We start from the raw sequence: 72,089 nt of genomic DNA, 5'->3' as shown, positions 1-72,089 counted from the left end.
AAAACAAAATGGAAAGCTCATCTTAGCAATGCTTTTCTCCTTAGGCACTGCTTTGCCATAAGGGATCTGGCTTAGCCCTTCTTAAATACTTCAAAGCACAAGAAGTTTCTGAGACTCATCTGTTGCAATGCTGTACTTTTATGCTGACCTGTCCTGAAAATTACTATCTTTTCTATATGTTCATCAACCAAAGACACAAAACCCAAAGAATATTGTTGCTTTTAAAATATAAAATTATAGTCTATTAAGTATGGTTACACAAACTATTCACGCCTCCAGGATATTCTGATTCACCCTCATAGAAAAGCACTGCCCTCCCCCCATCATGTCTATAAGCATTGTCCTACAGCCTACCAGTGAGGCACTTACTGTGTATGCCTGGTCCATGGCTAATTGGGCCTTACCATTTCAGTGGACAGATCTGATTTCTAGATGCCAAACTCTCATCTCTTTTCCTGGGGACATTCTCTGGTTACTGAAGCCCTATCTGTCCATGGACAAGAAAGGCCAAGAAATTAATACCCTTTCCATCCCCCATCAGTCTTCAACCTGTGTGAGACGGGAACTGGTGTGTAAATACCCCAGCTCCCTTGACCTTCGAGTGGGACAATTCTGAGCCATGTATTCTACACTGGTTCCCAGAGTCATTGTGGAAAGTGGCTTGGTAACGCACTCTTTATTTGTTCTTTTCCTCCCTGACATGCTTCACCACTCACCTGCCAGAACTTCCTGAATTATCTCACAATTTTTTTCCCCACTAAAATGTGTGTCTCAAGCTCTGCTTCTGGGGAAATGAAATTAGTTAGATATGATCAAGAAAGACATCACATCCTGATGACAGAATCAAGTAGCAGACTCTGGACCCTGGGAATATGAAGATATGTAAAATATGATCCGCATCCTTATGTTCTTTAGAATTGAGTGGGGAAAGGCGGGATGAAGTATGGCAGCCCAATGCCCTTTGCTATGTATTCATAGAGGAGCTACATAAGGTTTATGGCCAGTTTCATCACTTTCCAGCTCAGTGACCTAAATTTCATCATCTGAACAACAAGGAAAATAATAGTAATGACCCCATTGTGAGGCTTAAATGAAACCATACATATAAAATCGCTGGGCCCTGGCTGGTGTTTCTCAGTGGATTGAGCACGGGCTTGTGAACCAAACAACCACAGTTTGATTCCCAGTCAGGGCACATGCCTGGGTTGCAGGCCAGTTCCCACCAAGGGATGCACGAGAGGCAACCATACATTGATATTTCTCTCCTTCTCTCCTTCCTTTCCCCTCTAAAGATAAATTAAATAAATAAAATCTTTAAAAAATAAAAATAAAAAATAAAATTGCTGGGACAGTGCCTGTCAAATGGTAAGGGTTTAATACTGAGTTCCCAAGTCATGTATCCTGAGGTACCCTAGGGCACTGCAGTAAACTCACAAGAATGCAGCAGCATGTTTTATTTATTTCTTTGTTTATTTGTTTACCTGTTCATTTCCAACTTTATTACGGAACCATTGGAAAATAAAACTGTATATATTTAAGGCGTCGAATGTCTAACATGATTTGATATATGTATACATTGTGGAATGATGACCAAAATCAAGATAATTAATAAATCCATCACTTTACTTTGTTAACTCTTCCGTGTGTGTTTGTGTGCATGTGCTGACAGTGCTGTTTGTGCTCTGCAAATTTCAAGCACACAATACCGTGTTAGTAACTACAGTCACCATGCCATGCTGTACATTAGATCCTCAGACCTTATTTGCCTTATAACAGAAAGTTTGTACCCTTTGACTAGCACCTCTCCGTTTCCCCTTGCCCTCAGCTCCTAGCACCACTTTCCTCTCTGCTTCTATGAGATCAGCCTTTTTAAAAAAGGTTCTACATATAAGTGATACCATACAGTTTGTCTTTGTTTGGTTCATTTCATTGAGCATAATTCTCCCAGGTTCATCCATGTTGTTGCGAACAGCAGAATTTTCTTCTGTTTTATGGCTGAGTAATTTTTCATTGGGCATATCTACCACGTTTTCTTTCTCCGGTCATCCATCAACGGACATTTAGATTGCTCCTGTAGCTTGACTATTATGAATAATGCTGCAATGAACATGGGAGTGCAGGTATCTCTTCGAGATATTGATTTCCCTTTCTTTTGATATATACCCAGAAGTGGGATCAGCAGGATATTTTTAATTTTTACAAGATTTTATTTAATTATTTTTCGACAGAGAGAAAGGGAGGGAGAAAGAGAGGGAGAGAAACATCGACAGACAGAGAAACATTGTGCCCTGACTGGGGACTGAACCCACAAACCAGGCATGTGACCCAACCAGGCATTGAACCAGGAACCTTTCACATTGTGGGACAATGAACAACCCACTGAGGCACACCAATCGGTGGATTTTTTAAGAACTATTTTATTTATTTCTTTTTAGAGAGAGGGGAAGGGAAGGAGAAAGAGAGGGACAGAGACATCAGTGTGTGGTTGCCTCTTGCGCCCCTCCCCCCACTACTGGGGACCTGGCTCACAACCCAGGCGTGTGCCCTGACTGGGAATCAAACCAGCAAACCCTTTGGTTTACAGGCCCGTGCTCGATCCACTGAGCTACACCAGCCAGAGCAGGGTGGATATTTTTAATTTTTAAGGGAAACTCAGGGATATGGAATATCTTTTGGACACTATGCAAACTAACATGATGTAGTTCACAGTTTCAGCATTAGATGTGGTGACATTACTTTTGATAACATGCTGTCTCTATGAAGCTGAGTCTGCAGCACTTGCAGTGGTAAAAAGCACATACCAAGTGAAAATTAATGTAGAACAAGAAATAAGGGCGGTGATTTAACAAACTGATTCCAAGGTTTGAGAAACTGTACAGTGCCCAGCAGGTGTACAGCAGGAATAATGGACTTATTATACAACTCTCAGGATTTATCTCATATTTCATCTTATTTTCTTATTACATGCAAAGTTCCCACATGGTAGAGATCATTTCTTATATGTTTCATGAATGGATAGGTGAATGGAAGGATGGATACATGGGTAGATGAATGGCTGACTAATAAATTGATGGATGGGTAGAAAGATGGATGCATGGATAGAGGATGGGTGAATAACAGATAGATAGATGAAAAAGTATATGGATGCTAAGTGCGTATGTGAACAAATGGTAGAGCAGTTCAAAAAATTTTTTTTCTGATGTTTAGTCCCTCATAATCATAAATCGCCCAAGGGTCCCATTCAATGAATCATCCTTTTACCCTTCCATGCCATTTTAGAACTCTTAACAGCTCTTTTTATCGTATCATAAATTAGAACAAAATTTCTCTTACTCACTAATAAGATTTACTTCTCCTGGTAAAATTCATACATCAGCTTCCTTATCAAATCATCCTATTTGTCCAAAAATATAAGCATATTGATTATGACATAATTTTGTTACATATAATATTTTTATATTATATAGCCATATTAAAGTAAGTGTGGTTATAAAGAAAAATCAAGCCTTCTCATAAAAGATGGAAATCAGCCAGTTTTATACAAATATGATTCAAGAGACCATAATGCAGCTGACTGGGAATATCAAGCACAAAATTTGACAATGATCTTGGGAGAGAGAACCATTTATTGAGCATCACTATGTGTCACTTAATCCTCACAATTACCCTGTGAGCTAGAAATTATTATTCCTAGTTTCTAAATAATCAGATAGAAACACAGAGAGGTTATGAACCTCGTCCCGGGTTGCATGTCTCCTATGTGGAGGAAATCGTACTGACAGCTGCACTGTTTCCAGCAATTGACCATGGCTCAGACCTGTCCTCTACCTACGATGTTCCCACATACTGATCGTCCTGAAAGGACCTGGAGCTGAGAGTGAGAATTTAAGGGGCAAATGGGTCCGGGTTAGACTCAGCAGCAGTTAATGTCTAAGGAAAACCTTTAGCCCTACTTTTTGTATATCCTTATTTCTGACAAAAGGTGAAAAGCATTTTTCTTCAGAGTACAGTTTGCGTTGCTTCTGGATTGCCTAGTAACAGGAACCTCTCCTCATTCTCTTTCTGGTCTGATTGCTTTCACCTGAGCAATGTTTTAATTGGCGGTTTTTTAAAAAATGGAGTTTTGCTCTCCTAACAATTTGCAGTTACTGAATCTCAAACACAATGCTTCAGAAATCCATAAACATCCTCATCTGCTACAGCCTGCTCAGAGTTGCTAACTTCCCATCCTTTTAGTTTTTGGATATTTGACAACGAAGCTTTCTTGGCTATAGCCATAAAGAGGTGGCACCCTTAAGTCAGCCTCACAGCTGGAGAGGGGTTGGAGGAGTCTGGCTAACCTCTTCTCAAAGGAAGGGTTTCCACATTCACAGTCCTTTGGTTAAGGAGAGAGAATGTGCTTTGGAAATCAATTCCAATGGTACAAAACCCAAAGAGCAAAATTATTGTCAACCATAATCATCAAAAGGAGCACTTACAAATGGAGGAAGAGCAGTGGATGTTTCTGAATAACTGGAGTGAGGTTTTTCTAATTCCAATAGAGAAGTTTAGCTCTTCTTTTTGAAAGGCGACATCCTCTCTGTTGGTGAAAAGATGCAGAAGTGGAATTAGGACAGAGAATTAAGAGCGCAAGAGGGAAATGGAACCTAATGAATGCACCAAGCCTTGCTCTGGTCCTATGAGTCACCTCCTTGCTATGAGATCAGAATCAGGGGCATGATCATTGTTGTTAAGAGTCACCCTGGAGCCTAGCAGTGTTTTCAGCAAAATGCTGCATAATTTGCCTGGTGATTCCATGAGAATGTTTCATCTTGTTTATTGAAAGCGGAAGCACAGTTCAGCTCTTGTCACCACTGGGAACCAGTGAGTTCTCTCTACTCTACATCTTAAATGACTTTGATATTAAAGAAATGTGACTGTAGACATGAGCCAGGAACTTAGCATCCTGTTTATTTCCCTTGAGGCAAAAAACAAAAAGGAAAGAAAGAAAACAAAAAAACACAGGACAGCATTGCCAAGGAAGAGAAACCATGGCTACTGGGTCCCACCCCCCCCCACTAGTATTTCAGCTCCCTAATGACTTACCCCTACTTTCTGCTTAATTGTGTTTCAACGCACTTTTCTTTCCTGTTTCCTACTTGTCCATTTTCCCACCCAGGAGAACTCCAAGGCATGCCTTTCTCTCTAGTTCTACTATTTGTCCCCTGAGAAGTGTGTGGTCTAGTGGTTAAACACCCAGTTACCATAACACACTATCAGCTGTGTAAATTCAGGCCAGTTGCTTCCCTTTGTATACCTAATTTCTTCATCTGTAAAAGGGATTTAACTAGTCCTATATCAGGGTTTCAAACTCATTTTCACCGGGGGCCACATCCGCCTCACAGTTGTCTTCAAAGGGCCGAATGTAATTTTAGGACTATATAAATGTAATTGCTCCTTCACTAGGGGAAGGAGCTTGGCGCTGCCGCCGGGTACAAACAAGGTTCCGGGTGGGACAAAACAAGGTGGATTTGACCCACGGGCCTTGTGTTTGCCATGCGCGTGCTATATCATAGGGTGGTTTGAAGAACCCCATGAGGGAAAACACATAAAACATCTAGAACCAATACTGGCTATTTCTATTACTATATCGTTTGTCTCACCCTTTCCCATGGATCTGGTACTGCTTATCAATTGAAAGGAAAGGAAGAGAAAACTGGCTGAGAGAAACAGATAGGTAAATGCTGGTAGCAGCTTTCTGGCAGGGAAAAAACGGAACATTTACCTGTCATTGGGGTATAGGAAAGACCTGTCTGGAATTTTTGTGTAAGGGTCTAGAAACAATCGATTGAACCTATGTAATTCAAACGGGAAAATAAGGATATAGGCATAGCTGTTTCCAATTTTTATGACACCTGTGATAAAAAGACCCCACTTAGCACACCTAGTCTTAAGGAATTTAGAGTAAAAATTGATCTCACACTTTTGGCTTCTGTAGGACCTAAGCCACTTAAAATATACTAGTACAGCCACGGGAAGGAAGAAGAAAGGATAAGAGCGAGGGTAGTAAACAAAGAAAAAGAAAAGCAAATCAGTTCATTTCCCTGCAGCACCTAAGAGACATTTTCCTAGGCTGACAATCGGACCACGTGAAATCAGTCCCACCCCGGATCACGCAGGCTCCATGGCACTTCAGCCTTGGGCCACGGATCGATGTGGGGCAGAGAGCATACACGTCTGAGTGGCTGTCATAATGGTGCCACCCATCTGGGAAGCTGCACTTTATGTCAGCCCGCCAGGGCCTCAAAGATACAGGTGTCGCTACTCAGTTGGCATTATTAATCCTGTTAACAATTACTTACATTTTGATAAGCTTTTAATAATGGAGGGTTAAAAACATATAAAACAGACAGATGCGTAACAGGAATGAGCCCCTACATGCCCTTCGACTGTCTTCAAAGAGCACCACCTCAGGACCACGCCTGTTTCATCTTGCCCCTACCTACTTACTACTCTACTTTTTACATGATTTTGAAGCAAATTCTGGCTATCGTCTCATTTCATCCGTAAATTTCTCAGTAACGTAAGTTTCTCTGAAACAAAGGTCAGCAAACTCTGGCCCATGGATCAACCTCCTGTTTCATAAATAAAGTTCCTTGTTTGCCAGTTTGTTTGCCAGTTGTTTACCAATTGTCTATTGGCTGTTTTCTACCGACACCCTGTGGTCCAGAAAGCCTAAAATATTTCCTATTTGGCCCTTTCAGGAAATGTTTATTGGATCCTGCAATAAAGGATAGACTTTTAAAAATGTAACTACAAATATAATTACCACACTTCCAAAGTTAACAATAATTTGCTACAGAGTGATGTAAAATTGTTTAGGACTTCCTACCTTTTATTTATTTAGTCTTTTTTTTAAAGATTTTTATTTCTTTATTTTTTTAGAGAGAGGGGAAGGAAAGGAGAAAGAGGGTAGAAAGAAACATCAATGTGTGGTTGCCTCTCATGCTCTCCACACTGGGGACCTGGCCCACAACCCAGGCATGTGCTCTGACTAGGAATCGAACCAGTGACCCTTTGGTTCACAGGCTTGAACTCAACCCACTGAGCTACACCAGACAGGGCTCATACCTTTAAAAATACCTTCTTATTTATCTTACTTGAATAGCAATGTCGTTAAGGAAAACTTCAATGTCATTTGAATTCTTTTTACAGTAGAAAGAAAAATGTAAGTATACCAAATTTAAAAGTGATTTCATCAAATGCAGACAACTAATGAACATTTTGAATAAAATTCTGCCTCTATTATATCATAGCAGGATAAGAGGAAGCTTGAATTCTATAGTCAGTGAATGATACATTTCCTGTGTATTTCTCAGTTGTTCTTTTTGGAGAGTATTTGACTTGAAGAACTTGGTATGGGATATATATTTCAGATATGACTTGGAGTTAATTTAAGGTGAGTCACATTCAGGCAGTAAAAATAAGACTTTTTCTGAATCGAGTGAGTGTTCCCATGGAACCACTCTCAGTGTGAAGTGCTATAGTGGCGTCCGGAGAAAAATCTACTTACTGGTAATCCGGTTTCCTAACATCTTCCTTAGAGACGGAACATGGTGTATTATTTTTCAGGCCAAAGAAAAGGGTGAAATGTGAGAAGTGAAGATGGACTTCAGTTACACGACTACCTGGAGTCTGAGGGTGCACCCCAGCTTTTTTATCCCATAAAGCTGTCTGGAAACAAAGCCAGACTTCCTCAGGAGAAACCTGATGGCGTTTTTATTGGTCTGTGAGATAATACTTGACCTTTGGGAAGAAAATCAAAGAGAGCGTATAAAAGTGGGAGATAGTCACAGAAAATTCAATCGCACTTTAGAAGCTATGAGAAAATTAGTTTCCATTTTCACTGGAATTGATCTGTACAATCAAAGGTTATTACTGAAGTTGTGTCCAGATTGTTTAAGCTTGTTTATGTTTATAAACTGAGTTTTTTTAATTGAAAATGTTTTCCTAGTTAGGCAATTAACTCCTTGAGGGTGGGACCATTGCTGGTTGATTTTTGTATTTCCAGGGCCTGGAACTGGGTCTGGCTGAGAGAGGATTTATTAGGCATGGTAGCGAATGGTTATTAAATAATGTCGACATCATTACTTTAGGTATGAACAGTCACATTTTTAGTGATTGCAAAGATACAAAGGAAGCTTTCTCCCAAAATAATAACTATGGTGGAGAATACTGGCAGACAGCACCTTAACCAAGGGATCTAGGTGGCATCGCTGTGGACAAATCATGCGGATGCCACGCAGCCTGCATTTATTTGGCTAAATAATGGCCCCTGATGACATTCAAGTCCTGATCCTTGGAACCTGTGATTGTATTATATGGGAAATCTCATGTAGTGAAAGGGACTTCGAAAACTCGATCGAGATGCGGAGATTATGCTGGATTATCCAGGTGGGGCCAGTATGATCCCAGACTCCAGAAGTGGAGACTGGAGTGATGCAGTCATCAGCCAAGGAGTGATGGGAGCCCCCAGTACCTGGAAGAAGTAAGGAACAATTTTCCCTGGAGCCTCAAGAGACAAGGCCTGCCAGCAACTTGATTTTAGTCGTGGGAGGCCCATTTCAGACTTCTGGCCTTCAGCACTGTAAGAGAATACATTTCTGTTGTTTCAAGCCACTGAATTCATGGGAATTTATTATAGCAACAAGGAATACATTCTCCCTGCCATGCGATGAGAAGAGCATCTCCTATGGCTTTTCTCCCCCAAATCCATATCCTCGGTCTTGTATTGAAAAGGTAGCAGATAAACCAAAATCGGGGTCATGTTCTACAAAATACATGACCCTTCAGTAGTACTCTTCAGAAGTGTCAAGGTCGTGGAAAACAGGAAAGTCTGAGACACCGTGGCACATCAGGGGAAACTAAGGAATCATGATGACGAAATGCAGTGTGCTATCTTGGACTGCATCCTAAAACATATACTGACAGTAGTAGAGACTGGTGAGATCTGAATAATGTCTGTAGTTTAGATAATAGTGTTGTGCCCACCCTAACCTAGTTTTGTGGATGTCAACAATAGAGGGAACTGGGTGAAGGGTGTGTGGGAGCTCTTCGCATTATTATTGTGAAATAAAAAAATAGTTAAAAAGGAATCCATCCCAGCCACATGTTATCATGTCAGCTCTTTTATCAGAGGTGGAAATAATAAAGGGATGTTTCAGGGGGTCTAGGTCCATACTGACCAGATTCTCCCAGGAAAGAGGAAGAAGGAGCTGGAAAGGGATGAATGAGCTGCAAATCTCTACTGCCTTAGATGTCACTGGGTGGTATGAACACCTCCAGTTGTCCTGGAGCACAGGCAGGGGGAAATGCATCTACATTTTTAGGGATGGAGAATCCAGGGCACGCAACAGTTCAGAGGTAAATGACATTCACTGGATTGATTTGACTTGCGCAAGCCCACTGAGCAAATGTGGAAATGAAATATAAATTGTTTAATCCTTTTCCAGGCGTCTTATAGCAGAGCAAAAAAGTTCAGCTCATTTATAACATTATAAAAATACATATATTTTATTTCAGCCTCCGTAACTTTTCTAGATCTGGCCATTTATTCCTTTCCCTCACATTCTGTCAAACCACTCAAGGTTCAAGTCTGTTTTAGAATGCTTTCTTGGTATTCCTTTATTATTTGTCTATTCGGTGGTTCTCTTATCCATCATCTTACTTATGAGCTATCACTTATTGATGCATAACAAATTACCATAAAACAATAAATTAAAATGAATCAGAAATGACTAGAAACAAATTAACTCAGTCTCTGGTGCCAGGAAATTGGGTAAGTGACTGGCGGTCCTGGCTCATAGTGTCTCTTTTTTAAAAAAAATTATTTATTTATTTATTTTTAGAGAGAAGGGAAGGGAAGGAGAAAAAGTGGGAGAGAAAGATCAATGTGTGGTTGCCTCTCACGTGTCCCCTATTGGGGACCTGACCTGCAACCCAGGCATGTGCCCTGACTGGGAATCGAACCAGCAACCCTTTGTTTCACAGGCCAGTGCTCAATCCACTGAGCTACACCAGCCAGGGCTCACAGTGTCTCTTGAAACTATAGTTCGGATGCCAACCAGGCATCTGAAGGCCTGACTAAGACTGGAGGACCCACTTGCAAAATGACATCCTCACTAGTTGTGGACAGGAGGCCTCAGTTCCTCATCATGCGGACCTGTCCATAGGGTCACTTGAGTGCCCTCAGGACATAGTGGTTGATTTCCCTCAGAGCAAGTGATCTAAAAGAGTGCATGGAGGAAACTGCAATGTCCTTTGTCATCTAATCTTGGAAGTCATACATTATCACTCTGGTAACATTCTATTTGTTAGGAGCCAGTCGATTTGTGCAGCTCACATCCAAGGGAAGTTAATCTCCACCTCTTCAAGGAAAGAATATAAAGAGCTGGTGGATATATTTATCTATTTATTTTCAAGATTTTTATTTATTTACAGACAGGGGAAGGGAGGGAGGGAAACAGCAATGTGTGGTTGTCTCCTACATGCCCCCAACCGGGGACCCCCAACCGGGGACCTCGCCTGCAACCCAGGCTGGCATGCACCCCAACAGGGAACCAAACCAGCAATCCCTGGTTTGCAGACCAGCACTCAGTCCACTGAGCCCAGGGCTGGTGGATATATTTAGAAGCCATCATACCAGTGTTCTCTAAGTCTTGGGTCTGACTGAGAGTTTGGTCTTTCACTCTAGGCTATTTTGGGGTGTCTACACTTAGTCCTGCAACTTGGTGAGGCTGAAAATGAAACTTGACTCTTTTCTGTCAGCAGACTCTCCCCCCTCCCTTCTCTTTCCTAAGTTTCCAAGCCTCATGAAAAGTCACAGAATGTTAAGAGAAGAGAAGGGAACTTGAAATGATCCCAGCATTACAGGATCTGGATACAGTCATCTGTCTCCTCTGTTCCTGCTGCAGCACTAAAATTTGACATGGCTGATTCTTCTCAAGCAAGGGGTGCTGCAATATTTTCAGCACCTTCTCCACAGTCGCGTCACAAATATAATACTGAAATCCTGGTCAGTGCCCACTGCCGTCCACCACATGAACTTCTCCTCAAAGCCTAACATCACTTGATCCTCCATCAGCCCTTCTCTATACATTTAAACTATGTAGCATTCAGAGTTCTCGTTCTCAGGCAGGACTCTTAATTACTAACCTCTCTGCCTTCAGACTTCAGCTCTCATTTCCACTGACTGCTTTACTTGCCCTTGTTCCTATAGTGAACGCAATATGCCTGAAGCCAGATTTGGCATTTTCCTCCAGAGTGGCTTTCCCTCTTGCCCTTGCTCTTTATTCTGAGTCATGAGCCTAAAAAAAGAATTCACCAACTTGAGTTTCTTCATTGCTTATAGCCCTTACATTTGTCATGGGATTCTTGTCCGTGTTGTGGCAAAAACAGCTTACCTGCCATGTAGTTGGGGACAACTGCAGTCATTATGAGATATCAAAAAGCCTCAGTTCAGTAGCTCTTCATTTAGCCTCAGGTTGGTGCAGCTGCTGGTTCCCTTTTGAACTTGAGATTCCAGTCTCCTATCTGTGCCCAGTTGCTGCCCTCATTTCTAAACCTTCTCTGCTGGATCTCCCTAATGAGGAGATCAACCCTTCTCAGACTTTAATGTCCCTGGGAATCTTGTTAAAATGCAAATTATGCCCTGGCTGGTGTGGCTCAGAGGATTGAGTGCTGGCCTGCAAACCAAAGGATCGCTGGTTCAGTTCCCAGTTAGGGCACACGCATGGGTTGCTGGCCAGGTCCCCAGCGGGGAGCATGTCAGAAGCAACCACACATTGATGTTTCTCTCCCTTACCCTCTGTCTAAAAATAAATAAATAAAATATTTAAAAAAGGAAATAAAATAAAATGCAAGTAATAATTTAGGACATCTGGGGTGGGGCCTGACAATCTGTATTTCTTCATTTTTTAAGACTTTATTTCTTGTTATACAAAGGGGAAGGGAGGGAGGAAGAGAGGGAGAGAATTAATGTGTGATTTCCCCTCATCTGGCCCCCACTGGGGACCGGGCTCATAACCCAGGCATGTACTCTGACTAGGAATCAAACTAGCCACCCTTTGGTTCACAGCCTGTGCTCAAGCCACTGAACTACACCAGCCAGGGCTAGAATCTGTATTTCTTTTTTTTTTAATTAATTTTATTTAGTTATTTTTCAAGTACAGTTTTTTGTCTATTTTTCCCATCCCAGCCTCCCCCGCCCCTTGCTCCCTACCTCCCTCCCATTTCCACCCCCCATAGTTCTCGTCCCTGTGTCCTTCCTATTTGTTCCTCCAAATCCCTCCCCCTTTTTCCCGTTAACTTCCTTTCCTTCTCCCCTCTGGTCACTATCCCCTTGTTCTCTATTTCAGTGTCTTTTTTTTTTCTGCTTGCTTGTTTGTTTTGCTGTTTAGCTTCCTGTTAAAGGTGAGATCATATGGTATTTGTCTTTCAGCACCTGGCCTATTTCACTCAGCATAATGCTTTCCAGTTCCATCCATGTTGTTGCAAAAGGTAGTAGCTCCTTCTTTCTCTCTGCAGCATAGAATTCCATTGTGTATATGTACTACAATTTTTGGATCCATTCATTTACTGATGGGCACCTAGGTTGCTCAAGCTCTCAAGTAATGCCCATGCCGCTGACTCAAGGAACACACTTTGGGTCATAGCAACAATCTCCTAAATGTGCTTCCTTGTTCACCCTCTGCTTCTGCAGGAGAAACACTATCATATTCTCATGACCTCTGGATCACATAGTGTCTGCACCACTGGCCCTTACCTTGTGACAGTGCTGGAATCCCCCTGGGGACCTCGTGGAAAAACACTGCTTCTTGGGTTCCAACCATGCAGACTCTGATTCAGGAGGTCTGGGATAGGGCTTTTGGACATTTTCAAGAAGCACTGCAGGTGATCTTGATGATTTCTTAAAAGTGTCTTATAAGCTGAAACCTTAGTGTAAGGTTTTTCCCAGAAGATCTAATTTCATTTATTTCTATTTATTACTCCCCTTCGAACCTTTGTTCCAGGCAGACTGTCTCTCAAACAGACCGAGAATCCTCTTCTCTTTATTCTGCTCCACCTACAAATTCTACCCATTCTGTAATAATTTATCATGGCTGTGTATGCTCATTGGCACCTTACCCAAAACACCAACTACTGGAAGCCTCAATGTCATGCATACAGCTGGTGGGATGAGATGTTATCTCTACTCTCTTTGGTCCTGTTGAATCCACCTACCTTCCAGAATTCTACCAAATCACTGTACCTTCGTATTTGAGTCCCACAGAAAACCCACCTTTCTGGAAGAATGAAAAAATGTAACTTGCTTGACTGAAAATAGAATGAGAAGTGACACTCCTGCCCTGACACATAAGAAAGGATGCCGAGTCACATTCCGATTCTATTCAGAAACTGGAGTCCCTGGGGACAGGGACTTTGTATTATATTTGTCCTACATCATTTCTGTAAGTCAAAGGCAGCTCATAGTCACCATTCAATAAGAAGCTAGCAACTGTCTAAATATTTGGTGATCTACTGGAAGGTGATGCATAATGGTAGGGAAGGAAAGAATCACAGCCACTTACTTGTAGATAATTAGATGTTGAACCTCAGTATATCTTCACTCGTGAAAAATCATTAGAACAAGTCTGTAGGGCTGTGGAACACGTAAGACTACCAGCGCCGAGAAATCAGTATCTGTGAGTATCAGCCTAACTTATATGGGAAGAAAACCTAATGGCCCAGTTGGATTTAAGAAGTGAGGCTGACTTAATATAGAGGAGTAACTAAAGAAATATCAAAAACATCATCCAGGAGTCCCTGTTTGTGAACCGATATTATGCCCTCTGGACCAAACTTAACGGAAAAACAAGATCCATCACCATTTCACCCACATCTGCCTCTAGCTGCATCTCACATTGCTCTTTTCCCACCCTGTCTCTTCCCATCTAGATGGCCTTTCAGGACTTGTAGCTGTCCCCTGCTCAATGCCATGCTCTTTCTTTTATGCCTGTGCCTTAAGAACATTCTGTTCTCTCCATTCAAAAGGTTCTGACAAACAACTTTTAAGATCAAATGTCATCTTCTCTGGATAAAAGATGACTGCTTCATTCTAAAGAGAAGAAGGGGTCTAAATTGCGACTTTTTAAAAAAGCCAGAGTTTATTTCTATTTGAATAATATTCAAGGAACTTTCAGGTTAAGAGGCCCAGAGATGTCAGTTTAATATAATATTATAGCCAGGGGCTGGCTGTTGCTGCCTCTGCTTCAAAAAAAATTCTCAGGACGACCCTGGGCCATTTGATGCCTCCCTAATTTTTTTCAGTCTGAGGGTGGTGAACTCTTCTGAGTTTTAACATCATTCATACAAGGCTATCCCTCCAATAATGGCAATAAAAAGAATGCCACAAGCAATCATTATCATTGATAAGAAGAAAGGTACATGACCAGAGAAGAAAGCCATCAGAGCAATTTTAAAAAGCAAAATTAGGCCCTGGCTGGTGTAGCTCAGTGGATTGAGCACGGGCCTGCGAACCAGACAATCACGGTTCGATTCCCAGTCAGGGCACATGCCTGGGTTGCAGGCCAGTTCCCAGCAGGGGACACACGAGAGGCAGCCATACATTGATGTTTCTCTCCTTCTCTTCCCCTCTAAAGATAAATAAATAAAATATTTTTTAAAAAAAAGCAAAATTATTAACCCAGTATAGAAGAAAGAGAAGCATCTGCAGAACCTACGTGAAAACCTTTCTTCTATTGTTTTTTAAAACCAAGTCCTCTGACTATGAATTGATAGTTGGGATCATGATGGGTCTTATAACATGTATGTTCATGTTATTTTTTCAAGGTCTTCCACTGTGGTGGATATTTGACAAATGTCTTCATAGTAAATGGAGAAGTTGCTGATTTACATGTATAAGTAGGAACTTCTGCCTGTTGATCCAAGGTTAATTGCTCTTCTGATTTTACTGGGCTTTTCTACAGTAAAATTACAATAAAGAAATAAAATAAAAAAAGAGCCCTAATTGGTGCAGCTCAGTTGGTTGAGCATTGACCTACAAAGTGAAGGGTCGCTGGTTTGATTCCCAGTTGGGGTACACACCTGAGTTGAGGGTTCAGTCCCGTTCGCATATGTGAGAGGCAACTGATTCTTGTTTCCCTCTCACATCAATATTTCTCTCCCTCTCTCTAAAAGTAAATAATAACTAAAATCTTTTAAAGAAAGTCTCAATCACAACAATAATAGTAGTTACAGTAACAGCAGCTAATATTAATTGAGCACTTACTATGTAGCAAGTATTGTGAAGTATTAAAGTAGATAATTTTGTTTAAATTCTCAACTTATTTTAACTTTACAGACAAGGAGCTTGAAGCTTAAGACACCCAGTAACTTACCAAGGTAATAAATGAGGGAGCCAGAATTTAAGCACAGAGTTCATATACTGCGTAAATATATACTTAGGGACTCATGCACATAGACAGCAATGTGGTGATTGCTGGGGGACAGGGAGGATAAGGGGACTAAATGGTAATGGAAATAATACAAGAATACAATAAAGGTTACATCAAAAATGAAAAAGAAAAGATATACTTGAGGCAACTAATGACCACCACTAGGCTCATGGTTATTGACTCATTACTGGTTATGCTGATCTCCACTGCAAAGCTCTCACCCTCCCGGCATGCAGCATCAAACTCTGCTGCTGGCTGAGAGGAGCGCAAACCCGCTGGATTTATGGAAGGAGCACGGTGACCATCTCAGGATTGTAACCGAAAATTTCCATGACAACACAGTTGGAGGCTTTCTTGCTGAGTCCTGGCATGGTGATAAGTGCGAGCTTCTTTATTCCTATGGATCCTGAAAAACACAAACGTTCAGTGGCAATACATGGTACTAACTGGTTTTCTCTGATGTTCCTGCGATCGAGCTGTCTCCACGTGTAAGTCTGGTGGGTCCACCTTTGTAATGTACTTATAACTTGTTGGCTTAAGGTGTTAGACTCAATACGATACTACCTCCTCAGTAAAGCCTTTCCTGGCACCCTGTCTACTCTAAGTTCTTTCTTTCTATGTCCTAATTCCTCAGTATTCTATCTGTAACTCCTTTACAGTTCATTTTCCTACTCAGGGCTAAGAGGAAATGTGCTATAAAACATGGCAAGCATTCAGTAAAAATTGCAAATAACCGCATCAAAATGACAATTCATGTCATTTTTAATCCCAATGAAAAAAGACCCATTTTTCTGGAAAAGATCTTTGAGAGTTAAGAATACAGCTGGCTCCTGATGTCATTTCTCCTGGTGGAGGGAATGAGAACGGCCTGGGAAACAGCATGTATGGATTCTGCCTCTGGTTTTCACAGACGTCAGTTGCTGACGGTTTAAGGCATGGGTCTCATGCCCATTTTTCCTCAGTAGTATCCCCATTCAAAGAAAGAGGCTCAGTGGGACAAGCTCACATTTGGACACCTGTGTATCTGTGTACATTTAATTCAGAGGCCGACCTCATTTTATAGCAACCTTGCCTAACATGTCATTTTAATGCATTGGAAAAGATGAGGAGGATGTGAGTTCCATGTGGATTCGTGAGCAGAGCATCAAAAATATTTCCAGAGGCTTTGCATAATAGTGCTAGCAACATTTATGAAATACCTATCAAAGGCACTGCATCTTAAATGAGAAGCCAAATGCATTCGTTAAAAAGCCCTGTGAGCACAGGAACCCCAGTCTGCTGGTGGAGAGACCGGGCAGTGATTGAAGTGTCCAGCAGGGGGCTGGCATTCTCTGTCTATAAGTAGCCCTGGGTCCTCTTCAGAACCTCAGTTCAGCACAGCTGCTGTTTGCCAGTGAAGCCAGTGACGTGCAAAGCATCCTGCCTATAGGATTTGAGGCTTTCTCAGTGCAGTTTTTTTCTACCCACTTTAAACCTTCAGGTTCTAAGTATCAGGAAAGACAGGAAATGCAGCGTGAATATAGCACACTCAAAGTTCTTAGTTAACTGCAGCGGAGACTCAGACTGGAATGGGGATAGGAAGAGTTGATACAGAGTGGGTTTAACTCTAAACCCTTGTTCACTGAAGTTAGAAATGTATTGCATTGGTCATTTTAAGACCAGATTGGCACCAGCATCAAAATAGTGACAGGCAGTTTGGAATGCCATAGTCTATTATGTACTCGGAGTATTTCTATTAAAGAAGACAAGAACCTGGCAGAGATTTTTGTCCTCATCTTCACCAACTGCAAAATCAAAAGTTAAGAAACAGCGTCTCAGGACACTTTTTAGGTGGCATAGGAAGAATCTAGAGGATGGCTCTAAATGATTGCTTCATTCAGACCGTGCCCTGCAACATCTCCAACCACAGTATGGATCTTCCCGTGAACGAGGACTGGTTCCACCGGGGCATCCTCTATGTCATCCCTGCAATTTACGGGGTCATCATTCTGATAGGCCTCACTGGCAACATCACACTGATCAAGATCTTCTGTACCGTGAAGTCCATGAGAAATGTACCAAACCTGTTCATCTCCAGCCTGGCTTTAGGAGACCTGCTCCTCTTGGTGACCTGTGCTCCGGTGGATGCCAGCAGGTACCTGGCTGACCGATGGCTATTTGGGAGGATTGGCTGCAAACTGATCCCCTTTATACAGCTTACCTCAGTGGGGGTGTCAGTCTTCACACTCACCGCTCTCTCAGCAGACAGGTAAGTACTGGAGGATAGTTACATTCTTTCAGGGTGGTGGATGCCTCAGTAAATGAGCTACAACGTTGGGACAGACGGAGCTGTTTGCATAAACGGAAGTTTCACTCAAACTCAGATTCTCTTCCAAGGCATGTTTTTGTTTTGAGGATTGCTTCTTGAGTTGGACATATTGGTTTCACAGAGAAAAGTGAATGGATGGCAGGGTAAAAAAGCGGGGGCAAGTGAGAAAAAAATCTCAGTGTAAGGTGGAGGTGCATTTTCTGGAGACAAATCGATTTAGTGTGGATTTTTCCCAACTTCTTGCTCCCTGTGAACTTAGTTGACCAGGGAGGGGGAAAAATCACAACTAATAGAGTTTCAACCCCAGGCAAATGTTACTAAGAAGAATTCAAAATCTTCGGAGAACAAGAAAGCCTCACTGCATTTCTAATTCAAAATGTTCCTTCAGAAATGAGCAACGGGAGAAGTAAGTGCCGATTCCTTGAAATTCATTTTCCTCAGTTAACTTTAATCACAGCTGATTTTTTAAACTTTATTTTTATTGTTGATGGCAGGTTGTCTGTAACCAAACAGTTCGTGTGCTCGTTTTCCTAAGAATCTCTTATGTGAAATCAAACATTAGTGGATGTTTTTTTCTTGAGAAAGCTCCATTCAGCATAGATTTTGAATTTTAATATCTTTGATAAGATACTTCCATATACAGAGACCCTGGAGTTTTTTTTTCGGGGGTGGCAGTTGAGGGGAGTTGGTACAATGTTTTATTCTAGTAAATATACATATTGTGAACTGCATTTCTTGCGTGAACACATTGCTTAAAAATTTATATTTATTCATTCTTAAAAATTCCTATTCATTTTCTGAATACCTGGTTGAATTAACCAGTGAAGAAATAACTGCGCTATTCCCACAAGTGGCTGAACGTAGTTTATGGACTTCTGAGCTCTAGAAACTGGACGTAGTAATGAATAGACACCAGACACATTACAGAGCAGATGGTCAAATTACGAAAAATTGGCACAGTGTACCAAAGGCTATATATTTTTATTTTAGAATCAACTGTATGTTCTGGTGTTAAAGATACATAAGCATTTGAAAGTGTACCAGGAAAGGCACCGAAGCAGTTCTTGAAAATTTATGCTCCAGAGAAAATGTCCCACATTGTAACACATGTGCTGCTAGATTCTCATTTTGTAGAGGAACGAACAGTCCCCAGGTGATCTGGCTTTGTTGAGTAATGAACAAATAAGACAGTGTTATCAGTATTTGTAGACATGTGTTTATACTTAGCTGCCTGAAGTACACTGCTCAGTACACGGCATTTTTTAAAAGTTGAAAAGGAACAGCCCAGAAATGGGGTTTGCACATCATACCGGCTGGGCGGGGTCTCTCCATTCCTGCTCCTCACCCCCAGCCTTCTGTGACCCTGAACGTTGGCCTAGGAGCAGTTCCGAGTGTCGATTCAGGGCAGGCAAACTTCGAAGGTGGCGGGAGGTCTGGGGCTCATTACCAGTGGCCGAGGGCACTTGAGGATCAGGAGAATTTTCTTCATGAGAAGATGACATTGTTGTTTCCGGGGCTGTGAGAGCAGTAGTACAGATGGTGTTTACTCTCTTGTCGGTGGGGGCGGGGAGTGGGAGCAGAGAGGAAAGTGAGGATGTGGGGTGTAAAGATGCAGCTGCACCGAACCCCTCTGCGGAGTGTTTCAGAGCACACCAAATCCACCGTCAGCAAAAAGGCACTTTCAAAAGCCGAGTTTGTCAGCTCTAGCGTGTTCTCAGTGAGTTGATAGTCCCTGCGTGTCCTTCCCAGTGCAGAAATCACTATGAGCTTCCATAAAACGAACTTTTTGTGTTTTCCTAAGGCTTAAAAAGGCTGATGGAGGCCCTGGCTGGTGTAGCTCAGTGGATTGAGCACGGGCCTGCGAACCAGACAATCGCGGTTCGATTCCCAGTCAGGGCACATACCTGGGTTGCAGGCCAGTTCCCAGCAAGGGACGCACGAAAGACAACCATACATTGATGTTTCTCTCCCTCTCTCCTTTCAAAGATAAATAAATAAAATATTAAAAAAAAAAGGCTGATGGATCGCCTGGACCACAGGTAGTGCATCTAACCAACTTCAACAAGAATAGGGATTGAGCTACTTAAATAATGTAAGACTGTACTTATCCATTTATCTCATTTTTAAGACATTGGAGCGTTATAACAACCTCATGAGGTTGGCAGGGCAGATATGTAAATCCACATATATACAATATCTACTTTTTCTCAATAAGCCAATAGGACGTCATCTATATACAGTAACCTAGTGTACAGTCCAATATATGTTTACACACGTCTGTATGACAATATAACTACCACCCAGATGGAGGTATGGAACAGTTCCAGCGTACTAGAAGTTTCTCTTATGCTCCTTTCCAGGTGATACCCACCCCCACAAAGAGGCAATCACTATTCTGAGTTCAATTATCCGGATTATTTTCTCCAGATTATGCTTGTTGTGCTTATCATTATGTTTGCTATATGCACGTATCTTGGTGCATATAGCAATGGTTTGTTCTTTTGAATCGTCAGGTAGTATTCCATTATATGACTATACCTCTATTCATTTATCCATTCTAATGCTGATGGACATTGGGTTGTTTCCAGTTTGGGATTGATATAACCTTCTCTGGATATTCTTATTTATATCTTTTAAAGTTCGAGTTTATTCCAAAGTGGTAGTCTGCGCTGGATAGAATTGATAGAGTCACCCAGAAAGTCACCCAGACCTTCCAAACTGCATGATCATTGCAGTCATTGAGGAGCTTTAAAAATTTAGATTCCTAGCCCCGTCCTAAATCTACTCAATCAGGGCTTCTGAGGTGTTAACAGGCACAACACTCATCACCCACCCTGCTCCCTGTAGGTTGGCCAGCAATGCCAGCAACTCATCCCAACCTCCTTTCCGCAGCGCTCCCCTTCCCCAGGTAAACGTCAGTCTTTTTTAATATGAAAAGAATGAATTTTTCTAGAAAAGTTCACACTGCTGCCACTGTGTCCAAGGGGAGACTTCAAGACAGTCCCAGAAACCAGAATTCTGGCTTTCACACGGCCAACTGATCACAGATTTGCAATCAAACTCCTCCAAGAGAGGTCCCTGCCCTCCCACTCCTTTGCATACACGCTGATGTCCTCAAACAGTAGCTACATTGAGTTCTTGGCCCTGCATCCTTGCGTATAGTGTATCACACTCACTCTCCAGAAAGCCTTGCCCTTTCCTGAATAGAATGTTCCACTTCCCATCCCATGTGATATATGGCTTGCAAAGGGCCCGGCACTTCAAGCTATTTTCTGTCATTACGACCTGTAAGAGGGAGTCAGACCAAGTTATGTAACTCTGCGACCTTAGTTGAATTATCTGTAAAATAATAGAGTTGAGCTAGATGATTTCAAAGATCCTTCCAAGTTTTAAAAAAATGATTATTTATTTATTCTTTAGAGAGAGGACAGGAGGGAGAAAGAGAGGGAGAAAAACATCAATGTGTGGTTGCCTCTTATACGACGCCACCTACCGGGGACCTGGTTTGCAACCCGGGGATGTATCTGGAATGGGAATTGAATCAGTGACCATTTGGTTTGCAGTCCAGTGCTCAATCCATTGAGCAACACCAGCCAGGGTGATTCTTCTAAATTTTATAATTTATGGCTTTAAAAAAATCTGTCATTTTGCCTATCATTTGGAGTCTGGCTCAAGTCTCTTCCTTAAAGCCCTAAGTTAGCCCATTCTAGCCCAAATTTCCTAACCCTCTTCTAAACATGAGACTTAGGATCTGAGACACAAATTATCTTATGACATCTTTCACCTTGCTGTTTTGAAATATTTGACTCATTGGTCTTTTTTTAGCCTCTTATATATTCATTGCTTTAACTCTTCAAGTATATCTGTCATTAAGAATGTTGAGGACAGAGATTTCTTATATATTCTTGTATCTTCCACAGTGCCTCACATGGTTCTTCGTAACAAATGAGCGGTCAATAAATATTTCTTAATTAATTAAAATTATGGTTAATTTACACATACTTTTTCTTCTCATTATTATTAATTTTCCCTATTTTTTCGAACTCACCTGAAAGCATACTCTTAAAAATGTTTCATTTGGTTTATGTGTTTCTCTATATTAAGCTCTCATTATTTAGGTACATGAGAGAAAAGCTACTTTTAGTCAACGAATAGATTTGGGGGATAAATAAATGGGTGGAGATGGAAAGATGGATGGATGGATGGATGGATGGATGGATTTTTTGCATGATGGTCTTTCCTACTAGATGCCCATCTCTGTACTAGGTGCCTCAGTATTGTATAAATGGAATTTAAGACCTGAACTGAACACTTAACAGGAAAAGGGTGAGTAGAGTTTGTGTTTTCTTTTCTAGGAAGTGTAAAGTATAAAGCTGGATTTAATACCTGCTTTAGTATCATCATCCAGTGTTACTGCTGCTGGAATGGGGCTCAAAGAGTGAATCTGAAAGACAGGAAGATGAAGCAGTTCTCATGTGACGGGGTCCTTGTTCGATCTCATGAAAGACTGTTCAGACTTTCCCCCTCCCTTGTGATGTGAAATGTGTAAAGAAACAGGAAAGTGTTCCATTCATACGGTCTTCTTGAAGTGCAGATTCTTTGAATGTACCACCAGGAATTTAGGAGATAATATAGTTATCAGCTTTCCTGACACCTAGAGCTGCATGGTCCAACATGCCAGCCACTAACCTCACATACTTATTTAACTGTAATAAAAGTAAACATTCAGTTCCCCGGTCACACAAACCACATGTCAAGTGCTTAGTAGCAATATTTGACTCTACTTGACAGTGCAGGTACAGAACATTCCCATCGTTGCTGAAAGTTCTATTGGACAGAAGAGAGTTTGCTCTGTGCCTTTGGATCCAAATCTCTTTCTCGAGATCCCCATTACCTGCTCTCACTCCTTGAGGGTATCAGGAATTCCTCAGATTAACAAATATCAAATGGCTCTCAGCTGTATAAGGTCTTCCAGTCTCCTGGCAGCCCAATACAATGACCAGCCACAGGCTTGGGGAATTTAGGCATCCCATTGATGAGGTTTTGAGCTCTGAAGAATACATGTGGCATTCACTTTACAGGTCTGCACTATGAACTTCTACCTGATCCTTCCATTCTCTTTGGCCAGGTCTCCTTTCACCTGCCAGTTTGCCTTTCTATCTATACTGAGACTTGACATTGCTCCAGTTAAATTCTGTTTCTCATTGTCTTCCACATGTGCCACCTGACCCCCCCCCCCCCCCCGTCTTCATTTCTCCCTCCCCGGTGGCCAGGCTCTCTCCCCTTCATCTATCCAAGTCCTAGCAGTCCTTCAAGGCTCACTTCAAATGCCTTCTCTTCTAGGAAGCATTCACCGATCTTTTCTTTTTTCTTTCCCAAGATGCTTTTGCCTATTCATTAAATCCCAAATCTATCCTACTTTGTATCACTAGGTCCTTTCCATAGTTGTCTTCTCTACTTTCTCCATCATATGGGAAGCTCCTTGAGTTCTCTGTCTTCTTTGAAAGCCAGGCCCACCTTACATCTAGTAAGAGGACAACAAATTACAGCTTGGTTGATGTTTGAGCAATAACAAAATGATGATGTCCAATGGCTACAAATAAAGTTCAAGCCCTTGTAAATGGTGTTCTGAGACTCAATGCCTAATTGGAGGAGGAAGTTCCACACACCTCCAACATGTAATTCTCGGAATTCCAGCTGGTTATCTGAGAATTCAACTCAACTCTGACAAAATCTAGCCAGAGACAGCATCAAATTCCACAGGTTGAAGGCTCAGTCCTACTAGGCTGCAACACCTACTCCCTGCCCTGACTTCAGACACTAGTCTCAAGTCCAGGTTGTTACCTATACTTCTGACCAACTGGCTATAAAGCAAAGGATCTCATAATGTTACGGGAAAATGAAGCGACCAGACACCGAGGGATTCTGGAGTACGAGGTTTATTCCTTTCCGTGCATGGGCCCAGAGGAGTCAGTCTCCAAATTCTGAGCCCCGAACAAAGGATTCTTGCGGAATATATAGATTAGGGGTTTTCCTGTGTACGTGACAAACGTGGGGTACAGAAACAGAATGTGATAATCGTTCTATTAGTGGGGGTGCTAGTTTCAGTCCTACTGACTATCTGGCTATCCGCTCTCCTGGCGGGGGGTGCTAGTTCCAGTCCTACTGACTATCCGCTCTCCAGACAGCCCCATGGCTCTCCTATTGCGCCCGCGGTCCTAGGCGAGCCAAAGTCTCCTGGGGCTTCTCCTTCATTCCCCCCATGTGGGTGCTTAGACAGCGCTTTCGTTTGTCTCTGCACCCAGAAGAGGATTCCTCTGCTCGTATCGTTGTTGAAGCATTAGTATGCGGCTGGTGGTCTTCCTTACTAACGTACTTTCCAGCTGACTGACTACCGTCCTGATGGCCCAGGGTCCTATAGTAATAATAAGTATGAGTATTATTACTGGACCTAGGATGGGGGCCAGAGTGGAGAGTAAAATCCACCAAGACGTGGGTCTATTCCCTGAGCCTGGTCTGAACCTAGTTTTTAGTTCACTAATACGCTGGATGTTTTCTTCAACTAGGCCACTTTCATGAACAAAATAACAGCATTCCTCCCCCAAGAATATGCAGGTGCCTCCTTTGTCTGCAGTGAGGAGGTCCAGAGCCCGGCAATTCTGCTGCGCTACTCTGGCCAGGGAGAGGATCTGGCGTTGGAGTGAAGCCATGGAGGTGGCTACTGAGGATAGAGCCTCGTTGAGTTCCTGGCGTATGGCTTCTTGGGATTGCAGACTAGTGGCTAGGCCGGCTCCCCCTGCACCGATGCCAGCGATAGAAGCTGCAAATCTCAAGCCTACTAAAACTGGGAGGAATACAGCTTGTTTATGCAAGGTGGAACCGACGTACTTAGCTTCTAATTCACCTGGGGGATAACCAAAAAGCTGAGGGGCTAGGGCTACTAAAAAGTATACCTGAGTATCTGAGCAATTAATCTTTGGAAGTAAGGTCTGGTTAGCCCAGAAAAATAGTCCATCGGGTGGGTGGAGGGTAGTGGCTCTCCTTTCCTTACACCAGTCCGAGCTGTTGAGGTAGGACTCTTCCCCCTGGTTCTTATATAGGGGCGCCTTGACTGGTCCGGTGTACTGGCCTTGGCTGGATCTTGTTGTCTCAGAGGGAGTAGCGTTCACTCGGACTGCTATCAGAGGGGGTCTGCTGAGGGAAGCACAGAGGAAGCAGTCTGAGAGTTCTCAGGGCTACTCAAATTGAGGAGAGCTGCTCCCTCCTGAATCAGAGTGATCCAGGAAAAGGTGGGTTGTCAAACTGCTGGTTCAGTATTCTCTATTGTTTCCTGAACAGTTTTTAAATGATGTAGTCCTATATATAATTCCCTTCTTTTGAAGACTAGAACATCTCCTACTGGTCCAGAATGGAGCATATTTACATAAACTTGCCCTTTAACTCCCTTTTCCCATTTCGGGTCTTCTGCTCTGTCTAGGGTTATCCAAACGTACCTCCCGTCATTAGCATGGACTCTGCAGTCTCGGTAGACACAACCCCCATACGTTTCTGGCCACCAATTGCAGCTATCTTCTACCTGATCTTCCTGGAAGCAAACAAACGGGTCTGCGCCCCAAAACCACTCATTTAGACATTCGAGGGCTCCTACCTTAACGGCTATTTTTGCTTTTCCCTTACACAATCCCTTACAGTCGAAGGTAGCCAGAGTGGCTACCGTAGTCCAAGTCCCTTGTTCTCTATATTCTTGTACTACTATTGTCTCCTTATATTGCCCTGTGGCGAGGATGAGTGGGAAAGTTAGGACAATCAGAGCAAAAGCTACGGGGGGCATGATTCTATACAAAACAACTAAGAAGTTGAAAAGTACACACTAGTCCAAGGTAAAGGAGTTCTAGGACGATCTGCTCGCCTGGTGACCAGTCCCCTGGAGCAGTGTACCAGAGTCCAAGTCCCCCGAAGACGGTGAAGGTCCCGATGATGGCGTGATGCTCCCAGGAACAACGGTCCATTCTGTTCTCCCCTCCTGGGGAGTTTTCCGCAGCCTCAGGGCAGGCACTCGGTCTGGTCCTGGCGCTCTCCTCTCAGCGGTGCCCTCGGGAGGTGCTGCAGCCTTGGCGCGTGTGTGGTGGATCCAAGGAGTTATACCTGCAACCTTTAAAGCAGTGCGGGTAGTTAACAGAATCAGGTAGGGCCCAACCCACCTAGGTTGGAGGGATTCTCTTTTCCAGTCTTTTACCCGTACGTATTGTCCTGGCTGGAAAGAGTGGGCTGGCCCCCCTGTCTGGACTATTTCTAGCCCTAGGTGAGCTTGCCTAATTCTATCTAGCTCTTGGCCTAAGGCTGTTAAGTAAGCAGTCTGTCTGGTTTCTCCCAGGGTAGCTAAATCCGTTGTGCGGGGCAGTTGTGTTAGAGGGGTGGCTCTCCCGCAGAGGATCTCGAAAGGTGTGTGACCTGCCAGGTTAGGTGTGCATCTAACTCTGAAGAGGGCGAGGGGTAGCAGGTCTGGCCATGGCAGGCGGGTTTCTTGGCAGAGCTTCCCTAGAGTCTCTTTCAGGGTCCTGTTCATTCTTTCAACTTTTCCTGAACTTTGGGGTCGATAGGCAGCATGGAGGTTCCATTTGAGGTTCAGACTCTTAGTTAATAGCTGATTACTTTTGCAGTGAAAGCTGGGCCGTTGTCGCTCTGGAGGCTGTAGGGTAGTCCGTGGTGAGGTATGATTTCCCACAGTAGCACCCGGGCTACTTCGTGTGCCTTCTCTGTCCGAGTGGGGAAGGCCTCTACCCACCCTGAAAATGTGCAGACGAGGACTAGGAGATACTTGTAACCGCGGCTGGGCTTGAGTTCGGTGAAATCCACCTGAAGGTCCTCTAGGGGCTGGCTTCCCGTGTACTGGATCCCGGGAGGGACTGCCTTTGCTACCTTAGCATTGTGTTGGGCACACGTCTGGCACCGTGAGGTGACTGAGGAGCAAAGGGCATCAAGATTTGGGATGTACAGGTACTTTCCTAATAGCTGGCTCAGCTTTGTCCTCCCGAGGTGGGTCAGCTGGTGGCAGTTTTGGACTAGGTTCCTCCCCTGGCTTTGTGGTATGTAGATGCGCCCGTCTTGGAGTTTCCAAAGCCCTTCGGGGGTCTCCCGGGCCTGTACTCCCATGGCCCATTTGTGTTCTTCTGGACTGTAATCCTCCTTGGCTGGAATGGTCCCTAGCAGCGGTTCTATGGTAGCCGGGGCCTCTGGGGGCAGGCGCGCTGCTTGTTTAGCAGCTTGGTCCGCCAAGTAGTTTCCTCTTATTTCGTTACTGTTTCCCCTTTGATGTCCCCTGCAGTGCACGACCACCGCTACCTGGAGTGGTGCGTTGACAGCTTCTAGTAGTCTCAGTATTTCTTGTTTGTTCTTTATCCCCTTTCCTGCTGAGGTTAGTAGTCCTCTTTCTTTATAGATGGCTCCATGGAAATGCAGAGTGGCGTAGGCGTATTTTGAATCGGTGTAGATGTTGACCCTTTTCCCTTTGCTCAGTTCTAGTGCTCTAATGAGGGCAAACAGTTCTGCTCTCTGCGCTGACCACCCCACTGGCAGAACTTTTGCCTCGACTACTGCGTCTTGGGTGGTCACAGCATACCCAGCGCGACGTTCCCCTGTCTCTGTTAGGTAACCGCTCCCATCAGTATATAATGTCCAGTCCTTCGAAGGGAGCAGCTGGTCTTTTAAATCTGGTCGACTGGCATATACCTGATCTGTGACATCTATGCAGTCATGATCTGGGACCCCCTCCTCAGCAGGCAAGTACGTGGCTGGATTGACTGATCGTACTGTCTTTGGGTGCACACGGGGGTTGCCCTGAAGTAGCCCCTGGTATTGGGCCAGCCGAGGGTTGGAGAGGTGCTTATGTCCAGCCCCTCTAGGAGGCTATGCACGGCATGGGGCAGATAGAGGACAGCCTCTTGCCCAAAAGTCAGTGTGTCGGCCTCTTTCAGCAGGATGGTGGCGGCGGTGACCGCTGTTAAACACAGCAGTCACCCAGCTGCTACGTTATCCAGCTGTCTGGAAAGGTAGGCTACCGGTCGCTTCCAGGGGCCGTAGTCCTGGGTCAGTACCCCTAAAGCAATTTTGTCCTTCTCGTGGACGTAGAGCCAGAAAGGCCTCGCCGGGTCAGGGAGCCCCAAGGCAGGCGCACGGGTCAAGCAGTCTTTGATCTGTTGGAAGCCCTCCGCCTGGTCCTCTGTCCATTGAAAGGGCTCTGTGTCTGGGCCCTTGACCACTTAATAGAGAGGCCTACCCAGTTGGGCGTATCCTGGAATCCACAGGCGACAGAACCCGGCGGCCCCTAGGAACTCTCTGAGTTGTCAGCAATTTGATGGGGCCGCCATTTGCTTTATGACTGCTTTCCTCTCCGTGCCTAGCTTCCGCTGCCCCTGACTTATCTGAAACCCTAGGTATTTTACCATCTCCTGACAGAGCTGTGCCTTTTTCTTAGACACCCGGTACCCTTGCTCTTGCAATAGTTGTAGAAGAGCCCCCGTATGGGCTGGACAGTTATCTTCTCCTTGCTCTGCCAGTAGGAGGTCATCTACATACTGGAGGAAGGTGACCTCCGGGTACTCGTCTCTGAATGGCCGCAAGTCTCGCGCCAGGGCCTCACTGAAAACGGTGGGTGAGTTCTTAAACCCTTGCGGCAGTCGCGTCCACGTTAATTGTGTCTTTTCACCCGATACCGGGTCTTCCCACTCAAAGGCGAAGATGTCCTGCAACTGTGGAGCTAGTGGGGTGCAGAAAAATGCATCCTTTAAATCTAGGCAGGTGAAATGAGTAGCGGCGTTCGGTATCTGACCGAGCAAGGTGTACAGGTTCGGGACAACTGGGTGCAAGGTCACTGTGGCCTGATTGACTGCCCTTACTTAAGTCCTGCACCGGCCGGTACCCAGTTCCATCCGGTTTCTTCACCAGGAGCAGAGGGGTATTCCATGGGGATTGGCAAGGGATTAAAATTCCTGTCTGTAGATGCTTATTGATTATAGGCGCGATCCCTAGCTGCGCGTCTCGGGGAATGGGGTACTGCTTTAATCTCCGCGGGGTGGCTCCAGGCACCAGCTCTACTAGCACCGGCTCTCTGCCTCGAGCTAGTCCCGGAGGATTGTCCTCCGCCCATACGCGGGGATAGGCTTCCCATAGGGCATCCCGGGGTGCCACCCCTTGCTGTTGGTGGAGTCTGTATTCCTCCTCCCTTGGCAGTACTAGTGCAATTGTCCGTGGAAATGGGAGGTCTAATGTGGCCCCTTCTGGACGGAAAGTCACGCGCGCTGCTAGTTTGGTCAGGATGTCCCGGCCTAGCAGCGGGAATGGGCAGCCTGGCAGGTACAAGAACTCGTGGGTGATCTGGTGGCCCCCCAGTTCCACCTTCCGGGCCTGGCAGAACCTCTGGGGGCTAGCTGAGAGTCCCGTCGCTCCCTGCACTAGTACCTTCTTTCCGGTGGGTGGGCCTACCAGTTGGGTGACAACTGAGTGTTCTGCCCCGGTGTTTACCGTAAAGTCAATGTCCTGGCCCCCTACTCGCATTCTGACCATGGGCTCTTAGGGGCCGAGAATGATGGAGCCCGGTCGGTCCTAGTCTTGCCCGAATCCTGCCAAGGCTAAGACATTGGGGGCCGGTGCTGCTGGGACCCCGGTCCCTGCCGGATCGGAGGTTTGTCCCTCCTGCCTCTTTAGGGCTGGGCAGTCACGCTTCCAATGTCCCCTCTCTTTGCAGTAGGCACACTGATCTTTCTCTGCCTTGGAATGGCCTTTTTTCCTAGCGGGTCCTTTTTGGGTTTGAGGCGACCCACTTAAGGCCATGGCTAGTAGGGCAGCCTGCATCTTTTGGTTCTCTATCCGAGCCATGGCTGCTACCTCATCCCAGTTTTCAAAGACCTTGTTGGCCACTGCCATCAGCTGGTTCAGGTTCATGCCAGCAAATCCTTCTAACTTTTGTAATTTTCTCCTGATGTCTGGAGCGGACTGTGAGACAAACGCCATGGCTACCATACACTGATTTTCTGCAGCCTCGGGGTCGGAGGGGGTGTATACTCAGTAGGCCTCCATCAGCCTTTCAAGGAAGTCCCCGGGGCACTCATCTGCCCTCTGGAGCACTGTAGCTACCTTGGCCATATTAGTCGGCTTCTGAGCCGCTGCCCTGACTCCCTGGAGGAGGGAGTGGCGATAGAGGTCAAGAGCCGCCCGACCTTGTTCAGTGTTTGGGTCCCAGGCTGGCTGCTGCTCAGGTGCAGCTGCACGGGCATAGTCCGAAGGGTCTAGGGTCCCGGCCGGGGCATGCGCCTCTAGAAATCGCCGGGCCTCTAGAAGGATCTTTCTCCTCTCCTCAGTGTTGAACAAGGTGAGGAGAAGTTGGCGACAGTCTAACCACGTTGGCCGGTGGGTTTGGAAGATGGAGTCTACTAACTCTATCATTGCTTGTGGTTTCTCTGAAAAGGGTGGCGTGTGGTGTTTCCAATTCAGCAGGTCAGTTGTACTAAAAGGTTGATAATAGTACATGACCGGACCTGGTTGGATCGTCCCGTCTTCATTTACGCGGGGCGCTGCCTGAACTTCCCTGAGGGGCATCTGGAATGGGCCCTGGTGGTGGCTTCTCAGGCGAGCCGCCATTGGTGGCGAGTCTGGTCGGGGCTGAGGCAGCACAGGGTAACGGACCGCCTCTGGTTCCTGGGGCTGCTGTGGGGAGACCGACTGGGGTGGAGTCAGGGGCTCAGCTGCCGGTGCGGTCGGGGGTCCAGGTGATGCTCTATAAGGGGGCGGCTGGAAGACAACTAGTTCATCCTCCTGGGAGGGGTCTTGGTGGATGGGAGGCCTAGATCGAGCCACTAAGACAGCGGATGAGCTCTCTCTAAATTGGGAGCCGCAAGCTCGAGACCTCGTTAGTCCCTTCTCTCTAGCACCTCTCGATCGTGCTTGCGCCCCTGCGCATTGGCTCAGCCACTGAGGCATGTCCTGTGCTAATTCCTGCCATCTGTCTATATAGGGGAACTGGTCTGGCTGTCCTGGCTTCCCGGTGACTTTGGCATGGACTGCCCTATTTGTGGAGAGGTTCAAAGTTCCCTCGGGGGGCCAGCCATTCTAAAATAGTGGACGGTTTTCCTCCCATTCTGAAGCCTCCCACACGACGCGGACACACAAAGGGCAGGGTTTCACTCGCTCATCCGCCTGGCCTGCTCCCTCGCGGGACGAAGTCGGTCTTGGCTAAGGTTGCCCCAGCAGAATTCGGGGGTTAGCTGCCAACCGTTATGCCGTATGACCTGACACAGGAACCGCAGGTTGGGACCCACTCTTGCTCCGTAGGACCAGCCCGTGGAGCCACAAACACAGTCACGCACACTTTCACACTCAAGCACTCCGAGTTTAAACAATCCCTCCCTGAGTAGGGGTCAAATGGTTGAACTCAGCATGAATCCGACCCAAGCTCAGGTCCCTCCCCGAGTGAGGGTCAAGTGGTCGGATCAGCGTGGATCCGACCCAAGGTTCTACTTAGAGGTGACCCAAGCTCCTATAGGCTTGCCAGTGTACCACTCTGGCTACATCTTCGAAGTGTTCACCAACCTAGAAGTCAACCTTTTGAGTTTTTATGGCGGCTTCATTACATAGTCATGATTGATTAAATTATTGGCCATTGGCAACTGATTCAACCTACAGCCTCTCTCCTCTTCCTGGAAGTGGGAGAAGGGGGTAGGGAAGGGCAGGATTGAAAGTTTCAATGTGCCAGTCACATGATTGGGTCTCTTGGTGACCAGTCCCCATCCTTTAGTGCTTTCGAAGATTCATCTCATTAACGTAACAAAAGATACCTGCATCACTCTCAAAGCTTATGAAATTCTAAAAGTTTTCTGAGTTGTGGTCTACTAACTGTGGACAAAGACAAAATATACGAGAAATATATTTTGGTCATCCGAATGACCAAATACATATTTCTTATAAATCATAGTATGATGCCTCCTTTCAGAGAAAGACCAAAAGAAGTGATAGAATTTGGCCTTATCACGACAAACTCAGAATGAAGTCAGACTTGAACTCTATTGTCCTCATTCCAAGTCCCAGTTAGCTTCAGGAGAATTGGCAACTTTTCTTCAGAAACTATCAAAACACAGAGTCTGGTTCTATTTCTCTTCTCTGGGAAGCGGGAGTTACCCACCCCAAGATGTACTGTTTTGAGGGATACCATGGAAGTTACTCGCTTTCCCTGTCCCTATCTAGAGATCACCCAGTAACTACAAAGGCTCCTCTTACTATGCTAGAGGCCCACCTTCATTAATTCCAAGGAGACTGATCTTTTCCCACAAGAGAAGACGATTTAATCTCTTGTCCCTGTGTTGTAAAGTTTACATGAACCATCAGTTCCTAATTTTTCTATAGTACAACTTTTCTGAAGGATGTGTTGTCTCTCTGGAAGGAGACTTAAATCCTGTCTCCCTCCACTGAAGGATGTGTCCCAGGGCAGGTGCAATGGAAGTGGGGTTTCCCAGAAAGGCTCTTTTAATTGGAGCCTTTTCAATTTTGCTGTGGAGAGAAGGGCAGCAAAGAACTTTGACCTTGTCTGTGTAGACTTTGATGTGATTAATGAAGTATCATTCCCGGCAACTTAATATTCATGGAAGCAAAAAACCCCCCAAAACATAGACTGGATCATGAAACTTAGGCCATAGTTTGAAAGGGCTCCCTGGTGAGGATTTTTATTGGACTGTACTTGTCAATAACACCCTTTGTAAATAGACTAAATTTGCATTTTTGCACTTGTAAATCTTCCTGGTATGTGGGGCTTGCATAAATTCTCTCTTAAAAAGCATGTTTTGCAGAATAAAAGAAAAAAAATTTCTCCATTCCTTTTTTTCTTCCTCCCAAAATATTTTTTTATTACAGTCACCTTTGAAACTCTGGTGATTAATATCTGATGTTTGCTGCTACTTAAAATAATTTTATTTTCTTCAAAATCTCTAAGAAGCTGCTGGTTCACTTCACACATTAAAGGTCACCTTTTGTAGGTCTTCATTGGCTACTCAGTTTAAAGGAATAATCAACACTTTTCTACCATCCAATTTCTTTTTTTTGGTTGATGGAGGTGTGTTACATTTAGTTACATTTTTACATCCAGTAAAAATGTATGTAACCATACATTTGGTTACATTCAGTAAATTTTTAATTGTACAAGATTCTATGAATTTTGACTCATATAGTCATTAAACCACTAGCACCACAATCGCAACACAGAACATTTTCATTATCCCCGAAATTTTCTCACGTCCTTTGTTGTCTATCCCCTTTGTCCACCCCTAGCTCCTACTTTTTTCTAGACTACATCAATTAGGCTTCTCAGAGAGCTGCCTTGGCCTTTTAGAAAGACAGTTACAGAGGCACAAGAAGTGAACCAGCTGAGCTGCTTGGAGTCAGGGAACAAGTTACAAAGGCAAAAGAATGAATCTTGGAGACAGGTTCATTCAGAGGATTTAGCCCAAGATAAACTGTCACTGCCCACTGCTCCCCTGGTTGCAAGTCTAGTGGGGAAACTTAGAGCTTAGGGGGAAAAAAGCAAAGATACATGCCTGAATAAGGCATGGGCATGTTCTACGCAGAGAGTATGCACGGGGTTCTTTGTCTTAAGGGTTTTTGTTTGTTTTCCAAGGGCAGGTATTGTACGGGAGGTCACAGGGGAAGATCTCAATAGAATATAAGTCAGCTTTCCACATGTGTCCTTTAATATGCGATTCATCAAAACTAGCATTTAGGGTCACGATTGTGGTCTATAGTGATTGGTTGGAGCTAATGTAGGGTCATTAGTCAGTGCAGTTGGTCCTATTCCAGCTACCATGTTGCTTCATCTGGTATTGCTGCTTTTCTGGGCCTAGAGCTGAAACACGGAACTGAGGCTCAGCTGTTATCTCTAGTTGAACCCAACCTCTATCTCTGTAGTCAACAGACCCAAGGCTTTGTTCCCAAATAATTTAATGCTGATCACAAGCTCATTGTCCTGAGGGCTTAATGGTTAAGGCAGTGGGTGTACAAGGGAGAAGGAGGCAGGTGAGTCAGAGTGCTGCAAGAGGCCACTCTACCAGCTGTCTCAGTTCCCCATTCCACATAACAAGAAGTTTTCTGGGTCCTTACTATCTTGCCTCAAATGAAAAGAAGCATGCATGAAGGAATTAAGAAATGAATGAATTTGGGTAGGTTCTACTGAGTGAACTAGGACTATTGGTTTTGGTCTCTAAATCATATTTACTTCCTTTGATGCTTAGCAGTGACTGCAGTAAAAGAGTGGTTTCTTGACCCTTGATGATAGGACCTTATGCAGGTTTCACGGGTACTGTTTGGAGGCTAGTTTTTAAGAAAAACAAGAAAAATTATAAATACAAAGTTAGGTAGAGAAGTGAATGTTTAAAAATATTTAGAAATCCTATATTCCATTACGAATCACAATGAATTACAAATTTAAATAAGTTGATAAATTCCACAAACATCACAAAATGCAGAAAAATAACAGGGTATCTATCAACTGCCTGATACGCATCTACCACACTTATTTTCTCAAACATATTGGCTTCATCCTCATTTCTCTCCTCTTAAAATGACAATGGTATGGAAATATCATTTTCTATAGAGAAACCAGAAAGATAAGTCAGTGTTTCACATGGTTGATTAAAATCAACTTATTAATGACAGATTAGAAAATTTTCTTTAAGTTTCATAACTCATTATTAGTAATGTTACATAAATATTTAGGATCATTATCCAATGCTTAGGATTGTTTGAGAAACTCACTCTTAAGCTTCTTTCCTGTATGGCAGGGATATCAAACTCATTTTCAGTGGGGGCCGCATCAGTCTCCCAGTTGCCTTCAAAGGGCTGAATGTAATTTCAATTCCTTAACTATTAAGGAGTAGTTACATGTATGCAGTCCTAGCATTATTTTGGCCCTTTGAAGGCAACCGCAAGGCTGATGTGGCCCCTGGTGAAAATGAGTTTGACATCCCTTCTATATGGGCTATAAAATTCCACATTTCAAGCTTCCGTGTGCCTGGACTGATCTTAAATACGCACTTAATTGATGATTCCCATTAATCTATTTGCCATGGGTGTCTTTGCATTGAGTTTTAAGTTATCGTCATCAATGTCGGGATTTATATCAGTATACATAAAATGAATGACTTTACACAAATATATTTGCTATTTGTAAGTTGGCTACAGGTTCCTGTCTTCTAACATGGACATAATAAACTCAATTCTGTTAATATACAAGGTCTAGGACAAGTAAGGCCTGCTTGAGTGTGGTTTGCAGGGTAATAATATGGGTGTAATAATTTATAGTTTTAACTTGAACATTAAACCTAAGATGTTATATGGTATACTTGAATATGATATTTTTAGGTCATAGAATTACATGCTTATGATTTTGTAATAGGGGCATTATTTGTGCCGGATACTGTATTTAGATTTAAATCTACTATCTTTTTATTTAGTTTTTATTGTTCTCATCTGTTTCGTACTCGCTTTTCCCTCCCTTCTTGCACTCTATTACATTAATTAAATATTTTTATCATTTTATTCCTCCTCCCCTCATGAGCTTGTTAAATATAAGCTCTTGTTAGTGTGGTCTGAGGGGCTACCCTAGAGTTTACAAGATGCATCCTTGACTTATTGGAATTTACTATAAATTGGAACTTTCTTGCTTCCCAGATAATTTAAGGATAATAGGGGACTTTAACCTCCTTTTAATTCCTTCCTGTCCTTTTTTTTTTGGTTATCATTATTCTATATTTTAATTCTCTCTATATTTTAAACCCTACTAGACATTGTGTTTAGTGTTTTTACATACTTTACATTTACTCATATTTACGTTGACATTTACACTGATTCCTGTATTTACCTTTCCCATTGTTCTCCATTCCTTCCTGCTTCTCTGGTTTCATATGAAATCATTTCGCTTCTGCCCGGAGAATGCCCTTCAGTATTTCATTTAGTGTACATCTAAGGGAAATACATTTTCTGGTTTTGTCTGAAAATGTCTTTATTTCGTGTAATTTGGGGGAAGATATTTTCACTGAGCACAGAATTCTAGCCTGGCCCTCATATCTTTCACACTTTGAAGTACTGTCCTCTGACTTCCGCTGTGAACTCAGATGTCAGTTTCATTGTTGCTCCTTTAAAATTATTGATTTTTTTGACAGATTAAAAAAATTCTCCTTATCTTTGGCTTTCAGCAGCATCACTATAATGTATTTAAGTGTGGTTTTCTTTGTATGTTCCTGCTTGAAATTCATAGTTTTTCTTAAATCTGTGGCTTGAAGATTTCAGCTAATTTTGGAAAGACCTCAACCATTACAAGTTCAAATATTGCCTCTGTCTCACGCTGTTTTTCCTTTCCTTCTCTATTGTGTCTACATATAAGCAGAAAAACTATAGGTCAACTTTCAGCTTTTTCCTCTCATGGTTTGCATTTATTGAGGCAAGGACTTGTATACTAGGGTCAGGTCTCTGTTACCAAAAATTATTTTAAGCACAATTTCATTTTACCACTTCACCATGTCCCATGAAATTCCTACTCCCCTTTCTGCATTTTCTACTCCTCTTTCTCACTGTAATCAGTTTTGACCTTTTCGGGTCTTTAATCTTCTTTTCAGCTGTCTAGTCTGTTTCTAAAGCTCCTATTTAATTCTTAACTTCAGTTCTAGAATTTCTGTTTGGTGCCATCTTGTCATCTAATTTCTTGAATTAGCTCCAGTATATTGTAAAATCCCTCTCTGGCAACCTTAATATGTGGAACCTCTCAAAGTCTGTCTCTATTACATATTTTCTTCTTTGCTTTTTGGCCATTTCGTTTTACCTCCTGATATAAGATACAATGTTTTTCACTACCTGATTTTCTATGAGAAGAACTATAAATAATCTGAAGCTCTGGACAGTGTTATCTTCCAGGAAAGATTAGCTTTTGCTCCTTTCAGGCACTTGGGAGGTGACTGTGAATCTGACCCAATCAGGGATGGAGACTGGGCTTGGGTCTTTGTGAGAATGGGTCTATTTATGGTTCAGCCTTACTACTAGGATGTACCCCTTTGTGCACCTCAGCTGAAAGCCTGGCTTGTTTACCTGGACTTCTCTTCTAGGTGGGCCCTGACCTCCATTTATTGTCCGTCTTTATCCTAAAACTGCTAGAAGCTCTGCAAAGCTCTCAATTTCTGTGCTGCTGCTTCGAACTTTGAAAATGCCTTGAGCAGGAAATGATGCTGAATAATGGCTTCACTTCTTGGCATTTCCCCTCTCTCCAGGGTTTTGGCCCCTCAAATCCTACCTGCCTTGCTATTTCTCTGATGTTTTCAAAGAGGGTTTCTAGCTTGTCATTTCAGGGGAGTTGGTCAGCAGTAAGCTAGTTTACCATTAACAGAAGTGGAAAATCCTATACCACCTCTCTTACAGATCTGACCCATTGCCCTCGAAGCTATCCACCTCCCAGCTCCTTTAAAAAGGAGTACAGAACTACCTGGTCAGACCTGTGGGATCAGCATTCAGAGGCTCAAATTATCTCAGCAATTTAGATTCAGAGAAGTAAGCTCTGGTGAAGTTCAAAGTGAGTAAGTCAGGAATCTCAGCTGCGGCCTGCAGCAGTGGACACTGCGAAGTGTTGTAGGTACATCAAAGCTCTGGGATCTTTCAACTAGGCCAGGACTCTTAGCCCCAATAAGCAGGAGCTAGATCCTACATTTTGTTATACAGTGATTGATAATAGCTAAAATTTCTTAAGACGAAAAGAACCAAAATATTCTTAAGGTACTTTTCTCTAAACTTCACTTCCTTACTACTCTTTTTTTCATTGTATCATCAGTTCGTCTGAACCAGTTGACTAGTGGTAATAGCTAAAGATTACATACGGAAGAAATAGGGGGAAATGTGAAATGCCACACATATAGAAATTTATTTCTGTGTGAGAGGAATTTACTGTGACAATAATATGTCCACGTGACTCACTTATTTCTTTATGCCTCTACATAGAATAACTACAGGCAACTTTAAGCTTTCCAAGTTTTCTTTTTTCCCTTTGGTGGTGGTTTTTATTGGCAGGCAATTTCATACTAGGGTCAGGCCTCTGTTATGACAAACACTTTAAACACAATTTAAGAACAATATAAAATTATGTAAAAACAAAATTACAGTACTTTATCCATGAGAGCGTAAGGAAAATGCTTAGTTTTTAAAAAATAAATGGTGATCTAAATAGATTGAGATTTTCATTTTTACCCCCCTTCCACTTTAAATGCTTGGAAACAGGACAATCAGAATGTGGCATCTTTTCTATATTGTCAACAGAGGTGAAACTGAAGATTGAAACAATGGCTTAAGTGTAGTAAATATTTAGTTTTAGGCATTCTTTACTTGTTCTTTCAAAACACTTCACTCGAGTCTCAAATGCTAGAGTCCAATATAACTGAAGTGAAGATCCAGAGACCATGGTTATAGTATTGATTCTCAGCTAACCAGTTTGCTCTTCTGTAAGCTAAAGAAATGGGACTTGATGATTTCTAAGTTTTCTATTCCATAGTTACATCTAAAATAGGTTGTAGTTAAACATATACTCATATGTCTGTACCGTGCTAACGGCCATCCATATACTGACCTAGAATAATTTATTCTGAAATTACTTCACAAAAGGGGATATACATACATAAGTATCATTTTGTTTTTCTTTGATGGCTTTACCTGGGTATATCTTGCTTCCTCAACCAGATTTTAAATCCTTAATGGCCAGGGACTTTTATATCCATCTTGCCAAGCAAAGTCTGATTCTGGTACTTAAATGTACTGATAAACTGACTAAAGATCCTGAGCAATGAGTGTTTAACACTAAAAGCCCAATGGCAAATGTCAGTGGCCTAGTCTCTTCATCAACACACATTAATGAGCCTAGCAGGTGGTGCTGTATCAAATAGAGGACGGGCTTCCCTCCTTTTAAAGAAGGAAGCAGCCCTGGCTGGTGTAGCTCAGTGAATTGAGTGCGGGCCTTCGAAACAAAGGATCATGGTTTGATTCCCAGTCAGAGCACATGCCTGGGTTGCAGGCCAGTTCCCAGCAGGGGACACACGAGAGGCAACCATACATTGACATTTCTCTCCTTCTCTCCTTCCCTTCCCCTCTAAAAAAAACAAAAAAAATCTTAAAAAAAATAAAGGAACCCACAGCTATGCTGTGCATAGGACGAGAATGACAATAATGTTGGCCATGTTCACACATTCAGTGCACATAGGTACAAGACTGCTAAACTGATTCTTCAAAAGGAAATATGGTAAATATTTTGGGGTTTATAGGCCATAAGGTCTCTGTTGCAGCCACTTATCTCTACCATTATAGTGCAAAAGTAGCCATAGATTTTAGACAAGCAAAAGGAGGTAGCATGGCTGTGTGCCAGTAAAACCTGACTTATGGGCACTGCAATATGAATTTCTTGTAATTTTTATGTGTCCCAAAATGTTATTCTTCTGAATTTTCCCCAACTATTCAAAATGTATTAACATTCTTAGCTCTTGGGCCATATGGAAACAGGCAGAGGGCCAGGTCTGCTCAATGGGCCTTTGTTCGCTGTCCCTGCTATAAAGGCCTGTGCTGAGGTGGCCATTTAGCAGTGAGTCTCCTATTTTAATGGAGTGGGACCGAGGGCAATCTGTGAGCCTTATTCAGTGAGCCCAGGGAGACTTCCTAAGGGATATGATCAACACGAATCATACAGCTGTGTGATGCATTAGGATATGAGGAATGGCATATCACTCACATTATTTTGGATCATCCAAAAACTGAGAGTCAAGTCAATATCGTCAAGCAACGTGTGCGTTCCAGAATTCCCTGGGTCCTCTGTAATACCAACAGATGTTGAAAGGAATAAGATACTTTTTTTTTTAGATTTTTATTTTATTTATTTATCTTTAGAGGGGAAGGGAAGGAGAGAGGGAGAGAAACATCAATGTGTGGTTGCCTTTCGTGCGTCCCCTGCTGGGAACTGGCCTGCAGGGAACCTGCCTGCAACCCTGGCATGTGCCCTGACTGGGAATCGAACCGCGATTGTCTGGTTCTCAGGCCCGTGCTCAATCCACTGAGCTACACCAGCCAGGGCAGATACTTTTAAATCAAGGCTTAGCTGGACGCCAGCTCCCAGGGGTAGTGCATACGGGGGCAGAGCCTTCCTGTTGCTCACTGATGGAGTGAAGATGCAGACAGACACTGTGCTTCTCATCGCCTACTCCCCATGTCTCACATCACACGTCATGCTGCGTCTCTAAGGTCTTTCATCATAGACTCCTGTAAGCAAGTTACCTTAAAATTGTGGAATTTGCTCAGCACCCCCAAGAAATCTGGGCTTGAAATGCTTCAAGAAATAGGAACTGTTTAGGCTGGAGGAGATCTCTTGGAAAAGGCTAATAAGATGATGTCCAGAGTCATTTGGTATAAGTAGGCATGAGAGGAGTGTTTGGCTGGGAGGGTGGCAGGGGAGGAATGGGTTATCTTGAGCCCTTTTTCTCATCTGAAAGTAAGATAGTACAGGCCGGGTTTGGGGCCCAGCTCTAGATTTCCAGTGTTAATTGTATGTTTGTTTAGTAAATGAAATGGGTATAAAATGATTAAGGCATAGACCTGATTATTAAGGAACTCGCAATCCTGTGACCCAGGATGCATGAACCTTTTTAATTTCCAGGATGGAATTAGAGAAAATGTCACTTGAGTGTCCAGGGCTTATGCTTCTTGACCTCTTTTTTACCAAGTACAGGAGCACGCAGAAGTTCATGCTTAAAATATGCTTTTGGTTGTTAGATGCACTAGTTCTGGAGGAGTGGGGGTGCTTTGTTTCATTTAGGCATGGTGCTTTGTCTGAAGCTAATCCTGGAAAGAATCTGTAAATGCACAGATGTTGCCCTCTAGTGACCACCTGGGCTCTTTGGAGCTGAATGGACATGGTGCCCAGAGAGACCAGCCAGAATCTGCAGAGTGCCGCCTGCTAGCAAGAGGGCTATGGGCATCTGTGTGAGACTGAAATGCTTAGGCTACAGGTCCTAAGAAAAAGACACACAATTGCATACTCTCAATTCTGTATAAAGATAAAAGAAAATCGGAAGGAAATGTATCAAAACATCACATGTAAGACATGGATGATTGTCTTCTTTTTTGTTTCTAGAACTTTCTACTGCCTAAATTTTTATAATGAACAATTAACACATTTTTTAGCTAAAAATTATTTCTATTGCAGTTTTTCCATTAACATTTATCATCCTTATACTACTCCCTGCAATCATCAAACTGTTGTCCATGACCATGAGCCCTTTTTCCTTTTCACTCAATCCCTCCACCCCCAACCTTCCACCCAGAGTTGTCAGCCTGCTCTCTATCTATGAGTCTGTCTCTATTTTGCTTGTTTGTTCAGCTCGTTCTTTAGATTCCACATAAGTGAAATAATAATGTTCTCCAGGTCCATCAACACTGTTGCAAGAGAAACCTTTTTTATGGCTAAGTAGTATTCCATTGTATGAATGCCCCATAGTTGTTTTATCCACCCACATATTATTTTTGTTTAACTCCATACTAAACTTCAGTTGCTTTAAACTAAAAAAACCTACCAAAAACCAATGGATAAATGTAGTACGTCTGAGAATAGTTTTCTCATTTTATATCAGTTGTCTAACATTTCTATGCACTTCTGATTTTTTCAACTACAGTTTACATTGAACATATTTTGTATTAGTTTCAAGTGGACGTCATGGTGAGTAGATAATCATACAGTTTACAAAGCTTCCATCTCCCCCGATATTTCCAGTACCCATCTGGCACCGTTCATAGCTATCACAATATTATTGACTGTATTTTCTACACTCTACTTTACATCCCCAGGACTATTATGTAACTACCAATCTGTACTTTTCAACACCTTCACCTTTTTCAACCAACCCCTCAACCCTTCTTTCCTCTGGCAGCCATCAGCCTGTTCTCAGTATCTGTAAATATGTTTCAGTTTGTTTTTTTTATATTGCTGCTTAGATTCCACATAGCACTTTTATACAAAAATTTTTAACTGAGAAAAAGTCATCAAAGTAACTAACTGCTTTTAGACTACCTTCATTGTGGATGTCTTTGCTGACTCAAAGCAAACATTTTCAATTGGTTAATATACCCTCAGAGTTGCATGAAGACAAATTTACCAACTCTTCCTTCCTCTCTTTTACTAATTTTTGGAGGTGACATTTAGTGTAGCTGTACTCATAATGAGGATAAATTCAAAAGCATTCAATTTAAAGAGATGTGTGAATTTGAGCCCAGATTCTTCTAATTGTCAGCTGTGTAGCTTTGGACAAATCACTCTACGAGCTTCAGTTTTCCGATCTATAAAATAGGAATAAGGGTATTTACCTGTAATATATCATAGGGCTGATGTAATTTTTGTAATGATGAAATGAAATAATGTGTCATATTATTTATAAAATGTTAGAGTTCCTACTCAAACAGTGACTGCTCCATTAGCACAATTGTTACTCATGTTCATAAGGGAGCTGAGAAGGTATTGTTGAAATCTCGACCACTAGCCAATCTGCTGGACAGTCATGCCTTTTCAGGAAAAGCAATTATAAGCTTTCATTTAAATAGTGCTTCCTGGTTTTCAAAGTGCTTTTGAAACACTTCATTTAGCTCTTCTTCACAGCAAAGTAAGGTTGATATCATTAGTTCTGATTCACAGATGAAGAAAATGAAGGCACTGAAGTCTTGTGGTTTAAAGTGTGGACACATGGGCCACGGAGCCTCTGTTCAAGCCCTAGCTCTGCCACGTGGTTAATGCAACGTCTTTGTGCCTCAGTTTCTACATCTGTAAGAAGAGGATAACAACAGTAATACCTACTTCCTAGGATTGTTATAAGGGATTCAAAAATTAATTTTAATAAGATTTTTATTTATTTATCTTTAGAGAGGAAGAAGAGAAGGAAAGAAGGAGAGAAACATCAATGTATGGTTGCCTCTTGTGTATCCCCTGCTGGGAACTGGCCCACAACCCAGGCATGTGCTCTGACTGGGAATCAAACCATGATCCTTTGGTTCGCAGGCCCGCACTCAATCCACTGAGCTATGCCATCCAGGGCAAAAATTAATTCTTGAAAAGTATTAAGAGCTGTACTAGGCACTCAGTAAATGATATATGTTTATGCGAAATAAAAAATAAAATAATCAAGACAGCATGCTTATGCAAAAATAGCTAATTATGGAAATAGGAGTAGCATGCAGACCTTCCCATCTCCATGCAGTCAGTGATGTCTCCCCCGACATTGCCATGGTCAACTTCCTGGGCTAGAGGAACCAGTAAGCTCCAAAGGTGGGTCATGACTTTAGCATGTATAAAGCCTCTCATCTGGGGTTATTTAATGATAGTGCTGGTAAGTTTTTATAATTAGACACAGTGATTCATACACCATAATGGCATTTGAGATTTAATTATTCTTATTCTGAAAAGAATGCATTGCATTGAGGTAACCTAAAAATTCTATTTTTATCCCCAACCATTTGAAATACATTTAAAAATTCATATTCTCTCTGATACTTTATTTTCTATGGATAAGTTTGATAAACTGACGAAATCCAGAGAATTTACATAGTGGGTGCTGTTGGGGGCTTGCCTGTAGCGCTTGTACACCAGAGGTCACTCACAGACCTGGGCTTCCTTTCTTTCTCTGACTCAGGGTAACATCTGGCTGAGGGAAGTTTTGGGCCAAAGCTGGAGTGTCACAGAATGAATACCACAGGATAAATGTCTTTTTAAAAAATATTTTATATATATTTTTATTTTTAGAGAGAGGGGAAGGGAAAGAGGAAGAGAGGGAGAGAAACATCAATGTATGGTTCCCTCTCATAAGCCCCCCACTGGGGACTGGCCCTGCAGCTCAGGCATGTGCCCTGACTGAGAATCGAACCGTGACCCTTTGGTTCGCAGCCTGTCCTCAAACCATTGAGCTACACCAGCCAGGGCATCACAACAGGATAAATCTTGATCAAAAAGCAATGGGTACTGGCAGGTAAAAATCCGAGCCTCCTAACCTCTTGGTGGCATAGTTCTGGAATGTGCTCACCACAGCCTCTCATGGAGGTCCCTGGCAGGCCTGTGTTCAACCTGCACAGAGAGGGACCTTTGCTCTGTTTTCTGGAATCTCCTCACGAAAAAACTCCTTGCACCCAAATCCTATCTCAGTGTCTGTTTGGGGATGAATGACACTTTATGAAGACAGTTTATGATCCCAAGGCTATTACAACTTCCATCCAGACCATGAGTGATCTTCCCCCGTTCTCTGTGTATTTCGTATGCTATGCAGCAGAGTAAATGCAGGCTGTGTCTAACTACAATTTGGAAATGGGATTTATAAACATTCTTCAAACTTTTTGGCTCATAAATTGTTGAAAAGGTCTAACAAGTTATAAATATCTATTCCTTCCCTCTATAACAGTTTTGAGGAATGGCCTAGGAACAACTTGTGCCAGGATGTTTGCACACCTACTGAAATTTAACTGGTGACTGCTCTTCTTTGTCATTGTAAATATACCCACTGGCAACTGTAATACTTCATCCTGATTTCACCCCTCCTGACGGCTCCTTTATAAGATTAGCACTGAGTTGTGGAATTAGACCATCCCGCTGAAACCCATTTGGGTCCAAGATTCAACGGTACTTGCTCAACTTCTGCTAAAGCACCATCAGATGGCCAACAACTGCTTGCATCTCTCTTCCCACTTGATACCCCAGCTTCTACATCCCTTATATCCCAGAACCAGTACCTGCACTAGTTTTTTTCTGGAAAGATTTCATTTATTTATTTTTAGAGAGAAGAGAAGGGAGGGAGAAAGAGGGAGAGAAATCGAACCTGCAACCTTTTAGTTTGCAGGACCAACACTCAGGCCACTGAGCCACCAGAGTCAGGGCAATTGCTCTTCTTATAGCTTCCCCATGTTAGTGACTCTTTCTTTCTTTTCTTTTTTAAAAATTTATTTATTTATTTACTTACTTACTTACTTACTTATTTATTTTTAGGCAGAGGGGAAGGGAGAAAGAGAGGCAGACAAACATTACTGTGTGGTTGCCGCCAGTGCGCCCCCTACTGGGGACCTAGCCCACAGCCCAGGCATGTGCCCTAACTGGGAATTGATCCGGCAACTCTTTCATTCACAGACCATCTCTCAATCCACTAAACCAGGGTAGTGGCTCTTTCTTTAGCCTCCTTCCAGTCTCTGGTTTGAGGCCCTGCAAGAATCTGCTTTTCACCTTGGCTCTAAGGTCTCATTCAAATGGCCTCTTTAGGCCTTGAGGCCTCTGAATATATGAAAGAGCTCAGATCTGACTTTAGGCCTGAGGTTGCATTTACACTTCAGGGTGCATATATGGGGATGAAAGAGGCAGGAAATTTGGTTTAACAGCTCAAAGAACGGGAATAGTGTCTCTGTGCAGAAACACATTGCTTTCACCATAGCTGAAGCAGGTGGGGTACAGGCATTCTCATTATTTATTTGGTTTTCTTCCTTAATCCCGACACCAGTGGAGGGGAGCAGTTTACCACTTAAAGATGTGACTCTTTGGCACAATGTAATTAGAGGTAGGACTTCACATACAGGAAAGTGATCAAACTGACTTTGGTCCATCGTAAAGAGCCAATGGCTGATATGCACACCTCTTCCCAAACCAGGGTTTACTTTCGGGGAGACAGTGTGTGCCCGCAGGGAGAAAACAGAATGGAAGGGAAATCACAACTCACGCACAGGTGGCTTCAGGACTTTACTCAGAGGAGATCCTGCATAGATCCATGACCTGTATCTTGATCTCTCTGAGGAAAATGACAAAAGGAAAAATGTAATTCCACTTGGTGACATGGACCATGATCCTCAGCCTTGACTTGAATTTAAAGCTCACTTCCTCCAGAGGCGGGAAGAGCTCTACTACAGACTCTCAGAAAGCCTGCTGAAACCCTAGCTAAACTTTCTGAACAATGTCTTCTGGGACAGTGGACTCCAAAATACGGTCATACCCTCCAGGAGATGTGCAACTTGATCTATTTCCCTCCCAGTTTCATTGAGATATAATTGACATAAAACATTGGATAAATTTAAGGTGCGTAAGATAATGATTTGATACAAGTCTATATTGCAAAAAAGATTGCTTGCACTATTTCTTTAATCTTTTTATTTTTATAAAAGATTTTGCTTATTTATTTATTTTTAGAGAAAAGGGAATGGAAGGAGAAAGAGAGGGAGAGAAACATCCATGTGTACTTGTCTCTTGCACGCCCTCTACTGGGGACCTGGCCCAAAACCCAGGCATGAGCCCTGACTGAGAATTGAACCAGCGACACTTTGGTTTGTAGGCTGGTACTCAATCCACTGAGCCACACCAGCCAGGGCTAATCTTTTTAAAGGTAGAACACTAGATCCCTTACATTCTTCTAAAAAAATTTATGTTCACTGTTTTGATGAATACAAGAGATTTAGTTTGTAAAATGTGGCAGACTTCGATTTGTCTGATCATTTCCTCATAGTTGGATTCAAGTCTTGAAAATTGGGACAGGAATAAAGCATAGAAAATGTCATGTTCGCCCTGGCTGGTTTGGCTCAGTGAATTGAGCGCAGGCCTGCAAACCAAATGATCGCAGTTTGATTCCCAGTCAGGGCACATGCCTGGGTTGCAGGCCAGTTCCCAGCAGGGGATGCACAAGAGGCAACCATACATTAATATTTCTCTTCCACTCTCCTTCCCTTCCCCTCTAAAGATAAATAAATAAAATCTTTAAAAAAAAAAGAAAATGTCATGTTCTTTCCATTGCATTGCATTGGGAGGCACATGGTCTCAGATTGTCCCACCATTGATAATGGTCAGTTTGTTCAGGGTCACATTATGAATTTCATGGGATGTTGGCACTTTCACCTCCATGGGAACTTTTCTCCATAAAAAATATTAAGAATTACATTTTATAATTGTATTGTCATAGGCACTAATATAATCCAAGATGGATTACATCCATTTTTCTTCTGATTTTAAAAGAAATGAAAACATTTTTTTGAGTCTCTAAAGATATCATGGTCCCTGGATCTTGTGCCTAGTTTGGCTACTGGAGAAGTTCACCCTGAGTTTGACCACTTGATTAAAGGGGTGACCTCCAGATTTCCGCACCGTAAAGGTACATTTCCCCTTTGCAATTAGATAATAGTCTGTAGGGAGACACTTTGAGACTATGTGAATATTGTGTTTCCTAAAACCTTTCCCTCACTAGTTTCATCATTTTGGCCTGAACCAGTTATTACATTTAAAGTTGCAGGAATCATCTCTTGTCCAGGGATGAGAATATTGAGGTGCAAAGAGTCTGCGATTTGTTCAAGACCATAAAGCCAGTTGGTAGAATTACCATCGAGAATGAGATATCTCTTTCCTCCCAAGGCCACATTTGAGCCCAGAGGAAACTGAAGTATTTTAAAAGGAGTGAAACAAAGCATTGGAGTTATGTAGCCTGCAGGGAAGAACAGAGAAGGATGACTATAATCTGTTACATACTGAAAGATAACAGTGGCATTGGCAACCAGGACCAGCAACCTCTGCATTTGGAGAGTAATGGTGCCATGGGAGATAAGGTTCCATTGGTGTGGATCACAGTCATTTTACAAGCCAGCTCATCACTGCTTCACATTTCTTCAGAAAACTTCTTGCTGTTATTCTCAGGAGAAAATAAAGCCAACGTCTAATAGTCTTGTCAAATGTTATTAGGTATGAAAATTTTAATTTAAATGCTGACAGTGCATCAATTACACCAGAGACCATTTAGTTCATTTCGTTTTCTCTTTACCTCAGCCCACTCTAGGTAATGTGCATTAGGGACATAATGGGGGGTTAAAAATACTGTTTTTATACGGCCCCTACGGACTTCAGAAGGTGATTATGGACAAATAGGGGCTGAAATGCTGGAGCCTTCAAAATAAACAAACTTGCCCATATTTAAATAAAAAAACATACCTTTCTGTGGGCAAAGTCTTCCTTCCAACTGTGTCTGTGGGAGCCTGCTACTTCTACTTGCCAAGAATAGCTTTCACATATAAATCTTGTTACAGAGAACATTTGTGACCTTTTCAATTTTGCACTTCAAAAATGGAGCACAGATGTTTTCAGAAGTGAGAAGCAATTGTCCTGAGCGCCATAGTATCAGAGGAGTGAATTTGTCATTCTATGGGAGAACGATGCTTTCCAAGTATGTAAAAGTGGACCTGTTCTCTAAATTATGAAGAGTTGTAAATAAGAGACATCGGCAAGTCACATATTATTAACTAACTAGCAAGTATTTGCTGAACCTCTATTTGGAAATAAGTGGTAAGCAGGACAAGGGACCTGTAATATTTTTAGAGGTGCAAACATAAGAGAAGAGGAGAAGGTGTAAGTTTCTCTCTTCAGGAAACTTATGAGGAAGTCAGGTAGAAAAGACATAACCATGGAAAGCTAGAGAACAACTTAAGATAGTGCATATAGTAAATATAAAATGAGAACACTCAATAATCCTGTCATGAAATTAAACAGGTGAGGAGAAATAATGGAAATGATTGAGGCCCAGATTGGCCAGCAAAAGCTTCATCAAGATGATACTTAAAAGCTGGAATTTAGAAGGGTAGGATTGAGATGAATGGAGTCTCAGACTGGACACAAAGGAGACAGAAAATTAAGAAGACAGCTAGATCAGGAGTGAACCATAGAAATGAAGATCACGCGGAGGGTTAGCAACAGGGGAGTGGGAGAAGGAGAAGGGGTGAGAAGGTACAGAAAATAAGTAGCATAGACAGTAGATAGAAAATAGATAGGGGACAAGGTAAGAATAGTAGGGGAAATATAGAATCTAAAGAACTTGAGACACGTATTCATGAACTAAAGAGGGGGAATGGTGGGGGAGGGGTGTGCAGGGTGGAGAACAGAGGGGGGGAATAGAACAAATGTAATGACATAATCAATAAAAAAAAGTAAAAAGGAGACAGAAAAGTGATGGAGAATTTTGAAAGAGGACATAGACTAGTCTATCTCTGGAGTATAATTGAACGTTGACAGCTCATTCTTTCAGAGTGGGGGATGCTCTATGCAAAATGATGCTGGAAATACATCTGATGATAACTTTTAGGTGACTACCATGACTAGCGGTTCTCCATAAGACTCTTCTGTTGATAAAGAACAGAAGCCACTCACAATAAGTCAAGTGAAAAGTAGACAGAAGAATTGTTAAGTTTATAACAGGAGACCTCCTGTACATTCAAAAGCTGTTCATGGGCCAGGAACCAAGAACCCTGTGTATGACTTAAGGCCGCATCATCTCAACATCTTCTTTTATTTCTGCCTCATTTTTTCTCTTTCTTTCAGTCCACCCACTCTGCTTATGCCTCTTGCACATGGTTGAAACGTGGCTGCCCTGATCCCTTCCTTGACATCAAAACCTTTGTTTTTCTAACATCTATCCTTGAATAATTACGTCCTCTCTGGTTTTTAGTTTACATGCTTAAGAGAAGGAGACACTCTTTAGTAGCTGGCAAGGCAGTTCATTGGCTGGTTCAGATGAAATATCTACCCCAGTCCAACCAGCCATCACTCCAAAATGAGAATTTCCCAGTGGTGTCTCCCTGCATTGGGAGCTCTGGGTAGGGCAGTCTAAGCTGGAAGAACAAATACATGGATATGTCCCATGATCTATAGAATTGTTAGACTTCCAGGGAGCATATGGTATGTTCCATACACATTTGGGAAGCATCTAATCTGTGTACCTGCCTGTGGGCGAAACTTACCCAAAGCTTTCTCCTGAAAGAGCTGTGGTATCCTGAGAAGAGCTGGTCCTAAATTGAATATTGAGTCCACCACCTCTGAAACTGAGCTTCAATTGGTTACCTGTCGAATGAGGATAATAGCACCTACTTGTTGGCATTGTCTGGAACGAACATGAGGTAACGTATATGTTATTCTCTGCTTGGCACAGGGCAGGAGCTTAGTAAATGAGATTTCTTTAACTTCTCTGATGCTCTACGAATATTCCACAACAGAAAATGATTTGCAATGGATTTCAACTTATTTTTAGTTGCAGAAGTAATCTATAAGTGTCTCAATATTTAAAAGTATGTCTTAGAAATTATATTATTTCACTAATACCTATTTTAGTTTCTTTTTTCAAACTAAAACACAGTTAGTGTTTTTAGCATTCTGTCCAAGAAATCTTTGCCTATAGGGTATGTTTTAAATAAATAAAGTCTTTTAAAAGTACAATCACAGTGCCATTCTCACACCCAATACATTAAAAATAATTCCTTTGGCTCCAACTGTGTGGCTCAGTTGGTTGGAGCACCATCCTGTATACCAAAAGGTTGTGGGTTTGATCCCCAATCAAGGGGGCATATGGGAGGCGACAAGTCAATGTTGCTGTCACATCAATGTCTCTCTGTCTCTCCTCCTCTCCAAAATAATGAAAAAAGTGTTCTTGGGCAAGGATTAAACAAAATAAAAGTAAAAACAATTCCTTGATATCACCAGTATGAGGTCTATGTTTGATTTTCCTCAATCGTCTGAAAAATAGGTTGTTTGTTTTGAATCAAAATCCAAAATATATACCTTGCACTCGATTGGCATGTCTTACACACTTCAATCTGTCTGTAATCATTCTCCCTTATTTTATGCTATATATTTGGTGGGAAAATGGGGTCATTATACCTGTAGAATTTTCCAATTCCGGATTTGTATCTTCATGGCTTCATTTAGCAGGTTCTTCTATTCCCACTTTCCCTGACAACTGGTACATAGATCTAGAGGCTTAATTAGGTTTAGATTCAAATTATTCTTTTTGAAAACCTATAAAATGGTTTTTACACTGTCTTTTATCTTTTAAAAGATGAGAGTTTGAAATAGCAGCTCAGTAGTACTCATGGCATTTTGCACTTAGGAATACAAGATTCCCAAGACAGAAGGAAGTAAGTCACTCTGGTTTCTGACTCATGTATGAGTGAATCCCCTTCACTAGGAGAGTTAATGGTGTTGATGACTGTTATCTGCCAGAAAATGCAGATAGAAATCATAATTACCACTTTATCTTTAATCTAATAGGGATGTCTTTAGTCATATAGTACATCTTTGGGTAAATACACTTACATACCTTTAATTAAAGATATCAATTTCTTGCCTACATTCTAAAGTAGGAATAAAAGTGTTTGAAATGACTAGTGAGTGACTAGAGAAACTGCCAGAAGAAAGTAGATATCTCTTTGAAATTTTTATGTCTTTTATAATTGTTTAAAATGAACAAATACCAACTAGGGGTGGAAAGCAAACTCAGGCACAATGAAGCAGGTCTGTAGTGTAGCTCCACAGGGCCGGGGATGCACAGTGAACACTAGCCCTCTCTTCTCTACCTAAGCCAGGGACAGAGAGCTAGACAAAGAAATCAGAGACACAACAATAAAAATGATTGGTCTGTGTCTGGTAAAGCTATTGGAGAATGTGACTCAGGTCCACAGCAATAATGATCTTGCAGACACTCTGATTTCCTTTATTAGGCAAGCCATTCTCTTCATCAGGGACAGAAAACTATAGGGCTCTCTGAGCCCGAGGAACATGTCAGATTCTTTTCCCCAAACTCTCCACTTAATAAATTTCCCCCCTTACCTGGAGGGAGGAGGAAAGTGAGTGAGGAGGTAGGGTGCAGCCAAGATTGATAACTCAAGGGAGGTTTAATCAACACAGAAACAAGCAGAAATAAATGTTCCTCCATCACTAAAGTCTACGATAAAAAAGAGTAGCATAGGTAGAATCCACTTTCAACACAGCCTTTTGAGCTGTAAACACCCTCCCATGTAGTTGGTCCACACTTCCACACTTATAGGAGCTTGTGTTCAATTGAACAAATGTTTGTGGAGTGTGCGAGAATCACAATGCTGGCAGATGCCAAGATGAAAAAAAAAACCACACTCTCCACTGACCAGGACTGCGGCTTTTAGTGGGTTCTCACACAGGTGTACACAAGATAAGTGTGCAGCCCCCAGTGTGGGGCATCAAGTGAGGAGTAATGGCAGACGTGGAGATGCTCAGCTTAGACTTTCCTTGAAGAAATGACTGAGTGTCCAGCTGCAGGGACTGTGGTTACTGCAACGTCCAGCTGTCAGCTCCTTCATGGTCTGCTTCCGCTTTCAAGCCATGGACATGCTCTTTTGGGCAATGCCTGCCCAATGACCGAATCGGGTAGTAATTGAGATCACACTCTTTTTGGGCAGCCCGCACCGTTAGCTAAGCAAGGTGGTGATATAAGGGCCTGAACTTTTCTTCCCAGGACGTTACTCCTCCATCCGGTAATTTTTGCTCCCAAGCTTCCCACTGAGCTCTTGTGGGATGACCAGCAGAGTTCCAGTTTGCTGGGAGTCAGAGATTCGGCAGGATATAGGACTTTCAGTGCTAAAATGGGGAATTTTCAGGCCACCTAAGATGGTTGGTCACCCTAACAGGTGTAAACCTTGTCACGTCGGCATCAGGGTCTGACAGCTCCCTTTGCCCAGTCCATCTTCCTTCCTTTTCCCCTTCACGGGCATCGCTCCCCAGTACACTTTCTGTCCTCTTGATTTCATCTCAGTGTCTGCTTCCCAGAACAGTTGCTCTAAGACAGGGGCATGTGCAGCACAGCAACCAAGAAAAGACATGAATACTAAAAGATGAGATGAGGCTGAAAGAAAGTAGGAGAACTGGAGAAGGATTAATTTGATAACTACAGGGATGCTCCTGTGTATAAACTTTTCAGCAGACTATTCATTCCATATCCTTTGAAAAAGGGAAAAAAGGCATATATATAAATACTTAATAACTTCGGGTTCCCTACACTGCCTTTGAATGCTCACAATGAAGGTTTTGTCAAAAAGAAAAGGCTAACTGACTTTTCCTGTATCCTTCTTTAAACACGCTTTGTTACTAAGTCCTATGACTTAATAAGAGAAGTGAAAAGAGCTTCATCTTTCCTCAGAATTATTCTTAAAATCAAGAGAGAATACGGACAGAGCATTACTGCTGGAGAAAGGGGAAGGCATCTTTCAGGGCCAGGACTAGAATAAGGTGAGCGAGGTACCTGGGGTGCAACATTTAAGTGGTCGCTCACTGTCATGGTTGTGTACAGTTGGTACTTGAACGAAGCTGAGAGTAAATACCTTGTTAAATATTGCACACAGGTGCCTTGTTTGCCTCACCTCATCAGAGCCCTGCTATCCGTAATAGTATCAGGCAACTTATGCAGAACATTTGCTCTTTCCTGCCCCAGGTACAAAGCAATTGTCCGGCCAATGGATATCCAGGCCTCCCATGCCCTGATGAAGATCTGCCTGAAAGCTGCATCGATCTGGATCATCTCCATGCTTCTGGCCATCCCAGAAGCTGTGTTTTCTGATCTACACCCTTTCCACGAGGAAAGCACCAATCAGACCTTCATTAGCTGTGCACCATACCCACACTCTAATGAGCTGCACCCCAAAATCCACTCCATGGCTTCCTTTCTGATCTTCTACATCATTCCGCTGTCCATCATTTCTGTCTACTACTACTTCATTGCTAAAAATCTGATCCAGAGTGCTTCCAATCTGCCTGTGGAAGGGAATATACACGTCAAGAAGCAGGTGGGTGCTAAGGATGGATTCATTTCCTCCTTGGGGATTTGATCCCTTGCATTTCTTTTGAACCCCACTGACAAGTACAGTAGTTAGGTGATCACATCACCTGATTCTACAATTACGGGAGTTGGGGGGATCTGTGTCCAGGTGGCAAATGGAAACTCCTAGCCACAGAAGCCCAGCAATTCAGGTGTTCTTTATAAACGTGTTCTCTTATTAAAGATCGGAGCTAGAGAGGTGTTGAGAACCTGAAGGATTTTAGAGCAGGGATGTCAAACTCATGTTCACCAGGGGCCACATCAGCCTAGCGGTTGCCTTCAAAGGGTCAAATGTAGAGCTCCTTGCCCCTAGTTAAGGAGTAGTTACATGAATACAGTCCTAAAATTACATTCGGCCCTTTGAGAGCAACCTCAAAGCTGATGTGGCCACTGGTGAAAATGAGTTTGACACCCCTGCTTTAGAGTATGAGTTCTTTTTTGAGAAATAGCTGAAAAAAGTATTGTTTTGTTATTGTTGTTGTTTTTTAAAAAATAAAATGTTGAGGCTCAGAGAGATGTGACTTCTTTAAATTATGATCACATGGTTTGAATAGGACGAGGATTTCCACATGGGGAAAAAGCAGAGGGGGCAGGAAATGAGGCTGGTTGAAGAAAAAGAAGTAGTTTGATTAAGACCGGCTCACACTGATTCAGTTTCCAACCCAGGCTTATGACTTACCCTCTGTGAGCCTCAATTCCTTTATCCACAATATAGAGTAATAACCCCTATGTTGTAAAGCTGTTGGAGGATTGCAAGAGAGCATATGCACTCCCTAGCCTGCCCGGAAGGCAGGATGCCCTTCCTGTGTGTTAGAGTCCTTTGCTCAACCATGTAACCACTGCAACTTCATCCTTCCGGTAAGAATGGTAGAAGCCAGAGGCTTTGGCTTTCTACTTTTTCTCAGAACTTCCCTTCCAGCCCAAAACTACATTACATATTAATGATGGAGATACAGAAAGACCTCCCAACCATTTCAATGTACAGCTAACTCAGTTGGAGGCTTCACGCTTCAGAGTTGATTTCAGGGGGGAAGGAGAGGCTTTATTTGTAAGGGGGGAGTGACAGGTCTCAGAGAAACTATTTCCCTGATGGAAAGACCTCTCAATAGTGAATGGACATCGTATTCCAAATTCTTTCATGAGAAAGATGCTTACCCTTGCAGTAAGAACCTTCCTCTATAATATGGTCCAGAAATAACTTGAGATTGATAAAAAATAATAATAACAACAACAAAAACAACAACAGCTAATTATCTTAGTTTGGCCATTGAGGAAGAACTAAGTTGACTGTGGGAGTTTTGGGTTTTTTTTTTGTGTGTGAGCATCAGAAAAAATAAGACATTTCTGGCCGTGGAGAAAGACACGAAGTCACATGGCTGATAAACTGCACCAATGCCCTCCTGAGAAAAGAGAGCACTTACTAGAATTTCAGTGTGCAGTCCATTCAAGCGTGTAATCAACTTTGCTTAAAGATCTGTTCTTGGTGGCATTGGTCTAATTGTATTCTGTCTCACGGATTTCTGCTTTCTGGCTTCTTCATTTCTGTGTTTCTGACTCTCCTTTTTCTATCTGCTTCTGATGCTTTTCTCTCATTCATCTGATTCTCTCCTGTCCTGTTTCTCCTACTGAAATCATTTTCCATGGCTTTATGAACTTGCCTCTTTCCCTAATTCTTCCCCTCTGTCTTTCTGTCTGAGTCTTTGTCTGCAATCCTCCCTCACTACCCCTGGGTCCCTCTCTCCTCTCTGTGTAACTCTCTCCTCAGATCGAATCCCGGAAGCGCCTTGCCAAGACGGTGCTGGTGTTTGTGGGCCTCTTTGCCTTCTGTTGGCTCCCCAACCATGTCATCTACCTGTACCGCTCCTACCACTACTCCAAGGTGGACACTTCCATGCTCCACTTCGTCACCAGTATCTGCGCCCGCCTCCTGGCCTTCACCAACTCCTGCGTCAACCCCTTTGCCCTCTACCTACTTAGCAAGAGTTTCAGAAAGCAGTTCAACACCCAGCTCCTTTGTTGCCGACCTGGCCTGCTGACCCGGTCTCACAGCACCGGCAGAAGTACCACCTGCATGACCTCCTTCAAGAGTACCAACCCTTCCGCGGCCACTTTCAGCCTCATCAATGGCAACATCTGTCATGAGGGGTACGTCTAGACTGAACACTGCCCCTGCCCCCCAGTCCCCCTGATTTTGCTTTGTGGCTGGTAAGAAACCCTCACATCTGTCGTTGTCTCTGTAACCTCTAAAGACCCCCTGTGGTGCTCAGGAGTGGTATAGGCTGGCTGGGGACAGGCCTAAATGGATCACTGTTAACGTTCGAAGGGCCCATCAAGGTTTACCTTTCTCATTTCAACTTGTGAATGCTTCTCCTGATAGGAGGGAAAAAGGCAAAGTGTACTTTTTTTTAAAGAAAAAGAACCAAACAGAAAATTACTATTCTAAGCATCAATTTCTGACATACAGGCGTGGCCAATCAAGTCATAGAAACTAGATGAAGAACCAAATTTATATAGCAGATCAGATTATATATCAGATGTCCACTTCGTGAAAGACTTCACCTTGTCATTTCTTTGAGCAAGAGCTAGTGCTTTAGAAAATATGACTTGAGTGGTGTTTCAGGAATATTTCTAGTCACGAAGAAAGAGACTCTGTTGACACTTATAATATGAAGGACAGTGCCCACGTTAATAACACTGGAAGCCATTTTAAGACAAATTCAAGTGTTGTACATTACTGAGGACATAGGAGAAACATTTGAGATACTATTTTAAGGCAAAACCACAACCAAACACATAGACATGTATGTAAAGATCCATGTGTGGCTATGGAAACCTCTCACATTCTGACTAACTTCATGAAAGTCCTTTTTGCCATTGCCCACTTGCCATCAGTTCCACTGCAGAAGGAAAAATTCTTTTGGGGGAAGATCGATCATGATATTGATTCCTCAAACAATACAAGAGCGTAAAGTATAATGTTTATTTTTAGTGTACAAGAGTCTCAGTCAAATGTACTTATTTCGATTTGGATGTCCTTGTCTGCGTTGAAGCGGTAGCTTCCCAAGAGGGAGAAAAAGGATCACATCTGGGTGAAAAGAGGAACATGTTACATTAAATCAGTGCTTCACCTGAAGTAAGTGGGAGGAAATGAATACAATTTCAATGACATGGATTTCTATCTGAATATGTAAAACACAGCTCTGGGGAGCTTAGCTTTAAAAACTGATTAAAAATAGCTACAGATATATTAAGTTTCTACTCAAGAACAATGTTTACAAAGCAGCCCATGTGCAGAAAAATGCTGAATTGTAATCTTCTGAGTAAAAGGATTTGACTATCTTACTTTAGAAACCCGAATCAAGGGTTTTGTTTCTTGGGTTTTGTTTTCTTGGCTTTAGTTTGGTTTTTTACCCAAGGACAGGCCAATTTAAAAGATTGCAAACATGTTAACTGATTTTCGGATAAATAACAAATTCTGTAAATATGCCCTAACCATTAGGGCCTAATATGTATACCTTACATCCTAAGAGCATTTTGATTCTGTTCTTCTCTATCCAAGTGAGACAGAACAACTAGCTCTCTTTTCCACGTGATGCATATCAAAAGGCTTTTGTCTCTTGATACAAAGAAACACTCACAGTCTGCAGAAATTTAGAAGACCAAGACTGTTATAAGGACTTGGGTTTACAGTTGTATTAGTCACAGTGAAACCACTTCACTTGTGTTTGCTGCATGCACTTACATACTGCACACACCTGCTTTCCTTGTAGTCCACAATTACAATGGACAATTTCAAAAGCAAGACAGGTAGTATAGGTGAAAGAACCAAGATTTGTAGCTTGACCTTCCAACTCTGGCTCTAGCTAAATGAACTTGCCTGTCAGTATCCCTCCTCTAGAGTCATTTTTTCATCTCTAGAAGACAGTGCTAAGGTCCCTCCTATTGCTACCATCCTCTGAGTTTTGTCATTGTTTTTAGTTCTGTGTCTAAAGCATTTATGGAGCACCCTGGCCAGTATAGCTCACTTGGTTGGAGGATTGTCCCATAAACTGAAAGGTCATGGGTTCATTATCCAGCCGGGGTGCATGCAAGAGGAAACTGATCAACATTTCTCTCACATCGACGTTTCTCTCACATCAACGTTTCTCTCCCTCTCTCTCTCCTTCCCTTCCCCTCTCTAAAATCAATAAGCATGTCTTTGGGTGAGGAGTAAATAAATAAATAAGTAATTAAATAATTAAATTTATATGGAGCCCAGCTGCTCACAGTTGCCACATTTCTATTACCCTTCTCTTGGCAAATCATTTAACCACATTCACATCCACATGAAATGGAAGGAGACGGACTGTCCCATAACTTCTAGGGGCTCCTTGGAATGGTTTGTATGAATGATGTCCCATTAGCATGCTCTGTTTTGGAATCAGAGTGGAAAGAAACATAAGAAAACACATTGATCAATCTCTTCATTATACAAAGGTACTCTCCCTATTAACCCTTTTCAACCTCTATGCACCTGTTTTTTGACCCACTGCTCCACAATTTTACCGTTGGCTTCCTTCGAAACTCTTGAGTGTAAGTGATTTCATTTCTAGTTAGTTGCTAAGGTGCATAACATTCTGGGCACCTAGTGTAACTTGTTTAAGCATATCTAATCTACCTTCTTTCAAAGACATTTTGGGAGTAGGACTCACCTTAATGTCTCCTTCATGGTAACTTTATAACATGCTAACTTTAGGTCAAACATTGAAGGGACTGAGCTCTAGGTTTAACTGTGCCCTTAGGCAAATCCTGTTACCTCTTTGAGACTCTTAAATGAAAGGGTTGGTGGAAGCATTTGCCAGCAGGTGGCCTAGGGCTGGTAAAACTATTGTGTGCATCAATTGACAGCTTTGCTCAAAGCTAACTGGGGTGAACTTCACTGGGCCCTTCTCTAGGGAAGTCAAATTTTTACTTCACTTCAAGAACATAAAATCCCAGTGCAAGACCCACACTCTGATGCGGTATCACCTCTCTTCTAGGGTGGACTGCTGCAGAGCCTTAGAACTAAGACATTTCACGCCTGGCTTCCAAAGATAATCATGTTTAGCACTTATTTCTTTGGTGAGGAAAAAAATCAATTTTTGCTCTGGAAAACCATCTGTGTTTATTCAATTGACAGACACTACCTTTCAATCTATCTTAAATTGAGCCTCCCCGAGGCAGGCAGCTCAATAGTGATAGATTAAGCAATAAACAAAGCAGTCGTCCCACCAATGGCTGCTGCTGGCAGGGAAGGCACAGCGGCTGGTAGGAGCAATTATTCCACAGCGAGTTGATCCTCCCAGCTTGGGGAAGACAAGGCCCCTCCCTCTCGTTGATCCGATGATTCCTATAACTGGGGATGGCCAAACCGTGTTGTTCTGGCTGTGCTTGATCCCGGACTGAACCTGGCCTTCTGCCTCATTAGCAAGTCCTGGATTTCCCATTTGCCCTATAAACACTTTGGTTTCATCTTGAAGGATGAGGAACCCTTAGGTAAATAAACAATTTAGAGGCTGCTCACATGGACCAAGCTCAGCTTGTTACGAAAATGTATATTGAACAAAAGTAACTGAATTTGTTTATAAGACACGGGTGCGGTTAAGTTATAAACTCTTCGTTTGTGCCCAAACTAGCAGTCAGCTCTTGGTTTCAAAGTCTATTCATGCACCGAATGGCTTCTGTAATAGAGATTAGCTTTGTTTGGGGACTACATAGGGAATGACATCCTCCATCCGTGGATTACAACGTAGCTAAGTCACTTTTCTCAGGAGCCAGATAGAGATGATGACCCTGAGAACCTGTCTATATGAGAGGAATGAATAGTCTGCACTTGTGTTGTGATGAATGCAAACTTCTCATTTGGGCCCTTCGCATCCACACCAGGAGAGAATTAACCCTGGGTTTTTGGGAAAAAGGCATCACGGTTTGCACATTTGTCTAGTGTTTGGCTGAATTTTAATGACATCGATTAACAGCTGACAACAACAAAATTATTCACTGTCCTGGGACCAAGCTTCATGTGTGCTATTCCATGAAAGCAAGCCCTAACGACCTCTACTTTATCCTGTATCCATATGGTCATCCCTCTCGGCTCTCACCTGGATATGATTCTGTTGATATATTCCAGCTGAATGTATCTAGAACAATCAACAAATAGCACACTGAGAACAGACTTTTCTCTTGTGAGGCTTCATTTTTAAAGATGCAGTCAATGGATTTTATGTAAAATTTTAAAAGTTTAAGAGCCCCTGGGTGCTCTCTATTATATGTGCACAATTAAGTTTTAAAATGCTTTGCATTTACCTACCGCTCATGGTCTACACTTTTATACTCATTGTCTCATCTAATCCAAGCCCTTCCCTCTTCCCTGCTGACCAAAGAGCTGCTTTACATCGCTGACCATGGAATTTTGCAAATGACATTTGCTAGTGACAATCTATTATTAGATGAAGAGAGCCATGAAACTATGAGGCTGAAACATGTGAAACTGCAGCTATTGGACTATATTTGACCTGCAAAAAGGTGATTTCATAAGGTGCCATTTCATTTGATCGCATGCATCCTCAAGGCTTGTTCTTTGACACTGAAGAACAGAACCGATCATTGCTTTCCCAGCTATAGATTAGTATCTGTCATCCCCAAAGCAAGTCTGTTTAACTTGGCACAAAGGAATGAACCATGTCATTGTTGGTGGCCCCAGAAGAGGCATTAGTATGGAGAGCATTCTGCATCACAATGAAGTGGAAGGCGAAAATAAGAAGGGCAGGATTCTAGGGAGCAAGCAAAAACACTAAGCCCCAAAACACATTGCATTTGTCCCAAACTTGAATAGAGTTCTTTGGCTATAGAAGTCCTGGAAGAAAGGGGCTCAACTTCACCAAGCACCAGTGACGTGCCAAATGCAGTGCTAAGCACACTGCCATGCATCCTCACAAGCACCTCGAAGGGTATGCGGATGATGTAGCTGGGGCTCAGGGAGGTTCCCTCATGATCCCAACATCACATGGCACAGGTGAATGGCAGAGCATTACTGTGGACCTGCATCTCTCTTAAGTTCATTCTGTTACTCATCATTGCTTTCCAAAACTAGCCCATGTGAGAAATTAAGTTCACGGTATCTAATAATCCTTATTCTCTGCTCTAGGTTTTGTCCTAAGGCATGAACTAGTGATGAAGTCAAATAATACCCACAAAGAGCATCAGAGATATTTCTAAACACCAAAGTCAGGGGCTCACCGCAGGAAGAGGCTGAAATGTGACAAAGTTGGCAGAAAAGGAAATCCCTTAGCTCAGTTGCCTCCAGAGGCACAATTTATTTGCAGACAGAAACCGTGGGATTAATTCCCCCGCCAGTTGAGGCTAACTAAGGAGACAAAAAAAAAAAAACCTCGTGCAGAGAGAGGACCCAAGTGAGAACAGTCAGTCCTGGTATCCTTCTTTGAATCAGGATTAGCTGGAGAAACGGGTTCAGGAAGAAATGCAAACACCCACTCCCCTACTTCCTCTCCAAAAGAGGAAGACATGACAGTGGAGGGTTTTCCAGGGCCTGGAGACCCAGGCTGCCTGAACAGCCTCTAACAGAAAAATCTCTCCTGGACTAAAGGGACCCAAACCTGAACACCACAGCACACGATGCCCTATATACCCACATTCTAATAGGTAAGATTATTTTCTTTTTTTCCCCAATTTAAAGCTTATTCCCAGAGCCATATTATAACATGGAAGGACTCACATAATTTTATGGTCTTTTAAAAGGATCATTTAAATAGACACTAAAACGCGGCACATACAAAACCTCGTTCATTTCCAAACAAGCTTGAAAATGTGGGTATAACTAAGGATTTCAGTGTTCAAGGTATACCACAGAATTCGGGCCTGTTGGGAATCCAGATGGTTTCATTACTTTGCTTCAGTTCTAGCTATTTATATCGATATATCAATACTGATCATGTACAACACTAATAAAGTAAAGCAGTTTTTCTTAAAATTTTTTTTCTGTAACCTAGCTTAACTGATTCCAATATGACCTTTCTTGCATTCCAGGCAGCAGGATTGTAGGTAATCAAATTTGTTGAAATGATCAATTCATGGAGTTGTAAAAATACATGGCACCAACTTGTTTAATGTCATGTTCTGTTTTGTTTTAAATATTAAACCCATATTTTGTAAATTATCATTGTACTTGTTACTGTTAACTGTAAATATTTCTTGCATTAAAAATGTGCTCTGTGTTAAATAACTCAGAACAAGTTCCAGGTGTGGAACTTAGTACAAATAATGTCATGGCTTGGCTTTGCCTAGACTCCTTAGACTAAGGAACAATTTATAAGACATTCACAATATTAATATGAATGATTCATATCCTCTTAAATGTGAAAATTAACTGTGTGACCATCTAAAATTCTATCTATGAAGTGTGCTCATTGATTATATTCTTATTTTTTGAGAAATGTTTCCAATGCTCCTATCACATTGTACATGGTTTGTATGGCATTAAGTCAAATCCAGTGCAGTAAGCTGAATATTCATGTCGTAGAAGAATAGTTTTATTTCTTACTATAATAAAGCATAACTTATGAAATGGATGCCTGTATTCAGTGTTCAATAAAGACATATCTGCTGCATGAATGTAGTCCGTGGTAATGTGCTCTACAGTTCCTTGGTTCTAGAACCATTTATGTCAGAATCACCCAGGCTGCTTGTTGCAAAATACAGATTTCCCAATCCTTACGGCCTTACAACATCTGGGGGCGTGGCTTGAAAAATCTCTATTTTAAGCCCTGGCTGGTGTGGCTTAGTTGGTTGGAGTGCAGTACCATTAAAACCAAAAGGTCGCAGGTTCAATACTCATTCAGGGCACATGCCTAGGTTTCAGGTTCTGTCCCTTGTTGAGGCACACACTTGAGAGGCAAGCAATGGAAGTTTCTCTCTCACATCAGTGTCTCTGCCTCCCTCCCTTCCCCTCTAAGCATATCCTCATGTGAGAATTTTTTTTAATCTGCATTTTAAAACAAGCACCCCAGGTGACTCCTGAGAACACTAGAGTTTCATTAATTAAACCTTTAAACTATGTACTTATTTGAAGAAGCCATGGACAGGGAAAATGGTGTAGGGATTCACTATGGAAGTGGCGGAAAGGCTGGGTAAAAAAGGGCAAGGGAAAAACTGGGACAACTATAATAGCATCAACAATAAGATATTTTAAAATAATAAACAATATGTATTTAACTTTTGAATAAGTAAGCTATTTTCATGCTTCAAAAGTGAAAGCATAGAAAGACATGCAGTGACAATTTATCAATTGTGCCTTTAGGCATATATTAATATTTACCTTATTTATCATTCCAAACAGAACTGTGAAACAATTTCCAATTGCAGCACACGGAGTCACTCATCAACAGTGAAAATGCATTTCTATGCCAGCACTGATTTTCCAACAGGACACGGATTCCCTTCCACCCTGCTATGGGCTGGTGAGCATCTTGAGAAGGTTAATAAGATGCGAGGGTCTAAACAGAGGTTGATGTCTGTAAGAGGCAAACCCAATCAGCAAACCCAAACAATAGGAAAGCACCCTAACTAGCAGCAGCAGCAGCTAATGTTGACATAATTCACCATTATTTTAAAAACATGCCTCTTCCGGACATGAGGGAAGGTAAACATGGCTCCCTGACCTCCAACCGCAGACAGGTCAGCCTTCTGAGAACTCCTGAATGGACATCAATCATTCTTCTAAGGTGCCTTAGTCTGTAGTCTACTATAACAAAACTATCATTGCCTGGGTAGCTTATAAACAAAAAAATTTATATCTCATAATTCTAAATTTTGGGAAGTCTAGATCAAGGAACAGACAGGTTCAGTGGCTGGTAAGAGCCCATTTCCTGATTTAGAGATGCCACCTTCCTCACTGTGTCTGACACAGTGGAAGGGACGAGGGAACTGTTGGGGGCTGCTTTGATAAGAAAGGCACTAGTCCCCACTGAAGGAGGCCCCACCCTCATTATCTCATCACTTTGCAAAAGCCCCACCTCCTCATACCATCGCCTTGGGGGCTAGGATTTCAACATATGAATGGCGGCGGGCAGGGGAGGGGACACCAACAGTCCACAGCATAAGGGTTTATTTATTTATTTATTTATTTATTTATACATAAGGGTAATATGCTGGTGAAAGGTAAGCAAAGAAAAAAATAAGCTTTGTTATGCAGAGCCCCCAAGATGGCTTATTTATAACAAAACTATTTCCACATTACCCCACTCATCCCAGCCTTGTATCTCTTTATTCATTTGTCTTTTCCTTTTCTAAAATGTATCTCAGGCAGTAAGAAGAAAGAACTGGGTACAAAGTACTAGATTGGAATACACAGCCAGAGCAATAATAATGCTAATACAAATGAATAGTATGAATAAAGAAAACAGAGATAATATTTGGTGACCACCTGACCACCTACATATGAAATGTGAGATGACCTGAAATGACAGGGGCTCACAAAATCATGGGTTTCCCCCCCTGCCATGTAGAAAGTCAATCTGTTAGAACTAAAGTTACATAAGAGCTTAAGTCGGTTGCTGAAGAAAAAGTCAGTTTATTGGAACTGAAGTTGCATGAGAGGATAAGTCTGCTTGGTGAAGAGAAGGAAGAGATCAGCTGGCTTTTTCTCTGACAGCCCACCACCTGTCCTGGGCCTCTTGGCTTGGACTACATCTTCCCCATTGGGTATCACTCCTGTGACGCATTCTATCTGCAAGCTTTGCAGGAGGAAATCTCCTCGAGTTTGCACAAATGTAGTATTTCCCAGGAAAACTTTAATCTAGGCTGGAGCCAAAATGTGGATCCCTCTGTAGGAGTAATGGACAGATCAACACCCTAAAATACAGATGGTCTCACATGCACTAACCCACAGCTGCCCTCAGGCTTATAGGGATCCAGGCAGGGTAGATAATCCACTTGACCTTCAGGGTTCTCAGGAACAGAAAGCTTCGGCCGAAGCAGTGGAGACTTCAGGTCTGTAGAGGGAGGAATGAGAGCCTCTGATGGACTTCAAAGCAAGGCCCCTGAGTGATGAATGAGGGAAGGACCCAGCCAGAACAATAGGGTCCTCCAGAGTCCTGTTCTGGTTGTTGGTCTTGCAGGTTTGGAAACTTGTGGATGGACTGGTCTTACACTGACTTCCAACTTGGTGGTCCCAACAAGGTGAGGACCTTGATCTGAGGGAAACAGTCCCGGGTTGGTTGAGGGCAGCATCCCAATATTGGGCATGACCCAAAGCGCTCAAATGTCAAGGTGAGAATAGTGAATGAGGAGTAAGGGAACCACCCACTCTAGAATATAGCAGAACGCACGAATCTCTGCATATACCCTCACCCCGCTGGGAACTCTGGAAGGCCCAAGGAAGAGCTGTAAGGCTGAAGAACACCCTTGTTTCTACCTGGAGCACCACAGAAAGAGGAGGGCTTTCAACTAGTTGGGGTGGCCCCAGTTCTGCAGAGGCAGAGACCAAGGAAACAGTGAAGTCAAGGTTAGGAATCAGACAGACATGAGGGTGCCTGCCCCACCAGTGTAGAGGTGCTCACAGACCCTCACATGTTCTGGAATGCACAGGGCAGAATCCTCAGCTCAGGAGCCCTTCATTTTTGCCTGGAGAGTCATGGGGACAGCAGGTCTTGGCATAAGGCGTACTCCAGCGTCCCACCTTGACCTTATATTCAGGGAATCCAGAAGGTGGGAACTTGGTCTGAGAGGTAAGAATTCAGAAGGTGGAAGGTGGAGATGCAGGAACAGTCAGAACTAGGTGGGAACCCCGAATGTGGACTAAATAGATCACTTCACCCATCATCAAGGATACTGCCCAGTGGCACACTCTCACTCAGTCCTGAGAAGGGCTGAGTGACAGATCTGTGGCCTCGCTTGTGCCCAGGTCTCCAGGAAGGGGCGGGCCTAGGTCTAAGAAAGTGGTCCAATTTCTACTAAGAGAGGAGACCTGTCTCCAAAAGGAGGGCTGACCAGAGCCCAGGCCGAGATGTCAATCCCTGGAGCCCCAAGCAGGAATAGCCAGATGTGGGGTACTTCAAACTGCTGCTCTACGGAGGCAAGGACCTTGTTCAGAAGTTAAGGACCTTGTTCAGAGGCTAGTGGACTCAGGTCAGGAGGAGAGTCCCAACTGGCCCAGGACAGAGAGAGGCCTCTCTGAGCTGTGACCCTGGGATGGCCCTGGCAGGAAAGGTGAAGTAAGATGTCCCTTCTATTTCTCTTAGGGGATCCCAAAAAGGTGAAGGTCAGATTTTAGGTGCCAACTTCAACAGAGCAGAAGGGAGGGGCCCAAGCTCTGCCAGCAATTGATATCAAGGGTGCCAACTATGGACTGAGAAGCACCCACCCAAGAAGACAGGATCCCCCACTACCAGCCCTGCTGTTACCCCAGACAGCCCCAAGCAGGGCTGGCAGACTACAGCCTAAGGCCCCCTGTAACTTCCTTCAGAGAATGTCAGGGGACAGGTTGACCCCGTGTTGTCCTAGAGCACAGCCCTGGTGAAGGGGTTCACACCCTCTTGTCGTCCTCCAGGTGCCCACACCAGGGGGTGCCCTCCTGCCATTCTCTGACTTGCTGTTCCTGACCAGTCATCATGTCTCGAGGTAAAGAGTGAGCCCCACAACTGTGAAAAGTGCTGCCAGGTTCAAGGTGAGAAGGGTCTTGGGGGTGCAGAGCCACTGCAGCAGGAAAAGAAGAGTCCCATCCTCATCCACTCCCTCCTTCAGGCGTATTCCCTACAGGAAGCATGACGTCAGATCACACAGCATTCTCATGTGGCCTCAGAAAGCACATGTTTTCTGTAGGTATTTCAAGCAGGAGATCTTAAGAAGTTGCTAAGAGCACAGATAAGGAAGGGGAAAGTTCTTCCTAGGCTGCTGTGAATATTTTTAAATGTCAGTATGATAGAATGAAGTTCCCTTAAGTCAGCTTTCTCGGGGCCAGGTAGAGCAGATGCATTATGAAATCTCTTATCCAATGAGGCACTCATCACATCACTCTTGAAATCCACAAAATATGCACACAAAATGTGGCAAAGTGAAGTGGGTCTGATCAGTATCTCCAAATACTCAAAAAACAGGCAAATGGAAGCTGAGAAATAAGTTTGGGAGAAGGACAGAGGAGGAAGAGTTTGCTTCACACAGAATCTGAGGACTTGTAGAAGGGAGAAGCTATGGGCATGAACTTTGAAAGGGGGACAGCTCTGTGAGCTGGGGGTGAAGGAGCAGAGAGAATGACCTCTAGGGCAGAAGGGGTCTCTCTCTCCACCATTACTCACGGGGCTCTTCCATTAAATTCTCCATACACTTACTTGGGGGGCAGTGGGCTCCAGGCAGGTTGGTTTTATGCATGGGTAATGGGCAGATGAACAAGACATAGTTCCCCTCTTGTATAGGCCAACAGCTTAGGGACAGAGTGTCTTGATATCCTTTGACATTCATATTCTCCAAGGAATGAGAACCCTTAATCCTAAGACTAACAGGGCAAAACAGGAGTTTGACAAATCCAGCTGGCCTTTGTTTTCTAGGTTCAGGTTAATTTTTATTTCTTTTACATTAAACAGAGTCCAAAATTTCAGGACATCAATGCACTGAGATTATCCAGATGGATTTTTATACCACTCTTCCTTTTTCACTCTGAAAAGTACATTACATACAAAAAAAAGCATATCAAATATGTTGTAGGGGAGTCCAACCTTTTGGCACACTGAAAGGAGAGTTGTCTTGGGCCATACGTTAAATACATTGAAACATGCCCTGGCTGGTGTAGCTCAGTGGGTTGAGCACTGGACTGCAAGTCAAAGGGTCTCTGGTTCAATTCCCAGTCAGGGCACATGTCTGGGTTGCAGACCAGGTCTCCAGTGGGGGCCATATGAGAGTCAACCACTCATTGATGTTTCCCTCCCTTCCTTCCCCTCTCTCTAGAAATAAATAAATGAAATATTAAAAAAATACATTGTGACACATATTCAAAAAAGTATCTTCTAATGTTTTAAGTAAATTTATAATTTTGTGTTGGGCTGTGTTCATAGCTATTTGGGGCTGCATATGGCCCACAGGCCACAGGTTGGACAACCCCTGATAGAACCTGAAGAATAATTATGTGAACACCTATGTACCACACATAGATTAAGAAGCAGAACACGGCCAACACATCAGTAACTTTCAATGATCCTTCCCCACTGGCATCCCCCTTCCTACCTACTGTGTCCCCCCCAAATGCATGGTGAAGCCCTAATGTCAGGATATTTAGATGTGCAGCCTTTGGGGAGGTAATTAGGCCATGATGGTGGAGCCCCCATGATAGGATTTGAGTCCCTACAAGAGAAAAACAGCTGGACCTCTCTGTCCATCTTGTGGGGATATAATGAGAAGACAGCCATCAATAAGCCAGGAAGACATCCCTCACCAACAATGAAATCTGCAAGCACTATCATCTTGGACATCCCAGGATGCAGAGCTATGAAAAATAAATGCTTGATATTAAGCTACCCAGTCTACGGTGATTGGTTATAGCAGTTCAAGCTAAAACACTGCCCCAGAGGTAACCACTATTCTGAATTTTTTATGACTTGTTTTCTTACTTTTCCCCCACAACTTTGAATGTATTCCTAAACAATCTAATCTTCTGTCCAGTTTTGCCTGCTTTTGAACATTATAGAAATAGAATTACATTGTAGGTAATCATCTGCAACTTGTTTTCGCTGCTCTCCATTAATGTTTGGGAGACTTACCCCTGTGGTTCTAATTTGTTCATTCTCGTTGCTGTGTAGGAAAGAGAATTCCAGTGTATAAACATACCACAGCGGGTTTCGCCACTTTGGTCATTATTTGAGTTGTTTATTGCTGTTATGAATATTTCTGTACACATCTACTTGCTTACCTGTGAAAGAGATTTGCTAATTTTAATATCTAGTAGTAAAATTACTGGGTCGTAGGGCATGCCCACGTTCAACTTTACTAGGTGATAACTAGCTCTTTCCCAAGTGGTAGTACTAATCTTCACCACAGTGGGAGAGAATATGTTGATCTTTATCTTCCACCAGCACTTCATACTTTTCCACTTTTTAATTTTTGTCTAGTTCATTTGACATGTAATAATCTTATTAGGGTTTTAGTTTCCATTTCCCTGCTGACTAACGAGGTTGATGGCCTTTCTATACAGTAAGTTTTATTCAATAGGACGGTCAGTCTGGAAACTTTCCCTGATTTACCGCTGGAAAGCAAAGTCCAAAGGCAATATTTTTTTTGCATAATTATTTTTATTAACTCCTATCATATAGTCAATGAGCATACTTCACAACGCTCAGGTTCAACTTATTTATTCCCCCGGGGAAGGCTAAGACAAAGAGTCAGAGAGAATCATATATGTTCTGATACTTAAGAAAAGTGGACATCCCACGCCACCTTTGTCCAACTCACTTAGTAATGCAGATCAGAGCAAAGCTTGCATTAGGACGCCTGTGGAATCCCTACTGTCTCCTTAATCTCTTTCCCAACCAATATCAATCAGTATTCAGACTGTTCCCACTATGACTTCAGCCCTCCACTTGTGAGATATCTTCTCCCCCAAGGCCATGTCCAAGTGTGTCTGAATCACAATGCACAGTAGTTCTTGAACAAGACTAATTTTGTCCCCACCCCCACCCAGGGACATTTGGCATTGTTTCGGTATTCACATCTCAGGGTTGAGGGGGGTACTACTGGGATCTAGTGGGTAGAGGCTACTAAACAGCTCCCCATAACAAAGAATTATCTAGACCCCAATGTGCACAGTGCTGAGACTGAGACATGCTAAGAATGAATGAACCAAGAGGGTTTTTTTTCCCAGGACAGGATGAATTCCTCAGAGTGTAGGTGGCAGAAAATATGGGACACAGTATCAACCAAATGCAATTCTACTGCTTCATGAAAGGAAGGCCTGCTTGTTAGGTCCCTCTCTACGTAAAAAAAATGACATCACTACCAAGCTGGCACCATCTCTGGGCCGAGAGAAAACTTTCACCAAGATATTTAAGTAGCATGTACTTTATTCATTGCAATGCATATGAACTGTCTTTGGGGCCATGCACACAGGGGAACCTAGTTAGGTTTAAGGAAATATGTCCCAATTTTCACTCCTATTTGTATCCCACAAAAGTGGAAAAATCATAAAATCCATATTGAGTATGAAGACAAATTAGGGCAATTCAAGACCATCTAAACGCTCGCAAGAGGGACTTCAGCTGAGGGTCTCTCAGGACAGCCATGTAGTAATTTGACTGAAATCTGATTATTAGGGTTGTTGAGTCAATATACAACAGTAACAATTTCAGAGGCTTCCATTTAGCTGGCCACTTTCCCTCAGAAAAAGTAATTTACTAGGCACTTGAAAAATGAAGAGATTTTCCTGAAGATGATTCAATCACATTTTAATACTGATGTTTAACTTATGGCACAAAATATGTAAAATGTCAATGGTTCTGTACCAAATAATACTGTACCAGCATATTCCCTAAAGTAATTCATGAGAAGAGGTAAAATAATTTCTAGGGAGAAAATTGAATTAGGGTTAAACAGAGAAGTAGAAGCACCAGGGTGCTGTGGGCTGAGGGATTTATGATAGAGTTTATTGTGGAGACAGCAGAGCACTTCATGAAAGGCTGTTTTCTCTGCGGTTAGAAGTTCAGCAGGAAGTCACTACAGCTCAGCCAGACAGGCAGTTGGAAAATGAGTTGGGCGTAGATGAAAGCAAAGACACACTGGAACCTGCATCTGTCTGATCCTCCAGCCTCAGTGCCATGGGTAACCTTCTCGAGAAGCTGGCGTTGCCATGGCCCTGCACTACAACTTGTCCCAGAGAGAGCTCTAAACAGGGAACCTGTCTGGAGCTCAAGGAGCTTTGTGACCTGGTACTGCCCCCTGCTGACAAGGGCAGCCAGCCGATCAGGGAAAACTTACCTGGCACTCTGACAACTGAGTTGTAAATACAGCTGCTAAACATAGCTGCTGCTTAAATTTTACACTTAAATATTACGCACCTTTCTCATGTGGCCAACCCCAGTCTGGAAGCATATGAGGAAAGGAATTATGGGAACTATGATACAAAGGCACCCAACCACCTGCTTTCCAAAGGAAGAGCAAATGGTCGACGGATGAGAACTTCCCACCATGACATGAGTGGAAATCAGTGGAGGACAAGCTGGCAGTAACCTTAGGAATGTGGATATTAGACAACAGAATTCTAGAGGCTGATAAAATAAAAATGAGTCTTACTCAGAGAACTTTGTAACCAAAAGAATGTGAACTGTGAAACAGACCACAGGCATTACGTTTAAGATGAAACTATGATTATGACCGGGCCACAGGAGGCTGAGGGCTAATTCCTTAGAGTCGATGATGGAGTCTACCTTATAGATGTGGAAGTGTAAAAACTTTGGAAGACCAAGAAAGCTGGAGATTGGAAGTTTAACAAATCAAAGGGAAAGTACATACAATACTTTCTATAGAATAAGGGAAGGCATTTGGTAAAACCAACATCTATTCATGATTTTAAGCAAACTCTTAATAAAAAAAATAATTGATTGATTTTCTTTTAAAAATTATTTATTTATTTAAAAAATTTTATTTAGTTATTTTTCAAGTACAGTTTTCTGTTTATTTATTTCTCTTTAGAGGGGAAGGGAAGGAGGGAGGGAGAGAAATATCAACGTATGGTTGCCTCTCATGCATCCCCTGCTGGGAACTGGCCTGCAACCCAGGCATGTGCCCTGACTGGGAATCAAACCGTGATCCTTTGGTTTGCAGGCCCGTGCTCAACCCACTGAGCTACATCAGCCAGGGCTTAATTTATTTTCTTATCACAATAGGATATAACAAAAAAGTCACCATAATAATCTGTAAGAAAATGCTAGAAGCATTCTCATTTTTAAAAAAGAACAAGACAAGGATAGTTTTTATTGCTGTTAATATTTTTGAATTTTTAGCCAAAAGAATGAAGCTAGAGAAATAAATCAAAAGGCATACAAATTGGGAAGGAAGAAGCAAAGCTATCACCAACAGACAAAATGAAATTTTTTTTCTAGAAAAACCAACAGAATGAAGTAAAAGAAACCTTACAAATGATTGGTAATTGTAGTACATTGCTGCTTATAAAATCAATAAAAACAATCTTTCATACAAATAAAACAACAACCAATTACAAGATATACTGAAGACCATACTTGAGCTCTTTTTGAGACAAAATTTATTGCTTTCTATTCGGGATAATGGGGAAACATTAGAAAACAAAACACTCAAAGCGAAACAAAACCAAAAACCCTGCCGCCATGGAACGAACATATGTACCAGTGGGTTCTTAGAGGACCAGAGCCACCTATTACACAGAATAAGTTAAAAACCTATATACCTTTATAAAGCCTATGAAACCTAAAACAAAATTTGTTTACTAAAGGAATTTTAAGTATTAATCACTTTGCAGAGAAAAAGTTTCTGATCAATTTCCTAACTCCTATGAGTCCTAAAGGAAATGCGACTTCTGCACGCGAGAAATAATCAATTCCTTCTATCGAAGGCCCA

General features: G+C 42.6%; 1 protein-coding gene across 1 annotated transcript; it reads left to right on the top strand.

Moving 5' to 3' along the window:
* The first annotated feature begins 17,057 nt into the window (after positions 1-17,057).
* On the top strand, positions 17,058-56,838 carry GRPR (gastrin releasing peptide receptor). The gene is made up of 3 exons (XM_037157494.2): positions 17,058-17,721; positions 53,100-53,451; positions 55,249-56,838. Exons 1-3 carry the CDS (start codon positions 17,327-17,329, stop codon positions 55,636-55,638), a joined length of 1,137 nt encoding a protein of 378 aa, XP_037013389.2. The 5' UTR covers positions 17,058-17,326; the 3' UTR covers positions 55,639-56,838.
* The last annotated feature ends 15,251 nt before the right edge of the window (positions 56,839-72,089 follow it).

The sequence above is a fragment of the Artibeus jamaicensis genome, unplaced genomic scaffold (genome assembly GCF_021234435.1).
Source record: "Artibeus jamaicensis isolate MK-2021 breed Jamaican fruit bat unplaced genomic scaffold, CSHL_Jam_final scaffold_1283, whole genome shotgun sequence".
Classification (NCBI taxonomy): Eukaryota; Metazoa; Chordata; class Mammalia; order Chiroptera; family Phyllostomidae; genus Artibeus; species Artibeus jamaicensis.
The sequence above is the reverse complement of the archived record's forward strand: the minus strand, read 5'-3'. Positions and strand labels throughout refer to the sequence as shown.

What these genes read in the sequence shown, in the direction of transcription:
- GRPR (XM_037157494.2), top strand. Translation starts at nt 17,327, where the DNA reads ATGGCTCTAAATGATTGCTTCATTCAGACCGTGCCCTGCAACATCTCC. An exon ending in ACCGCTCTCTCAGCAGACAG is followed by an intron (nt 17,722 to 53,099) that starts GTAAGTACTGGA and finishes TTCCTGCCCCAG; the next exon opens with GTACAAAGCAATTGTCCGGC. An exon ending in ATATACACGTCAAGAAGCAG is followed by an intron (nt 53,452 to 55,248) that starts GTGGGTGCTAAG and finishes CTCTCTCCTCAG; the next exon opens with ATCGAATCCCGGAAGCGCCT.